The sequence below is a fragment of the Mobula hypostoma genome, chromosome X2, assembly GCF_963921235.1.
Source record: "Mobula hypostoma chromosome X2, sMobHyp1.1, whole genome shotgun sequence".
Lineage (NCBI taxonomy): Eukaryota > Metazoa > Chordata > Chondrichthyes > Myliobatiformes > Myliobatidae > Mobula > Mobula hypostoma.
Genome location: NC_086129.1, coordinates 1210715 through 1282803, shown reverse-complemented (window position 1 = coordinate 1282803; position 72089 = coordinate 1210715).

Genomic DNA, 72089 nt, shown 5'->3' with positions numbered 1-72089 from the left:
AAATAAAGGGCTATGGGTAAGCCTAGGTAATTTCTACAGTAAGTACATGTTCAGCACAGCTTTGTGAGCCGAAGGGCCTGTATTGTGTCGTGGGTTTTCTGTGTTCTGTCCCCCACCCTAACACACAGCAGGGTCTTGCGATCACAAGGAAGGCAAATGGGTCAGTCACCCGCTATTAGACTGCACAATTGTGCACCGACGCCTCTCTGTCTCAGGCTGCACCTCGATCCAACTCCTTCAGTCTCTCCGCCAACGCGCAGCTCGCTGGTGGGGTGGGCCTGCAGCACTTCAAATTGTTCATGCCCAGAAGATTGTAAAATTACGTTCTTAACAAAGAGACAATAACATCTTTGGTTGACCGCACAGAACCTGCTGCGTCCGAGCATGACGCCACCACCTCCCCCCGGAATCTTCCTCGGTGTTTGCTTCCGAAGCCCTCCCCGTGGGCGGGTACAGCCGCAGGGCAGCGGAGGTGTGAGATCCGTATTCACCTTCCCCAAGATGAGCCGCCAACCGCGGCCTGGTGAGACTCATCTCCCCGAGGTGACCGGTTTTAAGGCGTCAGTAACTACCCTTTGACTCCCCACCCCACCCCGTCTGCTCACCTGCAGGAAGCACGGCAAGTGTATTACAAGGGAACTTTGACCTCGCTCAGCAGGGGGAGCAGGTGCTCGACAGGAGTCACCACTGCAGAGGACCCAGCATGGAAACACAACTGTCGATGCCTCTCACGAACAAGAGAAAATCTGCAGATGCTGGAAATCCAAAGCAACCCAGGAAAAACAGCGTGCACGGCCATTCCGAGTGATATCGATATGTGTCACTAGGATGCCGTGCATCAATCCGGATTTGATGGGGACAGCCGTGAGAAGCACAGAGGAACATCTGGAGAAACTTCTGAAATGCCTGCTTCGCTGCCAGTGCTACTGTGCGATCGAGAATCTCCGGAGGGGAAGGCCCCAAATCCTCGGCTTTGCCTGTTGCCTGTTGCCGGGGCCGGGGTCGAAGCGCTCGGCAGAGATGGTGCTCGGTGCTCGGTGTCGGAGAGCTGGTCGGAGGCTCGAAGTTTTTCGGACAGATCGGAGTCGGACTGTGGTCGGATGCTGCATCGGCAAGTTTGCGGTGCTGGAGGTTCACCGTCTGCGTGAGATGATGGGACTTTCGAGAGACTTTGAGACTTTTACCGTGCCCATGGTCTGTTCTTTTATCAACTTACTGTATTGCTTTGCACTGCTGTAACTATATGTTATAATTATGTGGTTTTTGTTAGATTTTAAGTCGGTTTGTCATGTGTTTTCGTGATACCATTCTGGAAAAACATTTTATCATTTCTTAATGCATGCATTACTAAACGACAATAAAAGGGGACTGCGTGTCCTCATAATGATAATCATAATCATAAAACCGTGGAGGAGCACAGCAGGTCAGGCAGCATTGATGGAAAAGAGTGAACAGTTGGTGTTTCGGGCCGAGACCCTTCTCTGATAATGCCTGTACTTGAGAGTTGGCATGGCATCAAAAACTTTGACAAATTTCTCTCGAGGTGTGACGGAGAGTTTATTGACTGGCAACATCACAGCCTGGTATGAAAACACCATGGCCCTCGAATGGAAAATCCTACACAGGCAGAGAATTGGACCCAGTCCACTGCGGCTAAAGCCCTCCCCGCCACTGAGCACAGCTACGTGAAACGTCGTCGCAGGAAAGCGGCAGCCGTCGTCGGAGATTCTCACCACCCAGGCCGCGCTCTCTTCTCGCCGCCGCCATCAGGTTGAAGGTGCGGGAGCTCTCACGCAGTTGGGTTGCGGCCACGTGATTGGCTGTTGGCTGGTCACGTGATACTTGCGCTAACGAGCAGGCGTGCGGAATAAAATGGCCACCGTACCCTGCCCTTTATAACCCTGGGGCGCATTTACCGCGCTGTACGGTCGACGAAGCAGCTTTTGATGTCGAGTAGAAAATCAGGGTCATTGGTCCGCGGCCTCGGTCGGTCAGGGTCGACCACGGATATTGTATCCTAGCTGTCTAGATACACAAGCCCGGGCAGTACGATACGGAGAGCGAGCTGTTACCCCGTGTAGCAGGCTCCCCTCTCCACGCAGCTGATGATCCCAAAGGAATGGCAGAGACCCGATACAGTTTGGCACCAGGAGTTGCCAGTTGGCGTTGAACTCAACGTCTGACTGCCTTAGGGACTCCATGTCCGGACTTTTCGCACAGGGTTCACTCCCGAAGACCTCCCCCGTGAGTGGGTACGGCCACAAGGCAGCGGAGGTTTGAGATCAGAGTTTTCCTTCTCCCGGATGAGCTGCCAACTGCGGCCTGACGAGCCCCATCTGCCCGGAGTGACTGGTTTTAAGGTGCCGGTAACCCGCCTCTGCCCCGTCTCCCGTCAGTAGAAACGGTTCCAACCGGGGCTAGTCGCAAGCCATGTGAATGCCAGGACATGGTTGTCACAGAAAATTTGAGGTGTACGCCATTGGGAGCATTTAATAGGTAGTGGGAGTAATAACTGTTTAATAGTATTTTACTATTTAATAGTAGTAATAACTGTTCCTGAACCTGGTGGTGTGGGTCCTGAGGCTCCTGTACCTCCTTCTTGATGGCTGAGGGGTAATAACTGTTCCTGAACCAGGTGGTGTGGGTCCTGAGGCTGCTGTACCTCCTTCCTGATGGTTGAGGGGTAATAACCATTCCTGAACCTGGTGGTGTGGGTCCTGAGGCTCCTGTACCTTCACCCTGATGGTTGAGGGGTAATAACCGTTCCTGAACCTGGTGGTGTGGGACCTGAGGATCCTGTACCTCCTTCCTGATGGTTGAGGGGTAATAACCATTCCTGAACCTGGTGGTGTGGGACCTGAGGCTCCTGTACCTCCTTCCTGATGGTTGAGGGGTAATAACTGTCACTGAATCTGGTGGTGTGGGACCTGAGGATCCTGTACCTCCTTCCTGATGGTTGAGGGGTAATAACCATTCCTGAACCTGGTGGTGTGGGACCTGAGGCTCCTGTACCTCCTTCCTGATGGTTGAGGGGTAATAACTGTCACTGAATCTGGTGGTGCGGGTCCTGAGGCTCCTGTACCTCCTTCCTGATGGTTGAGGGGTAATAACCGTTCCTGAACCTGGTGGTGTGGGTCCTGAGGCTCCTGTACCTCCTTCCTGATGGCTGAGGTGTAATAACCGTTCCTGAACCTGTTGGTGTGGGACCTGAGGATCCTGTACCTCCTTCCTGATGGTTGAGGGGTGATAACTGTTCCTGAACCTGGTGGTGTGGGTCCTGAGGATCCTGTACCTCCTTCCTGATGGTTGAGGGGTAATAACTGTTCCTGAACCTGGTGGTGTGGGTCCTGAGGATCCTGTAACTCCTTCCTGATGGTTGAGGGGTAATAACTGTTCCTGAACCTGGTGGTGTGAGTCCTGAGGCTCCTGTACCTCCTGCCTGATGGTTGAGGGGTAATAACTGTTCCTGAACCTGGTGGTGTGAGTCCTGAGGCTCCTGTACCTCCTTCCTGATGGTTGAGGGGTAATAACTGTTCCTGAACCTGGTGGTGTGGGTCCTGAGGCTCCTGTACCTCCTTCCTGATGGATGAGGAGTAATAACTGTTCCTGAACCTGGTGGTGTGGGACCTGAGGATCCTGTACCTCCTTCCTGATGGTCGAGGGGTAATAACTGTTCCTGAACCTGGTGGTGTGGGTCCTGAGGCTCCTGTACCTCTCAGCAGCGAGAAGAGAACGTGGTGGGAGAGCGGGTGATGTCGAGGACCGAGGCGGCTTTCCTACGGCCAGCCCTCCTTGAAAAGGTGCCTCAGAGGCTGGGAGGGCTCCTCCTGTGATGGGCTGGGCCTGTCGCCACCGCCTTCTGTGTAAGGCCTCGCGTTAACATTGACCTCGGCAGCAACGTCCACATTCCAGCCGTGAGCACCAGAGTGACATGTTCAGAAACGAAATAAAGACACAGCTGCAGCACAAATGGAGAGCAGCTCCCCACAGCACCCTCCCTCCCACCCGTCCCCACAAGCAATTTAACTCTCAGGATCCACTGCAAATTGATTTCCCAAGGATAATTGTTTAAGTGCATTTTATCCGCCTGCCACAGCTAAGTGGGATTACATAGCTGGAGTCACGGTCAGCAAATCGCAAACTGCAAATCGGATCGTGGCTTTGGCCAACTCTGTAGGATGAGGCGAACAGAGGAAGCGTTTTACCCTGAAGACTGAGAGAGAGAGAGGAAATAACAGCTTTGTAAAGATTAACCGCAAATTGTTTGGCTTCATCCTGGAGTGAATACCAATTCACTCCAAGCCATCACCCTTACAGGGGGCATCGGGAGCCGACAGCAGCTCGCCAGTGCCCTCTGTGTTTGGCCAGTCTTCCAAGGTATCCCGTCTCCTCCTGCCTCTCCCAGGGGTGAGGTCTTTGGAGCTTCCGTAGCCCCGGGACTCTTTTTACGGGATGGGATCGCTCGCCGGGAAGACTTGGGACCAGTCTGTGGTGAGGCCTGGTAATACGAAGGAAGGTGAGAAGAAAAGAAGAAGTCAGGGGTGGTGGTGGCGGAAATTAATCTTGCGAAGAGCCAACGTGAAGGTAACCACTTCGGAGTTTCAGTTCAGTTCAGTTTTTGTTCATTGTCATTCAGAAATGCATGCATTAAGAAATGATACAATGTTCCTCCGGTGCGATATCGCAAGAAAACACAGGACAAACCAAGACTAAAACTGACAAAACCACATAATTATAACATATAGTGTAAAACAATACCATAATTTGATAAAGAGCAGACCATGGGCACTGTAAAAAAAAGAGTCTCAAAGCCCTGTCATGAACCTCCAAGCGTTACCAACTTACCAATGTGGCACCATTGGAAGCACCCGACCACAGCAGACGCTGAATCCATTCAAGTCATGCGGTGGATGTGATCTATATGGATTTCAGTAAGGCATTTGACACGGTTCCACACGGTAGGCTTATTCAGAAAGTCAGAAGGCATGGGATCCGGGGAAGTTGGGAGAGGTGGATTCAGAATTGGCCTGCCTGCAGAAGGCAGAGGGTGCTGGTGGAGGGAGTACATTCAGATTGGAGGATTGTGACTAGTGGTGTCCCACAAGGATCTGTTCTGGGAGACCGCTTTGCTGAACATCTACGCTCTGTCCGCCAGAGAAAGCAGGATCTCCCAGTGGCCACACATTTTAATTCCACATCCCATTCCCATTCTGACATGTCTATCCACGGCCTCCTCTACTGTAAAGATGAAGCCACACTCAGGTTGGAGGAACAACACCTTATATTCCGTCTGGGTAGCCTCCAACCTGATGGCATGAACATCGACTTCTCTAACTTCCGCTAAGGCCCCACCTCCCCCTCGTATCCCATCTGTTACTCATTTTTATGCACACATTCTTTCTCTCACTCTCCTTTTTCTCCCTCTGTCCCTCTGAAGTCCCTCTGTACCTCTTGCCCATCCTCTGGGTCACCCCCCCTCCTTGTCTTTCTTCCCGGACTTCCTGTCCCATGATCCTCTCGTATCCCCTTTTGCCAATCACCTGTCCAGCTCTTGGCTCCATCCATCCCCCTCCTATCTTCTCCCATCATTTTGGATCTCCCCCTCCTCCTCCAGCTTTCAAATCTCTTAGTAACTCTTCCTTCAGTTAGTCCTGACGAAGGGTCTCGGCCTGAAACGTCGACTGCACCTCTTCCTATAGATGCTGCTTGGCCTGCTGAGTTCACCAGCAACTTTGATGTATGTTGCTTGAATTTGCAGCATCTGCAGAATTCCTGTTGTTCTGGGACCTCTACTTTTCGTGATTTTTATTAACGACCTGGATGTGGGGGTAGAAGGGTGGGTTGGCAAGTTTGCAGATGACACAAAGGTTGGTGGTGTTGTAGATAGTGTAGAGGATTGTCGAAGATTGCAGAGAGACATTGATAGGATGCGGAAGTGGGCTGAGAAGTGGCAGATGGAGTTCAGCCCGGAGAAGTGTGAGGTGGTACACTTTGGAAGGACAAACTCCAAGGGAGAGTACAAAGTAAATGGCAGGATACTTGGTAGTGTGGAGGAGCAGACGGATCTGGGGGTACATGACCACAGATCCCTGAAAGTTGCCTCACAGGTGGATAGGGTAGTTAAGAAAGCTTATGGGGTGTTAGCTCTCATAAGTCGAGGGATAGAGTTTAAGAGTCGCAATGTAATGATGCAGCTCTATAAAACTCTGGTTAGGCCACACTTGGAGTATTTTGTCCAGTTCTGGTCACCTCACTATAGGAACGATCTGGAAGCATTGGAAAGGGTATAGAGGAGATTTACCAGGATGCTGCCTGGTTTAGAAAGTATGCATTATGATCAGAGATTAAGGGAGCTAGGGCTTTACTCTTTGGAGAGAAGGAGGATGAGAGGAGACATGATAGAGGTGTACAAGATAATAAGAGGAATAGATAGAGTGGACAGCCAGCGCCTCTTCCCCAGGGCACCACTGCTCAATACAAGAGCACATGGCTTTAAGGTAAGGGGTGGGAAGTTCAAGGGGGATATTAGAGGAAGGTTTTTTACTCAGAGAGTGGTTGGTGTGTGGAATGCACTGCCTGAGTCAGTGGTGGAGGCAGATACACTAGTGAAGTTTAAGAGACTACTAGACAGGTATATGGAGGAATTTAAGGTGGAGGCTTATATGGGAGGCAGGATTTGAGGGTCGGCACAACATTGTGGGCCGAAGGGCCTGTACTGTGCTGTACTATTCTATGGTCTATGTTCTATGTTAAAAACTTCGAGCCTCCGACACAGCCTCTCCGAGCTCCATCCTCTGCCGAGCGCTTCGACCCCCCTCCGGCCACCGAGCAACAAACAAAGCCGAGGACTCGGGGCCTTCCCCTCCGGAGATTCTGGATCACACAGTAGCAGCGGCAGCGAAGCGGGCATTTCAGAAGTTTCGAACGTTCATTTGTCACCAAAGCATGATGGTTACTGGGGGTTTAAAACCAGTCGCTCCGGGCAGACGGGGCTCGTCAGGCCGCGGTTGGCAGCTCATCTAGGGGAAGGAAAACTCTGACCTCAAACCTCCGCTGCCTTGTGGCTGTACCCGCTCACGGGGAAGGCTTGGGGAGTGAACCCCTGAGGGGAAAAATCCGGAGCTGGAGTCCCTAAGTTGAGTTCGACGCTGACTAGCAACTCCTGCGACGCCGATGGTGCCAAACTGTATCGGGTCTCTGCCGATCCTTTGGCATCATCAGCTGTGTGGAGAGGGGGAGCCTCCTACACGGGGCAACAGCTCGCTCTCCGTATCGTACTGCCCGGGCTTGCGTGTCAGGACAGCTGGGACACAACATCTGTGGTCAACGTTGACCAACAGAAGGCCTTACTTCGGAAGAGGGAACCAGGAAGATTCTCAGGTCACAGGGAAGGGACTTTAAGTTGACTGAAGGCACAACTAACTAAAAGCCTGCTCCCTCCGTCGCTAAGGGACTGCAGGGGCTGCCACAATCCCGTGAACAAACCCCAGACCAACAGTAGCTCCTGCCCTGCCCTCCGGGCACATAGAACAGCCACCGGGTAGAGCATCCTGTCACCGGGCAGGGATCGGATGATGTGAACACCGAGCGGCCGGTTTAGAGAATGTGTTCGGTTGACGATAAAAGCGCAGGGGGGAAGGTGGGGCCAACGCTCATGGCTAGCCCACAATCATCGGGGCGATGCTGTTACAGCTCGCAGCGTCGGGAGTTTATTCCTGGCTTCCTCCGCAGGGAGCCTCCCGGCGGAATGCGTGGGTTTCCGCCGGGGGCCCCGGGTCCCTCCCACAGTCCAAAGACTGTAGCAGGTTAACAGGTCAGGGTGAAGCTGTCCCGTGATTAGGCTGGGGTTACCAGTTGTTGCTGGCTCGGAGGGGGAAAGCCCTCGCAGTGACGGGGAGAGTGCACCAACTCCTGAGAGAGGAACCAGGAACTGAACTCAGATCACTGCTGCGCCACCCGGCCGCCCCTATCTGTCCGACTGGGGGGGAGCGGTCGGCATCAGCGCTGTCCCTGCTCTCCGGCCATCGATCTTTCTAAAACATTCAGCTAACCTGCGCGGAGTCTCCTCTTTACAACCGGTGGAGGAGAGGGGGGGAGATTTACTTTGATAATAAGTTCACTTCGAACTTTGCAGCTGTGGATGCGAGCACTCAGAAAACAACCACCTTCTAAAATACCTAAGCAAAAAAAAAACATAAGTTTAATATTCTAAAGATCGAATACAAAAAGGATCTCTTAGAAAAGAAAACTTCTTGCCACTTAGCAACACAGGAAAAGAACGACACCAATATGTGTTGGTAGGCAGGTCTTGCACTGGCTGAGGGAGCTTCGCCCAGAAATACAAAAACCTCCAATAGGTTCAACACTGTTTTGAGCGCCGCAAATGTTGTTACCCCTGAACTCATTATATTAATGGTGAGTATTTAATACTTGTAACCGCTGAGTAGGTATGGGCGATGATCAAACGTGGGGCACGGGCTGCTTGCCAGTAGTACATAAACTCACAGAGTGCGGGTTGACGGCAATGCCAGACCGTCACCTGGGCGGCCAAGGTGGTGGTATCTTACCTTCCCGGTGGCTGAACGGTTTCATTCAAGCACAAATGTATTCTAAGTATTATGGCAAGGCTACCTTTGGGATACATGGGAAAGCTGCCCGTGTCACGTAAATGGATTTGACGCTCAGACTTGCGTCCTGCCCCCCCCCCCAAGCTAACTCACCACATAAATGCAAATACTCCAAAGTCCGAAATCTTTGGCTCCAAGTATTTCGGATAAGGGATGCTCAACCTGTGTTTGTTAAGCGGCACCTGCAATCTTTCTACATGTAAAACTACAGCAGTTGGACATGAAGCAGCGAATATGTTTCCCCCCACCCCCTTGAGGGGTCTAGTCTTTCAAGGATAACCGCTTAGCAGAACGTAAGATTCGGGACCTATTGCTCGACCTTTCAGGGCTGAATATGTTAACGGGTAAATAGTATCAGTCGGTAAGAAAATACGATGCCAGGAAGTCAAGCGCACACTGTCTAATCGCGGGTAATACTGTTCGGGTGGGGCCTGAGATTTATACAGAGAACGTGGTCGAAATTCTCAGCCGCTCCCGGTCAAAGAAGATGTCATGTTTTAAATTGCCTGTTGAACTTTATGGTCAAAAGTCTCCAAGTATGCTTCCCATCAAAACTCAGGAATCTTTGGGATTTCATTCAACCTAGTCACTTCTAAAGGCGGGTTACTGGCGCCTTAAAACCAGTCGCTCCGGGCAGATGAAGCTGTGGTTGGCAGCTCATCTGGGAGAAGGAAAACTCTGATCTCAAACCTCCGCTGCCTTGTGACTGTACCCGCTCACGGGGAAGGCTTCGGGAGTGAACCCCCGAGGGAAAAATCCGGAGCTGGAGTCCCTGAGGCAGTCCGACGTTGAGTTCAACGCCGACTGGCAACTCCTGGTGCCAAACTGTATCGGGTCTCTGCCGTTCCTTTGGGTTCATCGGCTGTGTGGAGAGGGGGAGCCTGTTACACGGGGCAACAGCTCGCTCTCCATATCGTACTGCCCGGGCTTGTGTATCGAGACAACCGGGACACGACATCCGTGTCCGACCCTGACCGACGGAAGGCCTCACTGGCTCACGCGGCCGTGCAACTCTGGGAATCGTCTTCTCCAGACGGCCGTGAAGCAAAGAAAACCGTGGACGTCGCTGGCAGGAAAACATCAAGCCCTGCCCCCAGTGCCCCCACCTGAGGGAGAATCTTCCAGAAAACCCCAAATTTAAATCGCAGCGGCAGTGAGCGTATCGAAGACGCGTCCCCACCACCACCATGCGGAGAGACGTGCCTCAACCCCGCGCCTCCCCCACCCACAAAATTAAATCCCGCAGGCGCAACAAGAGAGAATTCGCTGATAACAGCGCCAATCACAGCTCCCTGTGCCCGAACGACCTCCGTTGCCATTGGGGGTGCAGTGCTAGCCGGAGCGCACCGGAGCACGCCAGGAACCTCTTTAAGAAAAAAGCCGAAATAAACAAGCGAATTAATTAGGTGCCCTCCGGGGTGATTTGAGTATCTCAGAAACTGCTGATTTCCTGGGATCTTTACGCACAGCAGACTCTGGAGTGTACAAAGAATGGTGCCAAAAACAAAAACAAAGCATCCAGTGAGTGGATTTAACACGATGTTTTTGCTCACAGAACAGCCACTCGCTGGATTTTTTTTGTCAACACACTCTCCACGACACATCTGTAGAAGCTGGTCAGGCAACACACTACATAGCAAGTGTGGTCTAACCAGGCTATTGCGCCTAGTTCTGAATATTGGAAGAAAGAGGTGAGGATAGAGATGGCAGGGGAGATTTATCAGGATGGCGATAAAATACACAAGCTCCAAGATGTATCTCAGGGTGACAAATATGTCCTTGGAGAATGAACTTGCTTTCAGCTTTGAACGTTCAGTTCCAGTCACCTCAACTTGGGTGGGACGGGGGGAAGCCTTGGAGGGTTTTCAGAGGAGATTTATCAGGGTGCTGCCCAGATTGGAGAGAGCACGTCCTACGAGGATGGGTTGGGCGAGCCAGGGCTTTTCGCTATTTGAAGCGAAGGAGGATGAGAGGCGGCTTGATAGAGGTGTACACGATGACGAGAGGCATAGATCGAGAGGGCGACCGATGCCCTTTCCCACAGGGTGGAGATGGCTAGCACCAGGGGGCATATTTTTAAGATGGTTGGGAGAAAAGTATGTGGTGGGGGGAGATGTCAGAGGTAGTTTTTTTTAACGCAGAGAGTGGCGGGTGTGTGGGACACCCTGTCAGGGGTGGTAGTAATGGGCATTTGAGAAACTCGCAGAAAGGCACATGGATGATAGAAAATTGGAGGGCTAGGCAGGAGGGAAGAGTTAGATTGGTCTTGGAGTGGGTTAGAAGGCCAGCACAGCATTGCGGGCTGAAGGGCCTGCACTGAGCTGTGAAGTTCTATGCAAGCACGGGGAAATCTGCAGATGCTGGAAATTCAAGCAACACACACAAAAAATGCTGGTGGAACGCAGCAGGCTAGACAGCATCCATAGGAAGAAGCACAGTTGACGTTTCGGGCCGAGACCCTTCGTCAGGACTAACTGAGAGAAGAGTTAGTAAGAGATTTGAAAGTGGGAGGGGGAGGGGGAGATCTGAAATGATAGGAGAAGACAGGAGGGGGAGGGATGGAGCCAAGAGCTGGACAGTTGATTGGCAAAAGGGATACAAGGTTGGAGAAGGGGGAGTATCATGGGATGGGAGGCCTAGGGAGAAAGAAAGGGGGAGGGAGCCCAGAAGAGGATGGAGAACAGGCAAGGAGTTATTGTGAGAGGGACAGAGAGAGAAAAAAGAGAGAGAGAGAAAAAAGAACGAATGAATGAATAAATAAATAAATAATGGATGGGGTACGAGGGGGAGGTGGGGCATTAGCGGAAGTTAGAGAAGTCAATGTCCATGCCATCAGGTTGGAGGCTACCCAGACGGAATATAAGGTGTTGTTCCTCAAACCTGAGTGTGGCTTCATCTTTACAGTAGAGGAGGCCGTGGACAGACATATCAGAACGGGAATGGGATGTGGGATTAAAACCTGTGGCCACTGGGAGATCCTGCTTTCTCTGGCGGACAGAGCGTAGATGTTCAGCAAAGCGGTCTCCCAGTCTGCGTCGGGTCTCGCCAATATATAGAAGGCCACATCGGGAGCACCGGACGCAGTATATCACCCCAGCCGACTCACAGGTGAAGTGATGCCTCACCTGGAAGGACTGTTTGGGGCCCTGAATGGTGGTAAGGGAGGAAGTGTAAGGGCATGTGTATCACTTGTTCCGCTTACACGGATAAGTGCCAGGAGGGAGATCAGTGGGGAGGGATGGGGGGACGAATGGACAAGGGAGTTGCGTAGGGAGCGATCCCTGCGGAAAGCGGGGGGGGGAGGGAAAGATGTGCTTAGTGGTGGGATCCCGTTGGAGGTGGCGGAAGTTACGGAGAATAATATGTTGGACCCGGAGGCTGGTGGGGTGGTAGGTGAGGACCAGGGGAACCCTATTCCTAGTGGGGTGGCGGGAGGATGGAGTGAGAGCAGAAGTGCGTGAAATGGGGGAGATGCGTTTGAGAGCAGAGTTGATAGTGGAGGAAGGGAAGCCCCTTTCTTTAAAAAAGGAAGACATCTCCCTCATTCTGGAATGAAAAGCCTCATCCTGAGAGCAGATGCGGCAGAGACGGAGGAATTGCGAGAAGGGGATGGCGTTTTTGCAAGAGACAGGGTGAGAAGAGGAATAGTCCAGATAGCTGTGAGAGTCAGTAGGCTTATAATAGACATCAGTAGATAAGCTGTCTCCAGAGACAGAGACAGAAAGATCTAGAAAGGGGAGGGAGGTGTCGGAAATGGACCAGGTAAACTTGAGGGCAGGGTGAAAGTTGGAGGCAAAGTTAATAAAGTCAACGAGTTCAGCATGCGTGCAGGAAGCAGCGCCAATGCAGTCGTCGATGTAGCGAAGGAAAAGTGGGGGGGTGCGGATACCAGTATAGGCTGGAACATGGACTGTTCCACAAAGCCAACAAACAGGCAGGCGTAGCTCTACGTTCTACGTTGTCCGATCTATATTCTAATGCTCGAGCTGTGACCTGCCTGGGCAGGGCATCTCGAGGGAAGGGTCCAGCGCTGGTGAGAGCTCACCCAGTGTAGAAACAAGACCAAGGGTTGCTTTCCTCTCCAGAAGCATCGACTCGCAGAGCGTCACCCCACACAAACAGTCCCTTCAGCCCAGCTACTCTGCGCCGGACTGTTATTCTGTCGAGACCCTGTCAACCCCCACACCTGGGCCAAAATCCTTACCCTCTGAGAGAAGTCCAAAGTTCAAAGTAAATTCTTCACCAAAGTACTCATGCATCACCACGTACAACCCTGAGATTCCCTTTCTAACGAGAATACTTAATAAACCCACAGAACAATGGTGTTGGTTGGCGTCCGCCTGTCTGGAAGGACAATGGGTGACGATCACCATCGTCACAAGCCTGGGCGGAAGGTACGGAGACCCTGGGATGCCCCAGTCGTCAAGATCCCCCTCTCGGCCTCACCGGTGTAGCCCAAAGGAAAGCTTATGAAGCAATACGTTTGTCACCAGCTCGGCTGCAGGAACTGCCGGGAGGATGTTCAATGACGTCAGGGGGCTCCACTCCGGATTTGCTGTCTGGGTTTAACTCCCGTAGACCTTCGTCTCTCCCCCGAGGCTGCCCGCAAGGCGGCGGGGGGCTATTTACCCGTAGCCGGGGATCTGGTTCACGGGCACCGGGGCGTGTCCGCACGCCGGTGGGCCTGCGTGCTACGTCGTGCAGGGGCCGGACCTCATCCCCGTCCCCTGTAGTTCAGCCCGAGTCCGAGAGGAGTTCAGTTTCCGTGTGTGTGTCGCCAGCGAGGAGGCGCTACACGAGGCTTGCTGTCCGAGAGGCTGTGTACTGGCAGGGAGAGACCGACACGTTCAGCTCCCCTTTTCCCGAGACGGCTAGACAGCGGCGGAAGCTCAAAGAGAGAGCGACAAGCACGACCCACTACACTACTACACCAGACGAGCCACGGCAACCATTTTAACACCATAACAAAATCAACGAAAGACCGCAAACAACAGAAATTCTGCAGATGCTGGAAATTCAAGCAACACACATCAAAGTTGCTGGTGAACGCAGCAGGCCAGGCAGCATCTATAGGAAGAGGCGCAGTCGACGTTTCAGGCCGAGACCCTTCGTCAATGAAAGACCGCGCCAACTTGGGCGTTCAACCAGATTGCAAAAACTCCCGTTGTTCTCCAATATTCCAGGGAATAAAATCCTAACCCAGTCAAGCTTTCCCTATAGCTCAGGTGCTCAGATCCTAGTGGCGTCCTTGTAAATTTTCTCTGAACTCTTTCAATCTGATTGGAATCTTTCCTTTAGGTAGGTGACCAGATTTGCGCACGATGCTTCAAATTAGGCCTTGCCAATGTCTTGCACAACTTCAACAAAACATCTCATCCCCTGTGCTCATGAGAAATAATGCTGGAAATCCAGAGCAACACACACACACACACACACACACACAAAATGCAGGAGGAACTCAGCAGGTCAGGCAGCATCTATGGAAGTGAATAAATGGTTGCTATCTCAGGCCGAGATCTTCCATCAGGACTGAAAAGGAAAGGAGGAAGTTCTTCTGTACCCAATATTTCGAGTTGTGAAGGCCAGTGGGCCGAAAACTTACCATCTGTCGGACTACAAGGGAGGTCTAAACTGCGGCCCTGTGCCATCACTGCCAAGTGATGGGTCGCTGGAGACAAAATAGAAACTGCTGGAAGAACGCAGCAGTCCAGGCGGTGTCCATGGAGGAGAACAGACAGCCATCATCCCCTGTCCAGTGTGAGTACGGCCTTGCAGATGGTCAGACGGTTGCGAACTATCCAGACCAGTTCGCTCAGCAAACTAGCGGCGCACAGCGGCTGCAGGTGACTGCAAAGCGTGACTGATTTCCTGGGGAAAACACAGAGGGATAAAGTGAGGACCAGCTCTGAGCCTTAACCATCAGCACTTAACAGATAAGGCAGTGTTATTTTTCCATTAAAGCAACACTCACAACACACTGGAGGAACTCAGCAGGTCGGGCAGCATCCGTGGAAACGATCGGTCGACGTTTTGGGCCGGAACCCTTTGTCAGGACTGTAGGGGGAAGGGGCAGAGGCCCTATAAAGAAGGTGGGGGGAGGGTGGGAAGGAGAAGGCTGGTAGGTTCCAGGTGAAAAACCAGTAAGGGGAAAGATAAAGGGGTGGGGGAGAGAAGCAGGGAGGGGATAGGCAGGAAAGGTGAAGAAGGAATAGGGGAAAGTAGAAGATTGGGGGACCGCTTCGTCGAGCACCTCCGCTCCGTCCGCCACAACAGACAGGATCTCCCGGTAGCCACCCACTTCAACTCTGCTTCCCGCTCCCATTCAGATATGTCCATACATGGCCTCCTCTACTGCCATGATGAGGCTAAACTCAGGTTGGAGGAGCAACACCTCATATACCGTCTAGGTAGTCTCCAGCCCCTTGGTATGAACATTGAATTCTCCAACTTCCAATAATTCCCTCCCTCGTCCGTTCCCCTATCCCTATTTCACTCTGCCCCCTCCCGCAGCTGCCTATCACCTCCCTCATGGTTCCGCACCCCTCCACTACCCATTGTGCTTTCCCCTATTCCTTCTTCACCTTTCCTGCCTATCACCTCCCTGCTTCCCCTCCCTCAACCCTTTATCTTTCCCCTTACTGGTTTTTCACCTGGAACCTACCAGCCTTCTCCTTCCCACCCTCCCCCACCTTCTTTATAGGGCCTCTGCCCCTTTCCTCTGCAGTCCTGACGAAGGGTTCCGGCCCGAAACGTCGACTGATCGTTTCCACGGATGCTGCCCGACCTGCTGAGTTCCTCCAGCGTGTTGTGAGTGCAGCCCGGCCGATTAGCTGCTGAAGCTTCAGCGACCTTTGAGGTGAGCAAACCTCCCGAATGGAAACTCGCATTTACTCATCTGCTCTTTCCAATGGAAAGCCTTAATCGTACAACCCGCACTATCTCCCGATAGAAGGCCATTGTTGAGACTGCAAAAGTCCTAAGCCCACTCATTTTCTTCCACGTTTTAAATCTTGCTGGACAAAGAGAGAAACACTTCTCTTTTTTTCATACATATAATGACTATCACTTCCAGAAGTTCAATGGGGTACTCTCTACAAAGTCTTCCTTCCAAAGCTGAAAACCTTTTTTTTTTGGCATTTGCCTCGTGCTTGCAGACATTCTCTAGGGCCGGCCGAGGTTATTACTGAAGTAAATAAGGACAGACAAGGAGGCGTAGAGATAGCGTTTGTTTACCCACAGCTTGTCGTGTTCCATCACCACTGAGTAAACAGAAGTGCCTGGCTGAAAACAACAGGGGCCCGGCAGAGAACCGCCGATGATTAGAATCGGAACCGGGTTTGATCCCGTTGACATCTGTCGGGTGGATCTGTCGTTCTGCTGCTGTCAGCAGTGCACCGCAGTACGTAATAATAAAAACGATAAATTTCAATAATACAGGACTGCGCAGAAGTCTTAGGGATATATATGTAACGCCCCAGGAGAGGTTTCACCGCTAACCTGATGGTATTTCTGTAGAGGTGGTGGTTAGAGAGAACGGGTGCTTTGGAATGTGAACCATCCAATGCGGGGAGCGGGAGTTGTGTGTTGTGTGCCGGACACCGGTGTGAGCTGGGGTCCTCTGCTCCTTTGCTCGGAGGGAGGTGAGGAGAGAAAACGCTGGAGAGGACCGGTTGTAGGATTTAATCCGGTTGGGGAGGTGGGGACTGTGATTCGATGGAGCAAGGTGCTGGGGTCTACTGAGGATCGGTGACCACGTGTGACTTTTGGAAGAGTTGAGCTCTAACTTGTGCATGTTTGACCGTTGAATTATAGTGAGCCCATTTTTGATTTTCTTTTCTTCCCGTCTTTTCTTTACTAACCCTTTAGTTAAGTTAAGATTCATAACTGTAATTCCTTTCATCGTGTGCAATGTGCTGTCTGTTATTTCTGGTAACGGGGTAGCTGATTGCCTGTGAACACCGCCGCGCAGTAACCGAAATGCTCCCACGCACATAGCCTTCGTTGCTGCGCAGCTGGAATTCTCTTTTATATAGGGTGAATATAATTCTAGGTGGTGGGGATGGAGATACGACCCTCCTTCTGCTCATTTGAAGATCATGTGAGGCCACGGGACGGGCGGTGGATGGTCGTACAAGCAGCTGGTGCAGATCACAAGTCCTGGCTCTGCCATTAGATTATCGATCATGACTGGGGTCACCTGGATTGTAAAGACACACACACTGCCCAGAAGAAGGCGATGGCAAACCACTTCTGTAGAAATATTTGCCAAGAATAATCGTGGTTATGGAAAGGCCATGATCGCCCATGTCATACAAGATGGCACAAAATAATGATAGAAACATAGAAACATAGAAAATAGGTGCAGGAGTAGGCCATTTGGCCCTTCGAGCCTGCACCGCCATTTATTATGATCATGGCTGATCATCCAACTCAGAACCCCGCCCCAGCCTTCCCTCCATACCCCCTGACCCCCGTAGCCACAAGGGCCATATCTAACTCCCTCTTAAATATAGCCAATGAACTGGCCTCAACTGTTTCCTGTGGCTGAGAATTCCACAGATTCACCACTCTCTGTGTGAAGAAGTTTTTCCTAATCCCGGTCCTAAAAGGCTTCCCCTCTATCCTCAAACTGTGACCCCTCGTTCTGGACTTCCCCAACATCGGGAACAATCTTCCTGCATCTAGCCTGTCCAATCCCTTTAGGATCTTATACGTTTCAATCAGATCCCCCCTCAATCTTCTAAATTCCAACGAGTACAAGCCCAGTTCATCCAGTCTTTCTTCATATGAAAGTCCTGCCATCCCAGGAATCAATCTGGTGAACCTTCTTTGTACTCCCTCTATGGCAAAGATGTCTTTCCTCAGATTAGGGGACCAAAACTGCACACAATACTCCAGGTGTGGTCTCACCAAGGCCTTGTACAACTGCAGTAGTACCTCCCTGCTCCTGTACTCGAATCCTCTCGCTATAAATGCCAGCATACCGTTCGCCTTTTTCACCGCCTGCTGTACCTGCATGCCCACTTTCAATGACTGGTGTATAATGACACCCAGGTCTCGTTGCACCTCCCCTTTTCCTAATCGGCCACCATTCAGATAATAATCTGTTTTCCTATTTTTGCCACCAAAGTGGATAACTTCACATTTATCCACATTAAATTGCATCTGCCATGAATTTGCCCACTCACCCAACCTATCCAAGTCACCCTGCATCCTCTTAGCATCCTCCTCACTGCTAACACTGCCACCCAGCTTCGTGTCATCCGCAAACTTGGAGATGCTGCATTTAATTCCCTCATCCAAGTCATTAATATATATTGTAAACAACTGGGGTCCCAGCACTGAGCCTTGCGGTACCCCACTAGTCACTGCCTGCCATTCTGAAAGGTCCCGTTTATTCCCACTCTTTGCTTCCTGTCTGCCAACCAATTCTCTATCCACATCAATACCTTACCCCCAATACCGTGTGCTTTAAGTTTGCACACTAATCTCCTGTGTGGGACCTTGTCAAAAGCCTTTTGAAAATCCAAATATACCACATCCACTGGTTCTCCCCTATCCACTCTACTAGTTACATCCTCAAAAAATTCTATGAGATTCGTCAGACATGATTTTCCTTTCACAAATCCATGCTGACTTTGTCCGACCATTTCACCGCTTTCCAAATGTGCTGTTATTACATCCTTGATAACTGACTCCAGCAGTTTCCCCACCACCGACGTTAGGCTAACCGGTCCATAATTCCCCGGTTTCTGATGATGGACATAATTTTGAAATTATGTGAATATAATTTTAAAACCTATGTTAACATAATTGTGAAATACCCAGTAATTATTTATGTGTTAATGAGTATAATCCATAAATTTTCTAAACAACCTTTAAACATTTTAGAGCTTCAATGCATTTACATTGTCAGCGTCTCAAGTTGGAACCCTGATACAAATCGTAACAATAAAGACAGAATGGAAGTCGGTAGCTCATTGTTAACGAACTGAATGCAACTTGAAAGAGTTTCTTTGTTGCATGGTACTTCATTACATCCTTCAGTTAATAAATAAAATCAAAAGTATGTGATTTTTCAATTTTTATTCTAAATATTCAAAGTATTCATATCACAAAAGAAACATTCAGAGTGCCGTACAGTTTTCAGTGGTGTAAAAAAAATTTCCAGTCTATCTACTGATATCTTGTACAAATCTACTGATTCTCACAGCTGCCTTCCCACCCTGTGGCTTGTAAAAACGCTAACCCCTTCTCTCAATTCCTCCATCTTTGCCACACTTACTCTCAGGATGAGGCTGTGCATTCCATAAGACCATAAGACCATAGGACAAAGGAGCAGAAGTCAGCCATTCGGCCCATCGAGTCTGCTCTGCCATTTTATCATGAGCTGATCCATTCTCCCATTTAGTCCCACTCCCCCGCCTTCTCACCATAACCTTTGATGCCCTGGCTACTCAGATACCTATCAATCTCTGCCTTAAATACACCCAATGACTTGGCCTCCACTGCTGCCCATGGCAACAAATTCCATAGATTCACCACCCTCTAGCTAAAAAAATTTCTTCGCATCTCTGTTCTGAATGGGCGCCCTTCAATCCTTTAGTCATGCCCTCTCGTACTAGACTCCCCCATCATGGGAAACAACTTTGTCACATCCACTCTGTCCATGCCCTTCAACATTTGAACTATTTCTATGAGGTTTCCCCTCATTCTTCTAAACTCCAAGAAGTACAGTCCAAGAGCGGACAAATGTTCCTCATTTGTTAACCCTCTCATTCCCGGAATCATCCTAGTGAATCTCCTCTGTACCCTCTCCAATGTCAGCACATCCTTTCTTAAATAAGGAGACCAAAACTGCCCACAGTACTCCAAGTGAGGTCTCACCAGTGCCTTATAGAGCCTCAACATCACACCCCTGCTCCTATACTCTATTCCTCTAGAAATGAATGCTAACATTGCATTCGCCTTCTTCACCACCGACTCAACCTGGAGGTTAACTTTAAGTGTATCCTGTATGAGGACTCCCAAGTCCCATTGCGTCTTAGAACTTTGAATTCTCTCCCTACTTAAATAATAGTCTGCCCATTTATTTCTTTTGCCAAAGTGCATAACCATACACTTTCCAACATTGTATTTAATTTGCCACTTCTTTGCCCATTCTTCCAATCTACCCAAGTCTCTCTGCAGACCCTCTGTTTCCTCAGCACTACCGGCCCCTCCACCTATCTTCGTATCATCAGCAAACTTAGCCACAAAGCCATCTATTCCATAATCCAAATCATTGATGTACAATGTAAAAAGAAGCGGCCCCAACACGGACCCCTGTGGAACACCACTGGTAACCGGCAGCCAACCAGAATAGGATCCCTTTATTCCCACTCTCTGTGTCCTGCCAGAACTAATGAGATTTCCCCCTTCTTCAAAGAAAGGGGCTTCCTTTCCTCCACCATCAACGCTGCCCTCGACCTCATCTCTTCCATTTTGCGCACGCCTACCCTCAACCCGTTCCTCCTGCCGCCGTGCCAGTGACCATGTTCCTCTTGTCCTCACCTGCCCACCCAACTAGCCTCTGCATCCAGCACATGATTCTCTGTAACTTCCGATGGAATCCCACCTCCAAACACTTCTTTCCCTCGCTCCCACATTCTGCTTTCGCTCCGGAGTTTCCTCCCCAAGGCGTACCGGTTAGTAGGAAAATTGTCCTGTGATTAGGGTAGGGTTAAATGACTGCGATGCTGGGCAGTGTGGTTTGCTGGGCCAGAGTAGCCTGTCCTGCACCACATCTCTAAATAACAAACAAACAAACAAACAAATAAATAAATATCACTCAATGATCAGTTCTGCATCCAGGCTGTAGAATATCAAGTCAAGTCAAGTCAAGTTTATTGTCATTTCGACCATAAGCTGCTGGTACAGTACACAGTAAAAACAAAACAACATTCCTCCAGGACCATGATGCTACATGAAACAACACAAAACTACACTAGACTATGTGAGACAGCACAAGGCTACACTAGACCACGTAAAACAAACATAAAAACTGCACTAAACTACAGCCCTGCACAGGACTACATAAAGTGCACAAAACAGTGCAGGGCAGTATAATAATTAATAAACTAGACAATAGGCACAGGAGAGGATGAATTACAATATAATAATAAATGATGTAGATGTCAGTCCAGGCTCTGGGTATTGAGGAGTCTGATGGCTTGGGGGAAGAAACTGTTACATAGTCTGGTCGTGAGAGCCCGAATGCTTCGGTGTCTTTTGCCAGATGGCAGGAGGGAGAAGAGTTTATATGAGGGGCACGTGGGGTCCTTGACAATGCTGTTTGCTTTGTGGATGCAGCGTGTGGTGTAACTGTCTGTGATGGCGGGAAGAGAGACCTCGATGATCTTCTCAGCTGACCTCACTATCCACTGCAGGGTCTTGTGATCTGAGTTGGTACAATTTCTGAACCAGGCCGTGATGCAGCTGCTCAGGATGCTCTCAATACAACCTCTGTTGAATGTGGTGAGGGTGGGGGGGGGGGTGGGAGATGGACTTTTCTCAGCCTTCGCAGAAAGTAGAGACGCTGCTGGGCTTTCTTTGCTATGGAGCTGGTGTTGAGGGACCAGGTGAGATTCTCCGCCAGGTGAACACCAAGAAATTTGGTGATCTTAACGATTTCTACGGAGGAGTTGTCAATGTTCAGTGGAGAGTGGTCGCTCCATGCCCTCCTGAAGTCAACAACCATCTCTTTTGTTTTGTTCACATTCAGAGACAGGTTGTTGGCTCTGCACCAGTCCGTTAGCCGTTGCACCTCTTCTCTGTATGCTGACTCGTCGTTCTTGCTGATGAGACCCACCATGGCCGTGTCATCGGCGAAGTTCGAGCTGTGTGTTGCAGTACAGTCGTGGGTCAGCAGAGTGAACAGCAGTGGACTGAACACACAGCCCTGGGGGGCCCCCGTGCTCAGTGTGATGGTGTTGGAGATGCTGCTCCCGATCCGGACCGACTGATGTCTCCCAGTCAGGAAGTCTAGGATCCAGTTGCAGAGGGAGGTGTTCAGGCCCAGTAGGCTCAGCTCTCCAATCAGTTTCTGAGGAACGATTGTGTTGAATGCTGAACTGAAGTCTATGAACAGCATTTGAAAGTACGTGTCTTTTTTGTCCAGGTGGAGGGCGGTGGTGATGGTGTCGTCTGTTGAACGGTTGGGATGGTACGTGAACTGCAGGGGGTCCAGTGAGGGGGGCACTTACGTGCCTCATGACGAGCCTCTCGAAACACTTCATGATGATGGATGGGAGTGCAACGGGACGGTAGCCGTTGAGGCAGGACACTGAAGACATCTTCAGCATATAGAGCCGAGGCTCAGAGCTCCGTCATGGACCAATCACCTTTGACGTTGAACTCGACTCTCAGCAAGAGCGACAAAAAATAAAATTAATACATAGCTTCAAAACAGAGTCGGGTCCAAAACATTGACTTCTCAAACTTCCGCTAATGCTCCACCTCCCCCTCGTACCCCATCTGTTATTTATTTACATACACACATTCTTTCTCTCTCTCTCCTTTTTCTCCCTCTGTCTCTCTCACTATACCTCTTGCCCATCCTCTGGTTTCCCACACCCCCCCCTTGTCTTTCTCCCTGGGCCTCCTGTCCCATGATCTTCTCACATCCCTTTTGCCAATCACCTGTCCAGCTCTTGGCTCCATCCCTCCCCCTCCTGTCTTCTCCTATCATTTCGGATCTCCCCCTCCCCCTCCCACTTTCAAGTCTCTTACTAGCTCTTCCTTCAGTTAGTCCTGACGAAGGGTCTCGGCCTGAAACGTCGACTGTACCTCCTCCTAGAGATGCTGCCTGGCCTGCTGCGTTCACCAGCAACTTTGATGTGTGTTGCATCAGGTCCAGAAACACTAGGTATTCTGCAGACGCTGGAAATCCAGAGCAACACACACACACACACACACAAAATGCTGGAGGAACTCAGCAGACCAGGCAGCATCTGTGGAGAGGAATAACCAGTCGACGTTTTTAGCCAAGATCCTTCTTCAGAATCAGGTCAGCACTTGAAACGTAATTTGTACTACATTGGGATATTCTTCCAGAACGATGCTGGAGAATGATCTTAAGACCATAAGACATACAGGCACCGTGCAAAAGTCTTAGGGTGCTGAGACTTCTGCACAGTGGTGTATTTGTCAACGTGGAGCAGAGAGTGAGTCTGCAAATCTAGTGGGAGCAAAGGACGCTGGAAATGGTGAGGGTCGATCGCCGTGGGAGGGGTGCCAGACGGGTTGTTTGGTGGGGGGGCTGATGAGGGCATTACCGGAAGTTCGAGGAATCAATGTTCATGCTGATAAATTTTTCACTCAGAGGTCGTTGAGGATGTGGAATGAGCTGCCATTGGAAGTGGAGGATGCAGGGTCGATTTCGATATTTAAGAGAAGATTGGGTACAGTACGCTGCAAAACGAATTTTAAAAATATAAGATATATATATATATATATATATATATATACACACACATGAAGAAGAGAAAATCTGCAGAAAATCGAAGCGACAAACAGACAAAATGCTGGAAGATCTCAGCAGACCAGGCAGCATCTGTGGAAAAAAGCTACAGTCGACGTTTCGGACCAAGACCCTACCAGTCCTATATATGTAGGTCTCAGCTTCTGTTGGCCACTAAGTTTAGGGAAGACAATATCTGGCCCTGCCAAACATGTGAAAATTGAGGTGAAAAACCTCCAGTTTGTGTGCATGCTGTGTGATGTATTATCCTGTTACAAATCCGTGCTACAAAATAACAGACAGCGCACCACATGCAATTAAACAATTCAGCTTTATAATTCCTAATTTGAGTAAAGGGTTAGTGAAAAAAATCAAAAAGGAAAGGGCCCATTTTCATGAAACAGTCCGTTGTGCACAAGTTGGAGCTCATGGTTTCCTTTCTGCTGGTCCTCCATCGATTTCCCCTGGGGCTTCGTCGACTCCTGGACCCACTCCAAGTCCACTCCGTCCTCTGTCTACAACTTCTCCGTTCTCTCTCCATCTCCCACCATACAAAAGACCCAGAGCACCCCGGGGTCGGGCACACGGCACGAAAACACACTCCCCTGATTGGACAGTTCACGTTCTAAAGAACTCGTTATCTGTAACCATAACCCAAACACTGCTTCTACAGAAAGACCATTACGTGAAACCTTTTCCAGAGTGTTACATATACATATATATGTGTATGTATATATATATATATAGTGGCATGAAGGCATGCAAAAGTTTGGGTACCTCGGTCAAAATTTCTGTTACTGTGAATAGCTAAGCGAGTAAAAGATGAACTGATTTCCAAAAGGCATAAGGTTAAAGATGACACATTTCTTTAATATTTTAAGCAAGAAAACTTTTTTATTTCCATCTTTTACAGTTTCAAAATAAATGAAGATTAAAGGCATCGGTTAGTCTTGCGAGACCATGGATCTGCGCCTGGAAAGTCTTCACTCTCCAGGGCGCAGGCCTGGGCAAGGTTGTATGGAAGACCGGCAGTTGCCCATGCTGCAAACCTCCCCTCTCCACGACACCGATGTTGTCCAAGGGAAGGGCATGAGGACCCATACAGCTTGGCACTGGTGTCGTCGCAGAGCAATGTGTGGTTAAGTGCCTTGCTCAAGGACACAACACGCTGACTCGGCTGGGGCTCGAACTCACAACCTTCAGGTCGCTAGTCCAATGCCTTAACCACTTGGCCACGTGCCCACACATATTATATTTCAAAATAACAAAAAAGGAAAAGGGCCCGAAGCAAAAGTTTGGGCCCCTGTATAGCAGTACTTAGTAACACCCCCTTTGGCAATATCACAGCTTGTAAACAGTTTCTGTAGCCAGCTGAGAGTCTTTGAATTCTTGTCTGGGGGATTTTCACCCATTCTTCCTTGCAAAAGGCTTCTAGTTCTGTGAGATTTCTGCGCCATCTTTCATGTACTGCTCTTTTGAGGTCTATCCACAGATTCTGGATGATGTTTAGGTCGGGGGACTGTGAGGGCCATGGCAAAACGTTCAGCTTGCCCCTCTTGAGGTAGTCCATTGTGGATTTTGAGGTGTGTTTAGGATCATTATCCTCTTGTAGAAGCCATCCTCTTTTCATCTTCAGCTTTTTTTCAGACAGTGTGATGTTTGCTTCCAGAATTTGCTGGTATTTAATTGAATTAATTCTTCCCTCTACCAGTAAATTTTCCCTGTGCCACTGGCTGAAACACAAGCCCAAAGCATGATCGATCCACCCCCGTGCTTAACAGTTGGAGAGGTGTTCTTTTCATGAAATTCTGCACCCTTTTTTCTCCAAACATACCTTTGCTCATTGCGGCCAAAAGTTCAAAGGAACATCTAGACAAGCTTCAAACATGAGGAAATTGGCAGATGCTGGAATTTCAAGCAGCACACAGAAAAGTTGCCGGTGAACGCAGCAGGCCAGGCAGGAAGAGGTACAGTCGGCGTTTCGGGCTGAGCCCCTTCGTCATTCGAGCCACGCCACCTGGACCAATCCCCCAGCTCGCTTAACCCTGAGCTCACCAGTGGACAATCTGCAATGACCAATTCGCCTGCAAACCGGTCGGCCCTATTCCGACTGTCCGATAGACCGGCACGTCCCGGAGGAGAGCCCACGCATTCCGCAGGGAGGACGACGGAAACTCCTCACAGGCAGACGGCGGGGTGGGGGGGGGGATTGAAATTCGAAATCCGACACCCTGTCGCCGTAATAGCTTTGCGCTAGCCACTACGCTACCATAATGCCGAAATATATACATGTATTTTTTTTAAAAGGTGAATTAAACAAGGAGTGCGAAAAGTGAGCAAAATGAAAGGATTAAGAACCGTGAGGTAGCGGTCCAGGGGTTCATTGGATGGTGGGGAGGAAGGAGCTGTTCCTGAATCATCCAGTGTGTGTCTTCAGGCTCCCTGTGCTTTCTCCTTGATGGTAGCCATGATAAGAGGGCACGTCCTGGGTGATAGGGATCCACGGCGTCTTTCTGAGGCACCACCTTTCGAAGGTGTCCTGGTGGTTGGAGGCTGGTGTTCCTGATGGAGCTGGCTGAGTTCACAATGTGGAGCAAAGAGAGTTTTTTTTGTGGCCATACATAAAATACTTGCCAAAGGTACTGCACGTGTGCCTTGTGCTTTTTATGACTCTTGGTACTGTAAGTTGCACCTTGGCCTCCAGAGGCATGACTTCAGGGTTGAAGGACGTCCATTTAGAACAGAGATGCGGAGAAGTTACTTTAGTCAGAGGGTGGTGAATCTGTGGAATTTTGTGGCCACGAGCGGCTGTGGAGCCCCAAGTCATTGGGCGCATTTAAGGCAGAGTAGCTAGGTTCTTTCAAATCTTTTTATTATTATTATTTTATTAGGCATCCGTTAGTCTCATGAGACCATGGATTTGCGCCTTGGAAGGTTTCCAGGGTGCAGGCCTGGGCAAGGGTGTATGGCAGACCGGCAGTCGCCCATGCTGCAAGTCTCCCCTCTCCACGACACCGATGTTGTCCAAGGGAAGGGCATTAGGACCCACACAGCTTGGCACCGGTGTCGTCACAGAGCAATGTGTGGTTAAGTGCCTCGCTCAAGGACACAACACGCTGCCTCAGCTGAGGCTCGAACTCAAGACCTTCAGATCACTAGACCGACGCCTTAACCACTTGGCCATGCGCCAACACAATTGAATTGAATTGACTCAGCGATTCAGGAACAGCTTCATCCCCTCTGCCATCCCATTTCTGAATGGACATCGAAACCATGAACACTACCTCTCTACTTTTTTTCTGCATGACTTACTTAACTTAACCATTCTGTGCATGTATCAAGGCATCGGTTAGTCTTGCGAGACCATGGATCTGCGCCTGGAAAGTCTTCACTCTCCAGGGCGCAGGCCTGGGCAAGGTTGTATGGAAGACCGGCAGTTGCCCATGCTGCAAGTCTCCCCTCTCCACGACACCGATGTTGTCCAAGGGAAGGGCATTAGGACCCATACAGCTTGGCACCGGTGTCATCGCAGAGCAATGTGTGGTTAAGTGCCTTGCTCAAGGACACAACACGTTCCCTCGGCTGGGGCTCGAACTCGCAACCTTCAGATCACTAGTCGAATGCCTTAACCACTTGGCCACGCGCCTACTATTATTATTATTCAAAAATAATACCAGTACATTGAAGTAAGCAACACTTACAACGTCTCAAGGGAAAAAAAACATTATTTTCAAGATTGAAAAATTTTTGTGATAAATAAAAAAAACCCCTCCTAAGCAGAAAAGTGGGATTAAAAAAATACCCATTAGGTATACAACCCCGAAGCCATGCGTCATACAAAAAGCTTCTAAAGATAAACATCAAACCACCAGCGAGAAAAAATATATACCAGAGATTTACAATTAGATTGTGGAGAAAAGAGTAGATAGGTTCTTGATTAGCCAGGGCGTCAAAGGGTATGGGGAGAAGGCGGGGGAGTGGAGATGACTGGAAGAGTTGGATCAGCCCATGAGTGAATGGGGGAACAGACTTGATGGGCCAATTGACCTACATCTACTCCTATATCTTAGAGCCTTCTGGTCTTATGCTTCATTGGCCTGTATTCATGGGTACTCATGCATGATTGAACGATGATTAAACGTGGACATGAACTTGAAAGGTGGAGCAATGGATTAATGAGATTATTCCACCGGGGACTAGCATAGACTAGATCACAATCTCTGTTTTATAACAGTCATATATGTGAGCAAAAGCAGGAGCTCAGGAGATGCTTGGAGATCTTTGCAATCTCTGAGGTTTGAGGGTTAGAAGTGCTTGGAGATTTCCGAGATTTGTAGGGCTGGAGGTGCTTGGAGATTTCTGAGGTTTGTAAGGGTGTAGGTGGTTGGAGATTTCTGAGGTTCATGGGGATGGAATTGGTTGGAGATTTCCGAGGTTCGTAGGGCTGGAGGTGCTTGGAGATCCGAGGTTCATAAAAGTGGAGTTGGTTGGAGATTTCTGAGGTTCACAGAGCTAGGGGTGCTTGGAGATTCATGAGGTTCATGGGGACGGAACTGGTTGGAGATTTCTGAGGTTTGTAGGGCTGGAGGTGCTTGGAGATTCCTGAGTTTCAATGTACCAGAGGTGCTTGGAGATTTCTGAGGTTCATAGGTTTGGTCTAAGTTGGACATACCCGCGGTTTGTAGGGCTTCAGGTGGTTGGAGATTTCTGATGCTCGTAAGGGTAGAGGTGGTTGGATATTTCCGAGGATTGTAAGGCAGTAGGTGGTTGGCGATTTCTGAGGTTCATCGAGCTGGAGGTGATTGGAGATTTCTGATGTTCGTAAGGATGGAGGTGGTTGGAGATTTCCGCGGTGCATAGAGCTGGAGCTGGTTGGGGATTTCTGCAGTTCAGAGAACTGGAAGAGCTTGGAGGTTTCCAAGGTTCGTAGGGCCGAAGGTGGTTGGAGGTTTCTGAGGCTCGTAGGGCTGGAGGTGGATGAAGATTTCCGATGTTCGCAAGGGCTGGACTGAGATGGAGATTTCTGAGTTTCATGGGGAAATAAAATGGTTGGAGATTTCCGAAGTCTGTAAGGCTGGAAGCGCTTGAAGATTTCTGAGGTTTGTTGGGCTGGACTGAGATGGGAATTTCTGAAGTTCATGGGGCTGGAATTGGTTGGAGCTTCCTGGGGTTCAAGGGACTGGAGATGGTTGGAGATTTATGAAGTTTGTAGGGCAGTAGGTGGCTGAAGATTTCTGAGATTTGTAGGGCTGGAGGTATTTGGAGATTTCTGCAGTTCATGGGGCTGGAGATGGTTGGAGGTTTCCGAGGATCGTAAGGCAGATTTCCGAGATTTGTAGAGCTGGAGGTTGTTGGAGATTTATGAGGTTTGTAGGGCTGGAGGTGCTTGGAGATTTCCGAAGTTTGTGGGGCTGGACTGAGATGGAGATTTCTGCGGTTCATGGGGCTGGAATTGTTCGGAGATTTCTGCAGTTCATGGGGCTGGAGGTGGTTGGAGATTTCCGAGGTTTGTAGGACTGGAGGTGGTTGGAGATTTATGAGGCTCGTAGGGCTGGAGGTGGTTGGAGATTTATGAGGCTCGTAGGGCTGGAGGTGGTTGGAGATTTCCGAGGCTCATAGGACTGGAGGTGGTTGGAGATTTCCGAGGTTTGTAGGACTGGAGGTGGTTGGAGATTTATGAGGCTCGTAGGGCTGGAGGTGGTTGGAGATTTCTGAGGCTCATAGGACTGGAGGTGGTTGGAGATTTCCGAGGTTTGTAGGACGGGAGGTGGTTGGAGATTTCTGAGGTTTGTTGAGCTGGGGGTGTTTGGAGATTTCTGAGGTTCATGGAGCTTTAGTGAGTTGGAGAGACAGGGATATTTCTAAATCTGCGAATACCTGAAAATGAGGATGAGAAGTTTTTAAATTGACCAGGAGCCAATGTAGGTCAACGAACAGAAGAAAGAATTGATTAATGATGGCCAAGAGGATCATAAAACTAGACTGTAGCACACATAAATAATACAGGCAGTCTTTTAGACAAGAACAGGGTAATAACAGATAGCTTCTGTGGATTCCGTCAAGCCTTTCCAAGGTACATTGTGTGGTCATGACAAGGTGATTTATTGGCATATTGGCTTTTTAAGTAAGGGGGGCTATTAAGTGAATTGACTTAAATACCAAATCTCTCTTAAGTAAAGAGATTGGCTATAATAGCATCTGCAAAATAATGGTTGAAAATGTATTGTTTGTTATCTTGAACTTTGAAAGGACGACTAGTTTGCAGTGATCTATGTCGCCCGTCTGTCAGGTTACCTGTCTTCCCAACTGAGGTCTTTTTCAGAAGGCAACCGTATCTGAGACGTTGGGCAGGAGATTTTCTTTTGTTCTTGCAGGTTAACCCCTTCCTTCCCACTTCGCAAAAAATGAGTCATTTCATTCAATTGTCAAGTGACAGATAGCACGAGGTTCGGGAAGAGTTGTTAATCCTCACTATCAGGCTCCTGAATCAGAGGGGATAACTTCACTCCGCTTCACTTGCTCCACCCAGGCCATGCTCTCTACTCGCTGCTGCCATCAGGAAGGAGGTACAGGAGCCTCAGGACCCACACCACCAGGTTCAGGAACAGTTATTACCCCTCAACCATCAGGAAGGAAGTACAGGAGCCTCAGGACTCACACCACCAGGATCAGGAACAGTTATTACACCTCAACCATCAGGTTGGATGTACAGGAGCCTCAGGACCCACACCACCAGGTTCAGGAGCAGTTATTACCCCCTCAACCATCAGGAAGGAGGTACAGGAGCCTCAGGGGACACACCACCAGATTCAGGAACAGTTATTATCCCTCAACCATCAGGAAGGAGGTACAGGAGCCTCAGGACCCAGACCACCAGGTTCAGGAACAGTTATTATCCCTCAACCATCAGGAAGGATGTACAGGAGCCTCAGGACCCACACCACCAGGTTCAGGAACAGTTATTACCCCTCAACCATCAGGAAGGAGGTACATGAACCTCAGGACCCACACCACCAGGTTCAGGAACAGTTATTACCCCTCAACCATCAGGCCCTTGAACCAGAGGAGATAGCTTCACTCAACCTCTCTCACTCCATCACTGAACTGTTCCCACAGCCTACACTCACTTTCAAGGGCTCTTCATCTCATGCTCTTGATATTTATCGTGCATTTATTTATTTATTTTTGTACTTACCCATTTTGAAAACTGATTGAACGCGTAGACTGGTGCAGTCTTTCATTGATCCTATTATCATTCTTCATATCATGCCCTTATTGTTTATTTATTTATTATTATTATTTCCTTTATTCCTCTTCTTTTTCTGTATTTGCACAGTTTGTTGAATTTTGCACGCTAGTTGTTTGTCTGACTTGCTGTGCGCAGCCTTTCACAGATTCCATTTGTACTTACTGTTAGTGCCCACAAGAAAATGGCGACTGATATGCTCTTTCATGATAAGTTTATTTGGACTTATTTTGAACTTTGACCGACCTGAAGGTGGGTGGAGTCAGCAGCCACACTTGGTCTGTTCTCTGTCTGCACGCAAGATAATTCATCTCGGGATTCGCAAATTGTCATAAAGGAAATCCACCAGATCTGGACTAATTTGCTTTATCACACACCAGATCGAACGACTACTACCACTACGTCGATTCAGGCCTAGGGGGCCGGCGTCAGGCACGATGACGGACTCTCCACTTCTCCCTCTCCCTCATCAGTGTGTTCAGTTCATCTACGTTAGCCGCGCCGCTGTCTTCTCGGAGCGTGTTGACCATAGTCTTGGGAGGGCGCCCAGGGTTCATCCTCCCGTGCTTGGGCTCCCATATGATGACTAGGCTGGCAGGTAGCTCGGGGTGGCGTAGACAGTGCCCCGCTAGTTGCAGTATTCTCACCTCGATTTTAGTGGAGAGCATCGGTAGGTTGTTATAGAGCTCGACGTTCGTCATGTGCTGTTGCCAACTCACGTCAAGAGCCATCCGGAGCATTCGTGTATTGCAACCATCTAGAGACTTTCACATCGTCTTGGTGAGCGTCCATGTCTCGCATCCGTACGTGAGAATGGACTCTATTGCTACTATGAAAATCCTCTTTTTAAGCCCTCTGGTCAGGTTCGACTTCCAGGTTTCCTTCATGTCGTTCATAGCCCTCCACGCCAGCGCCTTCCGTATCTTTATGTCCTTCTCCGAACTCATCATTCTTGACCCGAGGTACTTGTAGTCAAAGACTTCCTTAATGGTATCATTCTCTACGGTCTTGAGAGTACTTGAAAGATCGAAACATACTGTGAAATATGCCATTTTCTTAACAACCAGCACAGCCGAAAGATATGCCCCCACCGGCTTCTACACAGAGCTGGCAGCTGGCCTCTCGCATGGGTGCTGCCCTCTAGTGTTCGCTCGGTGGGAAACAACCTGGATCGCCTTCATATGAGACTATCAGAAGCTGCCACGTGCTTGTTTTGCAGAAACATGGCTCCAAGCACCATTCATCTACAGGTCATGACACTCAGGGACTTGAGCTACATTATCTTTTTAAAATATTATGCGATTTGGTAACTGCATATGATTCTCTCCATCATAATTGTGCTGTGTGCTGCTGGTAGTGCATTTTGCACCTTGGCCACGGAGGAAAGCTGTTTCATTTGCCTGCACACATTTGCATGTCAATTAAACTTGAACGTGAAGTGTCATCTCATTTCCTGGTGCCCAGGACAGGTCCCTGGCCCAAACGTGCAGACATTTTGGCACTGGCTTCCGGACAGTCAATGTTTTGGACCAAGATCCTTCATCAGGACAGGAAAGGAAAGGGACAGGAGCTGGGAAAAGGAAGTAGGGTGCAGGGGGAGGTGTACAAGCTGGCAGGTGACAGGTGAGACCAGGTGAGGGGGAAGGTGGGTGGGTGGGGACAGGGGAAAGAGTACAAGCTGGCAGGTGACAGGTGAGACCAGGTGAGGGGGAAGGTGGGTAGGGCAGGGGTAGGAGTACAAACTGACAGGTGACAGGTGAGACCAGGTGAGGGGGAAGGTGGGTGGGTGGGGACAGGGGAAAGAGTACAAGCTGGCAGGTGACAGGTGAGACCAGGTGAGGGGGAAGGTGGGTAGGGTAGGGGTAGGAGTACAAATTGACAGGTGACGGGGAGACCAGGTGAGGGGAAAGGTGGGTAGGGCAGGGGTAGGAGTACAAACTGACAGGTGACAGGTGAGACCAGGTGAGGGGGAAGGTGGGTAGGTGGGGACGGCAAAGAGTACAAGCTGGTAGGTGAGAGGTGAGAGGTGAGAGGGAGGGTGAGTGGACAGCAAGGGATGGATGAAGAAAGAAAATGGGAAAGGATCAGAGAAAGAGGTAACTGGCAGAAGAAGATCTCACACAGTCCCCCACCCCCGTCTTTCTTTCTCCATTCCCCATTCTGGTTCCCCTTTCACACATTCTCTTCTGTTTTTTTAAAGATTAGCTTTATTCTCCACACCTGCTCTTCAACTACCTCTGGTTCTCCTCCTTCTCCTCCTTCCCCTTCTCCCACAGTCCACTCTCCTCTCCGATCAGATTCCTTGCTCTCCAGCCCTTTACCTTTCCCACCTATCACCTCCCCCTGGTGTCCCTCCTTCCCTTTCTCCCACGGTCCACTCTCCTCTCCGATCAGATTCCTTCCTCTCCAGCCCTTTACCTTTCCCACCCATCACCCCCGGGGTGTCCCTCCTCCTTCCCTTTCTCCCACGGTCCACTCTCCTCTCCGATCAGATTCCTTCCTCTCCAGCCCTTTACCTTTCCCACCCATCACCTCCCCCCGGTGTCCCTCCTCCTTCCCTTTCTCCCACGGTCCACTCTCCTCTCCCATCAGATTACTTCCTCTCCAGCCCTTTACCTTTCCCACCCATCACCTCCCCCTGGTGTCCCTCCTCCTTCCATTTCTCCCACGGTCCACTCTCCTCTCCGATCAGATTCCTTCCTCTCCAGCCCTTTACCTTTCCCACCCATACCCTCCCCCTGGTGTCCCTCCTCCTTCCGTTTCTCCCACGGTCCACTCTCCTCTCCTATCAGATTCCTTCCTCTCCAGCCCTTTACCTTTCCCACCCATCACCTCCCCCTGGTGTCCCTTCTCCTTCCCTTTCTCCCACTGTCCACTCTCCTCTCCTATCAGATTCCTTCCTCTCCAGCCCTTTACCTTTCCCACCCATCACCTCCCCCTGGTGTCCCTTCTCCTTCCCCTTCTCCCACGGTCCACTCTCCTCTCCGATCAGATTCCTTCCTCTCCAGCCCTTTACCTTTCCCACCCATCACCTCCCCCTGGTGTCCCTCCTCCATCCCTTTCTCCCACGGTCCACTCTCCTCTCCGATCAGATTCCTTCCTCTCCAGCCCTTTACCTTTCCCACCCATCACCCCCGGGGTGTCCCTCCTCCTTCCCTTTCTCCCACGGTCCACTCTCCTCTCCGATCAGATTACTTCCTCTCCATCCCTTTACCTTTCCCACCCATCACCTCCCCCTGGTGTCCCTCCTCCTTCCCTTTCTCCCACGGTCCGCTCTCCTCTCCGATCAGATTCCTTCCTCTCCGATCAGATTCCTTCCTCTCCAGCCCTTTACCTTTCCCTCCCATCCCCTCCCCCTGGTGTCCCTCCTCCTTCCCTTTCTCCCATGGTCCACTCTCCTCTCCGATCAGATTCCTTCCTCTCCAGCCCTTTACCTTTCCCACCCGTCACCTCCCCCTGGTGTCCCTCCTCCTTCCCTTTCTCCCACGGTCCACTCTCCTCTCCGATCAGATTCCTTCCTCTCCAGCCCTTTACCTTTCCCACCCATCACCTCCCCCTGGTGTCCCTCCTCCTTCCCTTTCTCCCACGGTCCACTCTCCTCTCCGATCAGATTCCTTCCTCTCCAGCCCTATACCTTTCCCACCCATCACCTCCCCCTGGTGTCCCTCTTCCTTCCCTTTCTCCCACGGTCCACTCTCCTCTCCGATCAGATTCCTTCCTCTCCAGCCCTTTACCTTTCCCACCCATCACCTCCCCCTGGTGTCCCTCCTCCTTCCCTTTCTCCCATGGTCCACTCTCCTCTCCGATCAGATTCCTTCCTCTCCAGCCCTTTACCTTTCCCACCCATCACCTCCCCCTGGTGTCCCTCCTCCTTCCCTTTCTCCCACGGTCCACTCTCCTCTCCGATCAGATTCCTTCCTCTCCAGCCCTATACCTTTCCCACCCATCACCTCCCCCTGGTGTCCCTCTTCCTTCCCTTTCTCCCACGGTCCACTCTCCTCTCCGATCAGATTCCTTCCTCTCCAGCCCTTTACCTTTCCCACCCATCACCTCCCCCTGGTGTCCCTCCTCCTTCCCTTTCTCCCACGGTCCACTCTCCTCTCCGATCAGATTCCTTCCTCTCCAGCCCTTTACCTTTCCCACCCATCACCTCCCCCTGGTGTCCCTCCTCCTTCCCTTTCTCCCACCGTCCACTCTCCTCTCCGATCAGATTCCTTCCTCTCCAGCCCTTTACCTTTCCCACCCATCACCTCCCCCTGGTGTCCCTCCTCCTTCCCTTTCTCCCACGGTCCACTCTCCTCTCCCATCAGATTCCTTCCTCTCCAGCCCTTTACCTTTCCCACCCATCACCTCCCCCTGGTGTCCCTCCTCCTTCTCTTTCTCCCACGGTCCACTCTCCTCTCCGATCAGATTCCTTCCTCTCCAGCCCTTTACCTTTCCCACCCATCACCTCCCCCTGGTGTCCCTCCTCCTTCCCTTTCTCCCACGGTCCACTCTCCTCTCCCATCAGATTCCTTCCTCTCCAGCCCTTTACCTTTCCCACCCATCACCTCCCCCTGGTGTCCCTCCTCCTTCCCTTTCTCCCACGGTCCACTCTCCTCTCCGATCAGATTCCTTCCTCTCCAGCCCTTTACCTTTCCCACCCATCACCTCCCCCTGGTGTCCCTCCTCCTTCCCTTTCTCCCACGGTCCACTCTCCTCTCCCATCAGATTCCTTCCTCTCCAGCCCTTTACCTTTCCCACCCATCACCTCCCCCTGGTGTCTTTTCTCCTTCCCTTTCTCCCACGGTCCACTCTCCTCTCCGATCAGATTCCTTCCTCTCCAGCCCTTTAACTTTCCCACCCATCACCTCCCCCTGGTGTCCCTCCTCCTTCCCTTTCTCCCACGGTCCACTCTCCTCTCCGATCAGATTCCTTCCTCTCCAGCCCTTTACCTTTCCCACCCATCACCTCCCCCTGGTGTCCCTCCTCCTTCCCTTTCTCCCACGGTCCACTCTCCTCTCCGATCAGATTCCTTCCTCTCCAGCCCTTTACCTTTCCCACCCATCACCTCCCCGTGGTGTCCCTTCTCCTTCCCTTTCTCCTGTAGTCCACTCTCCTCTCCGATCAGATTCCTTCCTCTCCAGCCCTTTACCTTTCCCACCCATCACCTCCCCCTGGTGTCCCTCCTCCTTCCCTTTCTCCCACAGTCCACTCTCCTCTCCGATCAGACTCCTTCCTCTCCAGCCCTTTACCTTTCCCACCCATCACCTCCCCCTGGTGTCCCTCCTCCTTCCCTTTCTCCCACGGTCCACTCTCCTCTCCGATCAGATTCCTTCCTCTCCAGCCCTTTACCTTTCCCACCCATCCCCTCCCCCTGGTGTCCCTCCTCCTTCCCTTTCTCCCGTAGTCCACTCTCCTCTCCGATCAGATTCCTTCCTCTCCAGCCCTTTACCTTTCCCACCCATCACCTCCCCCTGGTGTCCCTCCTCCTTCCCTTTCTCCCACGGTCCACTCTCCTCTCCGATCAGATTCCTTCCTCTCCAGCCCTTTACCTTTCCCACCCATCACCTCCCCCTGGTGTCCCTCCTCCTTCCCTTTCTCCCACGGTCCACTCTCCTCTCCGATCAGATTCCTTCCTCTCCAGCCGTTTACCTTTCCCACCCATCACCTCCCCCTGGTGTCCCTCTTCCTTCCCTTTCTCCCACGGTCCACTCTCCTCTCCGATCAGATTCCTTCCTCTCCAGCCCTTTACCTTTCCCACTCATCACCTCCCCCTGGTGTCCTTCCTCCTTCCCTTTCTCCCACGGTCCACTCTCCTCTCCGATCAGATTCCTTCCTCTCCAGCCCTTTACCTTTCCCACTCATCACCTCCCCCTGGTGTCCTTCCTCCTTCCCTTTCTCCCACGGTCCACTCTCCTCTCCGATCAGATTCCTTCCTCTCCAGCCCTTTACCTTTCCCACCCATCACCTCCCCCTGGTGTCCCTCCTCCTTCCCTTTCTCCCACGGTCCACTCTCCTCTCCGATCAGATTCCTTCCTCTCCAGCCCTTTACCTTTCCCACCCTTCACCTCCCCCTGGTGTCCCTCCTCCTTCCCTCTCTCCCACGGTCCACTCTCCTCTCCGATCAGATTCCTTCCTCTCCAGCCCTTTACCTTTCCCACCCATCACCTCCCCCTGGTGTCCCTCCTCCTTCCCTTTCTCCCACGGTCCACTCTCCTCTCCGATCAGATTCCTTCCTCTCCAGCCCTTTACCTTTCCCACCCATCACCTTCCCCTGGTGTCCCTCCTCCTTCCCCTTCTCCCACGATCCACTCTCCTCTCCGATCAGATTCCTTCCTCTCCAGCCCTTTACCTTTCCCACCCATCACCTCCCCCTGGTGTCCCTCCTCCTTCCCTTTCTCCCACGGTCCACTCTCCTCTCCGATCAGATTCCTTCCTCTCCAGCCCTTTACCTTTCCCACCCATCACCTCCCCCCGGTGTCCCTCCTCCTTCCCTTTCTCCCACGGTCCACTCTCCTCTCCGATCAGATTCCTTCCTCTCCAGCCCTTTACCTTTCCCACCCATCACCTCCCCCTGGTGTCCCTCCTCCTTCCCTTTCTCCCACGGTCCACTCTCCTCTCCGATCAGATTCCTTCCTCTCCAGCCCTTTACCTTTCCCACCCATCACCTCCCCCTGGTGTCCCTCCTCCTTCCCTTTCTCCCACGGTCCACTCTCCTCTCCCATCAGATTCCTTCCTCTCCAGCCCTTTACCTTTCCCTCCCATCACCTCCCCCTGGTGTCCCTCCTCCTTCCCTTTCTCCCACGATCCACTCTCCTCTCCGATCAGATTCCTTCCTCTCCAGCCCTTTACCTTTCCCACCCATCACCTCCCCCTGGTGTCCCTCCTCCTTCCCTTTCTCCCACGGTCCACTCTCCTCTCCCATCAGATTCCTTCCTCTCCAGCCCTTTACCTTTCCCACCCATCACCTCCCCCTGGTGTCCTTCCTCCGTCCCTTTCTCCCACGGTCCACTCTCCTCTCCGATCAGATTCCTTCCTCTCCAGCCCTTTACCTTTCCCACCCATCACCTCCCCCTGGTGTCCCTCCTCCTTCCCTTTCTCCCACGGTCCTCTCTCCTCTCCGATCAGATTCCTTCCTCTCCAGCCCTTTACCTTTCCCACCCATCACCTCCCCCTGGTGTCCCTCCTCCTTCCCTTTCTCCCACGGTCCACTCTCCTCTCCGATCAGATTCCTTCCTCTCCAGCCCTTTACCTTTCCCACCCATCACCTCCCCCTGGTGTCCCTCCTCCTTCCCTTTCTCCCACGGTCCACTCTCCTCTCCCATCAGATTCCTTCCTCTCCAGCCCTTTACCTTTCCCACCCATCACCTCCCCCTGGTGTCCCTCCTCCTTCCCTTTCTCCCACGGTCCACTCTCCTCTCCGATCAGATTCCTTCCTCTCCAGCCCTTTACCTTTCCCTCCCATCACCTCCCCCTGGTGTCCCTCCTCCTTCCCTTTCTCCCACGATCCACTCTCCTCTCCGATCAGATTCCTTCCTCTCCAGCCCTTTACCTTTCCCACCCATCACCTCCCCCTGGTGTCCCTCCTCCTTCCCTTTCACCCACCGTCCACTCTCCTCTCCCATCAGATTCCTTCCTCTCCAGCCCTTTACCTTTCCCACCCATCACCTCCCCCTGGTGTCCCTCCTCCTTCCCTTTCACCCACCGTCCACTCTCCTCTCCGATCAGATTCCTTCCTCTCCAGCCCTTTACCTTTCCCACCCATCACCTCCCCCTGGTGTCCTTCCTCCGTCCCTTTCTCCCACGGTCCACTCTCCTCTCCGATCAGATTCCTTCCTCTCCGGCCCTTTACCTTTCCCACCCATCACCTCCCCCTGGTGTCCCTCCTCCTTCCCTTTCTCCCACGGTCCACTCTCCTCTCCGATCAGATTCCTTCCTCTCCAGCCCTTTACCTTTCTCACCCATCACCTCCCCCTGGTGTCCTTCCTCCGTCCCTTTCTCCCACGGTCCACTCTCCTCTCCGATCAGATTCCTTCCTCTCCAGCCCTTTAACTTTTCTATCTGTCACCTCCCAACTTCATCGTCCATCCCCCATCTACCCACCTTCTCCCTTACCTGGTCTCCCCTCTCACCTGTCAGCTTGTACTCCTTCCCTTGCCCCAGCTTCTTATTTTGGCTTATCTCCGCCCGTCCTTTCCAGTCCTGAAAAACAGGGCCTTGGGCGCGAAACGTTATCTGTTTATTTCCCTCCACAGTTGCTCTTCTTTTCCCAGTTTTCAGAATGAGAATCGTCGTTAATACCAATGGCATATTGTTTGGTCATTACGTGCCATGTCTTATAACACCATTATTATGCGCCATGTGGTATGACATCATCATTATGTGCCGTGTGGTATAACGTGGGCAATCTTGGTCTTGCCACGACCGTGATTGTCCTTGGCAAATTTTTCTACAGAAGTGGTTTGTGCCCATTCCGCCTTCTGGGTGGTGTGTGTCTTTACATGAAGGTTGACCCCGGCCCATAATCAATAAATACTCTTCAGAGGCAAACAACAGGAATTCTGCAGATGCTGGAAATTCAAGCAACACACATCAAAGTTGCTGGTGAACGCAGCAGGCCAGGCAGCATCTCTAGGAAGAGGTACAGTCGACGTTTCAGGCCGAGACCCTTCGTCAGGACTAACTGAAGGAAGAGTGAGTAAGAGATTTGAAAGTGGGAGGGGGAGGGGGAGATTCAAAATGATAGGAGAAGACAGGAGGGGAGGGATGGAGCCGAGAGCTGGACAGGTGATAGGCAAAAGAGGATACGAGAGGATCATGGGACAGGAGGTCCGGGAAGAAAGACAAGGGGGGGGTGACCCAGAGGATGTGCAAGGGGTATATTCAGAGGGACAGAGGGAGAAAAAGGAGAGTGAGAGAAAGAATGTGTGTATAAAAATAAGTAACAGATGGGATACGAGGGGGAGGTGGGGCACTAGCGGAAGTTAGAGAAGTCGATGTTCATGCCATCAGGTTGGAGGCTACCCAGACGGAATATAAGGTGTTGTTCCTCCAACCTGAGTGTGGCTTCATCTTGACAGTAGAGGAGGCCGTGGATAGACATGTCAGAATGGGAATGGGATGTGGAATTAAAATGTGTGGCCCCTGGGAGATCCTGCTTTCTCTGGCGGACAGCGCGTAGATGTTCAGCAAAGCGGTCTCCCAGTCTGCGTCGGGTCTCACCAATATATAAAAGGCCACATCGGGAGCACCGGACGCAGTATATCACCCCAGTCGCCTCACAGGTGAAGTGATGCCTCACCTGGAAGGACTCTACAACAGCAAGTTCGAATAGCCTCAGCTGGGGGAGATGCAGTTTAATCCCAGGAATCTAGGAGGAATTTCCAGAGGCTGGTGGGTCAGTGGAATTCTTGGCCGGGTATACTTCATTTTTCATTTAAAAATCTTTTTTATTAATTATTATTAAAGATCAAGAAAAAAATACATTGAGGTAATCAAGTCAATATGTACAATGAAGAATTAGAATGTCAAATAACTGATTAACAAAGCTAAACAATATATGAATAATAAGAAGAAAAAGTAGTGTTAAGAATATTTGTTTTGAAAGAAAAAAAGGAAAAAAAAAGAACCCCTACTAACTAAAACAAAAAAAAACACTAACTTATACTTAAAATGGAGGCTCTTGATTCATAAAGGCATCAAAAGTTTCGTTGAGAAGGCAGGAGAATGGGGCTGAGAGGGATAATAAATCAGTCGTGATGGAACAGCAGGGCAGATTCAATGGGCTGAATGGCCTAATTCTGCTCCTACATCCAACGATAAGGTGAGGATAAACTACACAGCTCAGAGTGGCGGAAGCTGAACTGAGGTGGAGTCTTCAAGCTCAAGCTGAAGCGGGTTGCCAACCTGGGCGCCACGGTAACTGCAGCGGTCCGCGCCAGCGACGCAGGTTCGATCCCCGCCTCTGCCTGTGAGGAATATGTACGCTCCTCGCAGCAGAATGCGCGGGGTTTCCTCCGGGTGCCTCTGGTTTCCTCCCGCGGTCCAATGACGCACTGGTCCGTACGTTACTTGGTCGTTGTTTATTGCCCCGTGATTGGGCTGGGGTTCAATCGGGGGATGAAGGCCTGGAATGGCGGGGTCCACACTGTAAATAGATAAATAAATAAGTATACAAGCAAATGAGACAACGTTCCTCTCGACCACGGCGCACCCGCAGTGCGTATATATCACACACAGCGCATGAAACAAAATATTACCTTTAAAGGCATCCGTTAGTCTTGCGAGACCATGGATCTGCGCCTGGAAAGTCTTCACTCTCCAGGGCGCAGGCCCGGGCAAGGTTGTGTGGAAGACCGGCAGTTGCCCATGCTGCAAGTCTCCCCTCTCCACGACACCGATGTTGTCCAAGGGAAGGGCATTAGGACCCATCCCATACAGCTTGGCACCGGTGTCGTCGCAGAGCAATGTGTGGTTAAGTGCCTTGCTCAAGGACACAACACGTTCCCTCGGCTGGGGCTCGAACTAGCGACCTTCAGATCACTAGACCGATGCCTTAACCACTTGGCCACGTGCCCACACACAATATTACCATGAGTAAGTTAATTTGTTCATCCATCGTCAACATCGATGAGGACTTTGACACCATTATGATGGTGTCGAGACTAGCGCGTGATTTGGATTTAAGTGAGGGAGAGTTACGCAGTGTCAGCCTCACTCTCTCTTCCCAATTCCCATCTGGATCCAGAGGCAAGACAGAGTCAAGACGGCTGGAGATGGGACTAGGCGCAGTGGATGACCAGGACATCTTCTGTGTCTTGTCCTGCTCTACACGTTCCACGACGCTTGCAGAGACCGTCTTCTTGACCGTTAGACCTTCCATTGGTCTCGTCTGCTCAATCCGCTGGAGTCTGTCTTCACATGCTGGGATAGACAACACCCTCTCTCACCGAGGGTTTGAGACCCGTCGGCTACCCTCACCTGGTTTAGCCGGCTTGTCGGAGCCGTTGCCCGGGGTGTGGCCGCTGTCACGTGCAAACAGCTACGGGGAGCCACAGGTGAGAGCTGAGTGCCAGGTGGGGACCAAAGGTGGGCAAACCGCCTTGAAAAGGACGCGACATGTTCCCCCACCGGAGGTGCTACCCCTCCCTGATGCCCCATACACCCCGAATAAGTTAAAATATCGTCCAAAATGCATGGAAGGTGACCAGCACGCAGCTCGCTGTCCTAGTGACACAACCTCGCTGGTTGGCAGGGTAGCTGTCAGTCTCACGGCCCAGGGGAAGAAGCTGTTACCCAGTCTGACAGTCCGAGTCCTCATGCTCCTGAACCTCATTCCTGAGGGCCGTGGGTCAGAGAGATTGTGGGACGGGTGGGATCCTCAACCAAGCTTCAGGACCCCCTCTGTCTGCAGCACCCCGGTAAATGTCACAAATGGGGGTGGTGGGAGACGCCAGTGATTCTATAGGCAGTTCTTTAGCTTCCTGAGAAATTTGGCCTGTCCCCTAAAACTCTCACTAATTTTTATAGCTGCACCGTAGAAAGCATTCTTCTAGGGTGCATCACAACCTGGGACAGAAGTTGTCCTGTCCCAGACCGGAAGAAGCTGCAGAAGATCGTGAACACGGCGCAGCACATCACACAAATCAATCTTCCGTCCTTGGACTCACTTTACACCGCACGCTGTCGGAGCAGTGCTGCCAGGATAATCAGGGACACGACCCACCCAGCCAACACACTTTTCATCCCTCTTCCCTCCGGGAGAAGGCTCAGGAGCTTGAAGACTCGTACGGCCAGATTTTGGAACAGCTTCTTTCCAACTGTGATAAGACTGCTGGACCGATCCTGACCCGGATCTGGGCCGTACCCTCCAAATATCCAGACCTGCCTCTTGGTTTTTTTGCACTACCTTACTTTCCCTTTTCTATTTGCTATTTATGATTTATAATTTAAATTTTTAATATTTCCTATCAATTTGTACTCCAGGGAGCACAAAGTGCAGAATCAAATATCGCTGTGATGATTGTACGCCCTAGTATCAATTGCTTGGTGACAATAAAGTAAAGTTTTTAATGTTTGGTGTTGTGTGCTGGGGCAGCAGGCTGAGGGTAGCAGACACCAACAGAATCAACAAACTCATTCGTAAGGCCAGTGATGTTGTGGGGATGGAACTGGACTCTCTGACGGTGGTGTCTGAAAAGAGGATGCTGTCCAAGTTGCATGCCATCTTGGACAATGTCTCCCATCCACTACATAATGTACTGGGTGGGCACAGGAGTACATTCAGCCAGAGACTCATTCCACCGAGATGCAGCACAGAGCGTCATAGGAAGTCATTCCTGCCTGTGGCCATCAAACTTTACAACTCCTCCCTTGGAGGGTCAGACACCCTGAACCAATAGGCTGGTCCTGGACTTATTTCCTGGCATAATTTACATAATACTATTTAACTATTTATGGTTTTATTACTACTTAATTATTTATGGTGCAACTGTAACGAAAACCAATTTCCCCCGGGATCAATAAATATGACTATGACTGTCTTCTGGTGTTTTGGCTCCAGACTGGCTTTAATGACACCTCCCCCCCAACCCCCGGTAGTCTAGTGGGTGTTTGGGTGAGCTAATCTCACCTTGGAAAAATCTCAGCTAAGCAATCTCACTTGGAGAAGAAATTGAACATTAAATCGTCGTTTTTTTTTACAGAGGAGGTTGGACATGGCGATGGGTTGAAGGCAACCGATCGGGGTGACTGACCACCAGTTCATCCTCATTGAGGTCAGATCCAGGTCTCCACCCGTGAATCTGCGTGTGGACCTTGCTGTTCGTTGGGCCCACAGGAGTCCGGTGAGGAAGGGAGCACGGAGGCCAAAGACCTAGAGCGAGGGGTGAGCACGCAAAGAGCTACTGGCCACGCTGGACGGCGGAATCGGCCAAGCATCGATGTGATGGCCCGACCTTCTGCAACTCGGAGGTTTCTGCGACGTCAGCCGTTTGCGATGACCTGGTGGAGCGCACGGGACTGTACAGGCCCATGAGGTTCTGCCGACCACGAAGCCTGCCCCCAGCTCGATATAACCCTTCCTTCCCACGTAGACCTCCATCTTCCGACCGCCTGTGCCCCTACCTACCAGCCACTTAAATGTCTCGAAGGAATCTGCCTCCATCGCCACCCCTGGTAAGACGTCCCACACCCCAACCGCTCTCTGCGTATGAACCTACCTCTGACGTTCCCTCGGTTCTTTTGTGCAGTCACCTTAAAGTTAGTGGTTTCCGCTCCGGTGGTGGGGAGTGAAGATAAAGCTTCTGGCTGTCCACTCGATCTACGCTTCCTGTACACCTCAGTCCAGACATCTATTATCGCCCTTCGCTCCCTAGCTCGCTCAACCTCACCCCACCGTGAGACATGCTCTCTAATCCAGGCAGCATCCTGGTCACTCTCCCCTGCACCCTCTCTAAGGCTTCCACATCCTCCCTACGGTGAGGCGGCCAGAACTGAGCACGACAGTCCGAGTGAGGTCCAGCCAGGGTTTTCTGACGTCGCAGAAACCTCCGAGTTGTAGAAGGTCGGGCCATCACATCAACGCACCCATCTCGCACCCATTTCTGCCAGGCCCCCCTCTGGGAGGAGGTCTCCAGCTGACCGCTTGATCTTTGAAGACGCAAACACGAGGAAATCTGCAGATGCTGGGAATTCAAGCAACGCACATTGAGAAATGCCGGTGAACGCAGCAGGCCAGGCAGCATCTCTAGGAAGAGGTACAGTCGACATTTTGGGCCGAGACCCTTCGTTAGTCCTGACGAAGGGTCTCGGCCCGAAACGTCGACTGTACTGCTTCCTATAGATGATGCCTGGCCTGCTGTGTTCACTTGACCTTTGCCCCTTTTGGCTGCGATTTCTGAGGGAAGTGAGCATGAAGAATCCCTTGGCCCTATTTCGAAGGAGAAGACAGTTTTCCCCCAGTATCCCGACCAATACTCATTCCTCAGTCAACACCACAAAAATGTTGGCTGTTTTGTGAGGGTCTACTGACCCTTAAGGTTGTTATAGCCAGGGGGGTGGTAATGAGGACAAGCTCCCACGACCTATTAAATCCTCCCAATGGCTTGGGCCTCAAATTGTCTCTGACAACCAAGTCCTGGCCTTCGCATGTGACTTGCTACTAGGCCGTTGGAACCGTTTCTACCGACAGGAGAAGAGGCAAAGGTGGGTTACTGGCACCTTAAAACCAGTTGTTTCAGGCAGTTGGGGTTCATCAGGCCACGGTTGGCAGCTCATCTCGGAGAAGGAAAACTCTGATCTCAAACCTCCGCTGCCTTGCGGCTGTACCCGCTCACGGGGAAGGCTTCGGGAGTGAACCCCGAGGGAAAAGTCTGGAGCTGGAGTCCCTGAGGCGGTCCGACGCTGATTGGCAACTCCTGCTGCTACCAAACTGTGTCGGGTCTCGGCCGTTCCTTTGGGTTCATCGGCTGCGTGGAGAGGGGGAGCCTGTTACACGGGGCAACAGCTCCCTCTCCATATCGTACTGCCCGGGCTTGTGTATCTAGACAGCTAGGACGCCACATCCATGGTCAACCCTGACCCAACGGAGGCCGCGGACCGATGTCCCCGATTTTCTACTCGACATCAGAAGGTGCTTCGTCGACCGTACAGCGCGGTAAATGCACCCCACGGTCATAAAGGGCAGGGTACAGTGGCCACCTTATGGGGCACACCTACTCTGTTAGAGCAAACATCCGATCAGCCAATCACGTGGCAGCAACTCGACTGCGTAAAAGCACGCGGCCGCGGTCAAGAGGTTCAGTTGTTCAGCAGCCCCCTACCTCGGCCCTGACCAAATCACGGGACAACTTACAGTGACCGGTTAACCCACTCGGTACGCTGAACTCCAACGCCCTGAACAGCAACAGAGTTACGCTACTGCGGGGCTCCAGTCGTTGGCGCCAGACCGGGAGGCCTGAGTATCCCAAGGGCTGCCGATCTCCCGGCGGGGGAATCTTTTTTTCTTCTGTCTTCCGGGCACGGCAGTCTCTGGAGCTGACAGGGAATGCTGCGGAAATCCAGAGGGGCGGCGGCTCGGTGGGCGGAAGCTCCTTGTTGACGACAGAGAGAGAGAGAGAGAGGGGGGTCAGAGGTGAAAGGTCAAGCCGACGGGAAGGCGGCAGCGATCCCGGGTCGCAAACAGCGGCGTGCGGAAGATCACTTCCGAGCGCACAACGCTTTGGACCTCGGGGGGGGGGGTGTGGCGGCAGGGGTTCCAGCAACGCAAGACCGCGAGCAGACGCTTGGCAGACGCTCTATTCGGGCTGCACGATGTTCCAAGTGTAAAGTCTATTTTTCCGAGCACTGGGCAATCACCAGGGGCATCAAATTCTTAATCATTTCACGAAAACCTTTCAGGTCTGAAGTAAATAAATTATTCAGTGCCTCATGAGAAGTTGCAGTCGCCTTTCAAAGCTTTTCCCTGTGCCTCTCTCCTGTTCCCCAGGGCATGAACGAAACATATTAGGTGGAACGAGGAGCTCGCCTGTGTTTCATGCTATTTATTTTCTTGATAGTGTTCTAATATCATTACAGCTTTAGCTACTAAGTACATTTTCATCTTCCTGGTTATTTGGCAAACGGCTAGTTGAGTGACCCAAACAGAAAGGCTTATTTAAATCCGGATTTGTGGAAAGTGTTTTCATATTAGCCCGGTGAAGCATAGAAGTGAAAATGTTTGTAATGTAAAAGAAGATTAAATTAGACACAACACACACACAGACACTGCAATCGCATTTGAGCACGAACCTCTCTCTAAGCCAACGGCCCTGCATCAATGGCGGCCGGCTTTGGGACCTGGCCATCTACGTTTTTAATCCAATCAGCCGTGTCAGATTCGCTAAGCGAGATGCAAGCAAATTCACTTACGCGAGGAGGCCTATTCACCGAAGAGATGTCTTCGCCCTCTTTCGGAACATGTAATCGGCTATCGGTTTCAAATGAAGCCGTCAGGAGATGTCGAGGGGGCCTTCCCCGAGGAAAGAGCATGGCGGAGCCGAGTAGGCAGGTGCGCGATGACCTTAACTATAGACCGCAAAAAATATCAAGCCGCCAGGGGCCGCGAACCAGAAATGGAGGGGTGAACTTCAGGCAGGGGGGAGTGAGAGCTCGGGGCAAGTGGTTGAGGCCGGCTGCCCCGATGGGTGAAGAAGGACCGTGGATGAGAGCCGGGGGTTAAATAGGCTGCCGGTGGTGAGTCTGGAGTGAGCGGTGGGTGAATCTTGCAAGCCAGGTAGAGACTGGGAGGTCCCTGCATTTGCGGGCCTGATAAACTGCCTTAACGTTTTGACCCTCAGAACATTTCAGGGGATAATTTGTAACACAGGAGCAGGGCTTCCTGGTCTCGAATTTACTTCCGAATCCCAGAGTTATTTTTCAACTTCTTTCTCAGTGGACAATCACCTACTTGCCTGAAATGACTGCCGTACAAGGACGTTGCCAAGACACGAGGACTTGAGTTCTAGGGGAAGATGAATAGGTTACGTCTTTGTTCCCTGGAGCGTGGGAGGATGAAGGGAGATTTGATAGAGATATACGAAATTATGAGTGGGTATAGATAGTGTTGCCGGCTGGTGGTGTAGTGGCATCAGCGCCGGACTTCGGAGCGAAGGCTCCAGAGTTCAAATCCAGCCAGCTGCCCTGGTGCGCTTTCCATCCGTGCTGGGTTGAGCATCAAGCTAGCAACTCGGCCTTGTCAAAAGCAAATTGCCTGCTACAACAAACATCAGCAGCAAAAAAAAGTTGTTGGCCTATGCTCTCTCGTGAGGTTAAAAGGCAATTTCCTTCCTTTTATCTATATATCCTTTTATAGATAGTGTTGCCCGGAGGGATTGACGATCTACAAATCAGTGAATTCAAATGAATCAAGGACAGTGGAGACAGACAGACTAATTGCCTTTGTTCTTGTCGTGTGCTTGGGGATGGAGGCTGCCATTTTGTGAAGACACTCTATCCTCCATTTTGTGAGCTTGACATGCTGGGCTTGATCAATGTTTTAAAGAAGACACAGCGATACTTCGGGTAATCTGCTGGACTGTAGAGCATGTCCAAATAAGAAGTTATTTGTGAGATGTTCTTTGGTTGGCTATAACATGCAGGCTTGTGAATGTTGGGGTTGGTGCCTGCCGGGAGTGGTTCGAACTGGCTGCTGATTGAGGACAAAGAGCCGTAAATTATCGACCGTCACTTGATGGGAAGAGGATAACAAGCGGATGCTGGCTTGGAGCAGAGCCTGTAACGAGGTGTTCAAGGACAGATACATGGCCTGTGGCCAACGACACTGGAATGCGTTATTTGAATTGATAAGGAATGGATATAAAAGTGGAGGCTTTGTGTGTGCTGGCAGCGGTAACTTCGAAGAATAACCATCTCAGATACAAGCGTGAGCAGCACTGCATGAAACACATGATGAGCGAGTGAATCAGGACAACGCGGAACGCCTGGCCAGCGTAAAATCCATTGTCTGAGTAATACCTTTGCTATTCTTTCACTATTCAGGAGATGCAGGGATACCTAGCAGTTGTGCACACAAGGTATTTAGCATATGAATTCACGTACTTTTTAGTTTAAACAATAAGGTACTTGACAGTAAATATTGATTTCTCTGTGCCTCACTGATCATTGTTATAAGTAGTATTTTTTACAATAGGGGAAAATGCAAGCCAGAGAGGCAGCAGGTGATGAATCTGGAACAAGCGGTAGGTATCAGGGGAAACAGGCTTATCAGAAGTTTTACCTGGTCCATTATTCCTATAAATTATAATTTCCTTTCACTTCCATGGGTAATTAAAATCTCTTTCCTAGTACCTCGGGTCAAGAATGATGAGTTCGGAGAAGGACATAAAGATACGGAAGGCGCTGGCGTGGAGGGCTATGAACTACATGAAGGAAATCTGGAAGTCGAACCTGACCAGAGGGCTTAAAAAGAGGATTTTCACAGCAGTCATGGACTCCATTCTCACATACGGATGCGAAACGTGGACACTCACCAAGACTATGCGAAAGTCTCTAGATGGTTGCTATTCACGAATGCTCCAGATGGCTCTTGACGTGAGTTGGCAACAGCACATGACGAACGTTGAGCTCTATAACGACCTACCGATGCTCTCCACTAAAATCGAGGTGAGAATACTGCAACTAGCGGGACACTGTCTACGCCACCCCGAGCTACCTGCCAGCCTAGTCATCATATGGGAGCCCAAGCACGGGAGGATGAACCCTGGGTGCCCTCCCAAGACTATGGTCAACACGCTCCTAGAAGACAGCGACGCGGCTAATGTAGATGAACTGAACACACTGATGAGGGAGAGGGAGAAGTGGAGAGTCCGTCATCGTGCCCGACGCCGGCCCCCCAGGCCTGAATCGGAGCAGTAGTAGTTCCTAGATTTCACTCTTTATCAAAAATTGCACCTATCAAGAACACATTCATTGGCTTGGAGTTCGGGACCCTGAAGAAGTTTAAATCTTCTCTTCGCTGAGAGTTCAGTGAGACCCTCTCTCACTGCTGCCCCTCTGTGATCTCAGCTGCCCTCTGACTCTTCGACCCTCTGCTCACCCTGCTCTTCCAACCATCACTACCACAGCCACATAGCTTTAATTTTTTTCAACCCAACCAGTCTCTGTTTTTCATTTGCACCTCTCTGGCCTCTTCTCCTCACCTGCCTATCACCTCCCCCTGGTGTCCCTCCTCCTTCCCTTTCTCCCACGGTCCACTCTCCTCTCCGATCAGATTCCTTCCTCTCCAGCCCTTTACCTTTCCCACCCATCACCTCCCCCTGGTGTCCCTCCTCCTTCCCTTTCTCCCACGGTCCACTCTCCTCTCCCATCAGATTCCTTCCTCTCCAGCCCTTTACCTTCCCACCCATCACCTCCTCCTGGTGTCCCTCCTCCTTCCCTTTCTCCCACGGTCCACTCTCCTCTCCGATCAGATTCCTTCCTCTCCAGCCCTTTACCTTTCCCACCCATCACCTCCCCCTGGTGTCCCTCCTCCTTCCCTTTCTCCCACGGTCCACTCTCCACTCCGATCAGATTCCTTCCTCTCCAGCCCTTTACCTTTCCCACCCATCACCTCCCCCTGGTGTCCCTCCTCCTTCCCTTTCTCCCACGGTCCACTCTCCTCTCCGATCAGATTCCTTCCTCTCCAGCCCTTTACCTTTCCCACCCATCACCTCCCCCTGGTGTCCCTCCTCCTTCCCTTTCTCCCACGGTCCACTCTCCTCTCCCATCAGATTCCTTCCTCTCCAGCCCTTTACCTTTCCCACCCATCACCTCCCCCTGGTGTCCCTCCTCCTTCCCTTTCTCCCACGGTCCACTCTCCTCTCCTATCAGATTCCTTCCTCTCCAGCCCTTTACCTTTCCCACCCGTCACCTCCCCCTGGTGTCCCTCCTCCTTCCCTTTCTCCCACGGTCCACTCTCCTCTCCCATCAGATTCCTTCCTCTCCAGCCCTTTACCTTTCCCACCCATCACCTCCCCCTGGTGTCCCTCCTCCTTCCCTTTCTCCCACGGTCCACTCTCCTCTCCGATCAGATTCCTTCCTCTCCAGCCCTTTACCTTCCCACCCATCACCTCCTCCTGGTGTCCCTCCTCCTTCCCTTTCTCCCACGGTCCACTCTCCTCTCCGATCAGATTCCTTCCTCTCCAGCCCTTTACCTTTCCCACCCGTCACCTCCCCCTGGTGTCCCTCCTCCTTCCCTTTCTCCCACGGTCCACTCTCCTCTCCCATCAGATTCCTTCCTCTCCAGCCCTTTACCTTCCCACCCATCACCTCCTCCTGGTGTCCCTCCTCCTTCCCTTTCTCCCACGGTCCACTCTCCTCTCTGATCAGATTCCTTCCTCTCCAGCCCTTTACCTTTCCCACCCATCACCTCCCCCTGGTGTCCCTCCTCCTTCCCTTTCTCCCACGGTCCACTCTCCTCTCCCATCAGATTCCTTCCTCTCCAGCCCTTTACCTTTCCCACCCATCACCTCCCCCTGGTGTCCCTCCTCCTTCCCTTTCTCCCATGGTCCACTCTCCTCTCCTATCAGATTCCTCCTATAGTCCTTTACCTCTTCCACAGATTACCTTCTAGCTTCTGTCTTCATTCCTCCATGGAGAGTGAAGAGCATGAATTCAAATTCAAATTTATTTAAATCTTACGTCCATCCCACAACGTGAAGGTGTAAAAATCTTTGCATTATGACTCCATCTCAGTGCACAGACATGTGAACTTAAAAGTCTAATGGGTTGCAGAAGGAAGCTGTCCTGGAGCCTGTTGGTCCTGGTTTTAATGCTGTGGTACCGTTTGCCAGATGGGAGCAGCTGGAACAGTTTATGGTCGGGAGGGTGTCTGGTGTCCCTGATGATCTTCCAGGCCTCCTTTACCCACCTGCTGCTTTAAATGTCCTCAGTGGAGGGAAGTTCACACCCACAGAGGCGCTGGGCTGTCCGTATCACTCTCTGCAGTGCCCAGCGATCAGGGTTGGTGCTGTTCCCCTACCAGGCGGTGATACAGACAGTCAGGATGCTCCCAAAGGTGCCCCTGTAGAAGGTCTCGAGGATTTCATGGGCCCACACCGGACTTCTTCAGTCGCCTGAGGTGGAAGAGATGCTTTTTTCACCACACAGCCGGTGTGTACAGTCCCGGTGAGATCGTCAGTGATGTGTATACCGAGGAACTTGAAACTACTCGCCCTCTCAACCGCAGTGCCATTGATATCGATCAGGCCGAGCCTGTCTCCGTTCCTCCTGTAATCCGGGATCAGCTCCGCTGTTTTTTTGGACACTGAGGGACAGGTTGTTATCTTGGCACCACCGTGTCTGGGTATTAACCTCTCCTTTGCAGGCTGTCTCCTCACCGCTAGAAATAAGGCCGATCAAAGTCGTGCCACCTGTGGATTTGATCAGCGGATTGGAGCTGTGTGTTGGCAGCACAGTCGTGTGGGCGAAGGAAGCAGAGGAGGGGACTCAGGATACAACCCTGGAGGGGGCACCTGTGTTGAGACTCAGAGGGGTGGAGGTGAGGGAGCCCAACCTTGCCACCTGCCGGCGATCCGATCCGATAGGAGGTCCAGGACCCGGCTGCATCGACAGAGAGAGAGAGAGAGAGGGGATGTGCCCCAGTGCAACGGCGTTTTCCACTTTGAAAGATCTCCCGCGCACCGTCGGAGATTTCAGACAACGGCCATTACAGCTCGGGGGTTGGGGGGAGGTGAAGGGGTGGAGACATTAGAGTTCAGAGTTCAGTCCGGGCGGCCTCTGCAAGGAGGCTCTGCATGCCCTCCACTGGGAAGGTAGGGATCTTTCTGAGATTCCCCCAGTTTCCACCTACAGTCCAAAGACACACTGGGCAGGTTAATTGGTCTTTGTAAACTGTCCCATGGTAAATCAGGGTTGTCAGGGGCTGCTGGACAGCGTGGTTCGAAGGGCCAGAAGGGGCTACTCCACACTGTATCTCCAAATAAATACATTTTTGCACTATTTATTTATTTTTCATATATTTCACACTGGAACTTGGAGTAATTTTTTAAATCTATTGCACTGGTTCCTCAAGGCTGTTAAAGCCGAGGGGGTGGAAACGGGGATGAGCTCCCACTATCTCTTAAGTGCTCCCAGTGTCTCAAACGGCCTCCAACAACCACGTCTGGCTCACGTGAGGCTTGGCTATTAAGCCCCGGCGGACCCATTTCTACTGACAGGGGAAGAGGGCAAGGGCGGGTTACTGGCACCTTAAAACCAGTCGCTTCGAGCAGACGGGGCTCGTCAAGCCGCGGTTGGCAGCTCATCTCGGAGAAGGAAAACTCTGATCTCAAACCTCCGCTGCCTTGTGGCTGTACCTGCTCACGGGGAAGGCTTCGGGAGTGAACCCCCGAGGGAAAAATCCGGAGCTGGAGCCCCTGAGGCAGTTCGACATTGAGTTCAACGCTGACTGGCAACTCCTGGTGCCAAACTGTATCGGGTCTCTGCTGTTCCTTTGGGTTCATCAGCTGTGGGGAGAGGGGGAGCCTGTTACACGGGGCAACAGCTTGCCCTCCATATCGTACAAGGTCAGGAGCTGCTGCTCCATAAGATTCAAGGTCATAACAGGGTAGATAGAGATCAGAAGGCTATCTTCCCTGACGACGGAACTGCTGAATAAAGTTACGCACTACTGCTCTCAGCTAAGATGGGTTGCCAGTGAGATCTGATACAGTTACGATGAAAGGTCTCAACACACAATGCTGACTATTTATTCCTCCCCAGACATGCTGCCAGATCTGCTGAGTTCCTCCAGCAATTTTTGTGTTTGCTGTTCACGACACCATCAAGAAGGAGGTACAGGAGTCTCAGGACCCACAGCACCAGGTTCAGGGACAGTTATTACCCCTCAACCATCAGGAAGGAGGTACAGGAGCCTCAGGACCCACACCACCAGGTTCAGGAACAGTTATTACCCCTCAACCATCAGGAAGGAGGTACAGGAGTCTCAGGACCCACAGCACCAGGTTCAGGGACAGTTATTACCCCTCAACCATCAGGAAGGAGGTACAGGAGCCTCAGGACCCACACCACCAGGTTCAGGGACAGTTCAACCTTCAGGCTTTCGAACCAGAGGGGATAATTTCATTCTACTTCGCTCGCCACAACACTGAAACTTGCCCACAACCTATGGACTCACTTTCAAGAATCCTTCATCCAATTTTCTCAATATTAATTGCTTATTTCCTTCTTTATTTTGTATTCGCGCAGTTCGTTGTCTTTTGCATACTGGGAGTCGGTCTGTCTTTTTATGCGCGGTCTTTCACTGACTGATTGTGTTTCAAAGTTCAGAGCTCGTTTGATCATCAGATTACATGTGTGTCACTGCGAGGTTTCATTTTCCTGTGGGCGTACTCGGCAAATCTACAGCATTGTAACTGCGGCAGCAGTGACTGAAGGATCAACCGGAATGCAAAAGACAACAAGAGGCGCAAAGGCAAATGTAAATAAGTGAGCATGAGATGAAGGGCCCTTGAAAGCGAGTCCATTATTCGTGAGGACATTCCGGTGATGTCTTTACTGCGGGCGCCCGCAAGTAGATGAATCTTAGGGTTGTTTCTGTCCGTTGGCGACATGCAATTTGCTTTGATCTTTTGAAGAATCTCACGTGTTGATGCTGTGGTCCGTTACCCCATGAAATCATTTTGTTTCATGTTCCAGCCCTTGTAAATTCCATGGCTTTGTCAGCGCCATGAGACCAGAGTGAAGATATCTGGAGAAAGGGCAAATGATATGCTGTGATTTACATCGAGCTCTCAAGTCGCCGCCCATGGACCGATGACTTATTTTGTCTTCCCTTGCAGAAATATTTATAGTGCTCTGCGCTCGCTGTGCTGATTTACGTATCGGTCCGCTAAGGATCAAAGGAACTTCGCAGCAAGTTCATCGCAACACTGCTGCGGGGTAGGTCATCGCGGAGTCGTCCCACCCCCGCTGCGTGGTTCTGTCACGTCCCTGCTCTGCCTGATCATCCCAACCGCCCAGGTTCTGCCTGTCGCCCTGGCTCCGAAGGATGGGTCTGGCCCCACTCCCGCGCAACGCCCCAGTCAGCTGGTCGTTGCCGGCATACCTGTCCTACGTAGCAAAGTTCTTCCAGGAGAACGCCTTTGACCACAGGGCCATCAGGGAGTGGTCGGCACTGCAGGAGAAGGACGTGATGGACACAGTGGGGTGGTTCCCTGAGCAGACCGTCCAGTTCATCTGGCAAAATGCCTCATCGCCAGATCTCACCAACAGGCACCAAGACCTCGCCTGGCTGGCGGTGAGAGGGGCCCTCCCAGTCAGAGCCCTCCTGTACGCCGTCTCCGCACCCCGCTGCCCGCGGGAGGACTGCAGTGAGGAGGAGTCTGTGACCCACCTCTTTGCACACTGTCAGTTCACAAAGAGAGTGTGGAGGAGGATGGATGGGCTAGTGTCACGTTTTATCCCCAGCGGCTGCGTAACAGCGGACTCTCTGATCTACGGGCTGCTCCCGGGGACGCACACGGAGACCAACATCCGGTGCTGCTGGCAGATCATCAACTCGGTGAAAGATGCTCTTTGGTCGGCCCGAAACTTGATGATCTACCAGCACATGGAGATGTCCGTGGGAGAATGCTGCCGACTGGCACGTTCTGGGCTGCAGGAGTACGTGCTGAGGGACGCACTGAAACTCAGTGCAGCCACCGCAAGGGCCCGGTGGGGAAGGACCGCGGTATAGGTTTCTCCACCCGCGGAAGTGGGAGGGGTCGGGGGGTATACCCCTCAACAATGATATGGTAAGCCGAACTACTGGAGTGCCACCTGGGTGGCTATAAATACGGATATGTACTGACTATAATGGAAACGTATGTAAAGGATGGAAAGTAATTGAATGGTTTATTGTATGTATTTATTTTTGAATAAAGTATATCTTGAAATTTAAAATAAAATCCCAATCAAAGGCTGAAGCCGTGATCTGCCCACAAGGCAGTAATGATGGCATGAGGGACCTCGGGTGACCACATCAGAAGCTAACAGTTCCCTTTGTTTTATAGGAAGTCTGGATCAAAGCAGAAATGAGCCTTTGGGTTGAGCTGAGCTTCAATAAGTTGGTTGGTCAGTCACAGCCCGTTACACTGCTGGTGCAGTGACGCCTTTCCATCCCTGTCTGCTCTTGGCCCCCCTTCTCTACTCTGCCCTGTGTGAGGTTCGGCATCCTCATTCTGTGGCCCTGGCAGTCTTCACTGCGCTGGTAGCTTCCTCTTGGTTTTCACTACCGTCAGTCGTACAAGTCCCGGGAGGCGACTCAGGACGGAGAAGGATTCTGCGTTGCTTGTTTGACCAGTCGGGGCCATTAGCCTTGAGCTGAACCATTCCCCCACACTCTCCCCCCGCCCCTGGCAAATCTGGAGCACTCTTAGCCCAGCGTCTACCCCTTTGACCTGTTTGGCGTGGGTGACCCCAGCAAGAGCCAAAGCATAAAGCCCTCACTCTAGCCAACCTTTCTCTCTGGGCCATTGAGGGACGTAAGCCTCCAAACCCAACGACAAGGGGAGTCCAGAACCAGAGGCCGCGGTTTAAGAATAAGGGGTAGGCCATTTAGAACGGAGTTGAGGGATAAACTTTTTCACCCAGAGAGTGGTGGATATGTGGAATGCTCTGCCCCAGAAGGAAGTGGAGGCCAATTCTCTGGATTCTTTCAAGAAAGAGTTAGATAGAGCTCTTAAAGATAGCGGAGTGAAGGGATATGGGGAGAAGGCAGGAACGGGATACTGATTGTGGATGATCAGCCATGATCACAGTGAGTGGTGGTGCTGGCTCGAAGGGCCGAATGGCCTCCTCCTGCACCTATTGTCCATTGTCCTCTTGGAGGCGCGCTTCGCCGAACCCGGGCCAGCATAACCCAGGGTTACAAAGGTAGCCGGAATTGTTCTCAGGAATGCCAAAGAAACTCAAAGGTTTGGATAGAATGAAGGTGGGGGGGATGTTTCCCACCGTGGGTGATCCCAGGAGCAGAGAGTGTAACCTCAGAATGGATGGACGTCCGTTCGGACAGAGATGAGGGAGACTTTCTTCAGACGAGGGTGGGGAGTGAATCTGTGGAATTCATTGCTGCAGATGGCTGGAGAGGCCAAGACATTGGGTATATTTCAAGTCAAGTCAAGTCACTTTTTATTGTCATTTCGAACATAACTGCTGGTACAGTACACAGTAAAACACAAGACAACACTTTTCAGGACCAGGGTGCTACATGAAACAACACAAAAACTACACTGAACTACATGAAACAACACAAAACGACACTAGACTACAGACCTACCCAGAACTGCATAAAGTGTACAAAACAGTGCAGGCATTACAATAAATAATAAACAAGACAATAGGTACAGTAGAGGGCAGTAGGTTGGTGTCAGTCCAGGCTCTGGGTATTGAGGGGTCTGATGGCTTGGGGGAAGAAACTGTTACATTGTCTGGTCGTGAAAGCCCGAATGCTTCGGTGTCTTTTGCCAGATGGCAGGAGGGAGAAGAGTTCATATGAAGGGTGCGTGGGGTCTTTCATAATGCTGTTTGCTTTGCGGATGCAGCGTGTGGTGTAAATGTCTGTAATGGTGGGAAGAGAGGCCCCGATGGTCTTCTCAGCTGACCTCACTATCTGCTGCAGGGTCTTGCGATCCGAGATGTTGCAATTCCCAAACCAGGCAGTGATGCAGCTGCTCAGGATTCTCTCAATACAACCTCTGTAGAACGTGGTGAGGATGGGGGGGTGGGAGATGGACTTTTCTCAGCCTTCGCAGAAAGTAGAGACGCTGCTGGGTTTTCTTGGCTATGGAGCTGGTGTTGAGGGACCAGGTGAGATATTCCGCCAGGTGAACACCAAGAAATTTGGTGCTCTTAACGATCTCATCGGAGGAGTTGTCAATGTTCAGCGGAGAGTGGTCGCTCTGTGTCCTCCTGAAGACAACAACCATCTCTTTTGTTTTGTTCACATTCAGAGACAGGTTGTTGGCTCTGCACCAGTCTGTTAGCCGCTAAACCTCCTCTCTGTACGCTGACTCGTCTTTCTTGCTGATGAGACCCACCACGGTCGTGTCATGAAGCAGAGGTTGATAGGTTGTTGATTAATCAGGGTGTCAAAGGTTACAGGGAGAAGGCAGGAGAGTGGGGTTGAGGGGGTCTATTGGTCAGCCTACGATGGAAAGGTGGAGCAGACTCAATGAGCAAAAAGGTCCAATTCTTTTCCTGTGTCTTATGGTCTCATTGAATTAAAAGCACAGCACCACGGATGTAGAAACAAACTTCCATGCATCATTTAATTCCTATTAACTTTATTATCTCAAATTCCTTAGTCAGACAGACTAACCCACTGTGACAGTTTGGTGGCTAACCAAGGAATCATCACAAGCACAAGAGATTCTGCAGATGCTGGAAATCCAGAGTAACACACACACACACACACACACACACACACACACACACACACACACACACACACACACACACACACACACACGCACACACACACACACACACACACACACACACACACACACACACACACACACACACAAAATGCTGGAGGAACTCAGCAGGACAGGCAGCATCTATGGAGAGGAACAAACACGAGAGATTCTGCAGATGCTGGAAATCCAGAGGAAAAGTCACAAAGTACTCAAAGTTCGAAGTAAATTTACCATGAAAGTACACACATGTCACCATATACAACCCTGAGATTTGTTTTCTTACGGGCATACTCAGTAAATCCAAGAAACTCAATAGAGTCAACGAAAGACGGACAAACAGCCAATGTGCAGAAGACATAAAACTGTCAACATAAAATAAAGAAAAATAATAATGAGTAAACAAGCAATAAATATCGAGAACATGAGATGAAGAGTCCTTGAAAGTGAGACTACAGGTTGTGGAAACATTTCAGTGATGGGGTGAGTGAAATTGAGTGAAGTTATCCCCTTTGGTTCAAGAGCCCCATGGTTGAGGGGTAATAACTGTTCCTAAACCTGGTGGTGGTGTTCTGAGGCTCCTGTACCTCCTTCCTGATGGTTGAGGGGTAATAACTGTTCCTAAACCTGGTGGTGGTGTTCTGAGGCTCCTGTACCTCCTTCCTGATGGTTGAGGGGTAATAACTGTTCCTGAACCTGGTGGGGTGGGTCCTGAGGCTCCCGTACCTCCTTCCAGATGGTTGAGGGGTAATAACTGTTCCTGATCCTGGTGGTGTGAGTCCTGAGGCTCCCGTACCTCCTTCCTGATGGTTGAGGGGTAATAACTGTTCCTGAACCTGGTGGTGTGGGTCTTGGGGCTCCTGTACCTCCTTCCTGATGGTTGAGGGGTAATAACTGTTCCTGAACCTGGTGGTGTTGGTCCTCAGGCTCCTGTACCTCCTTCCTGATGGTTGAGGGGTAATAACTGTCTCTGAACCTGGTGGTGCGGGTCCTGAGGCTCCTGTACCTACTTCCTGATGGCAGCAGCGAGAAGACAGCACGGTTAGGAAGGTGAGGATTCTTAATGACGGATGCTGCTTTCCTGCAACAGCGCCCTATGTAGATGTGCTCAATGATGGTCCTATGCTGGACGAGTTTAGCAGGTCAGCACCATCTGTGGAAAGAAATAAACCATTAATATTTCAGGCTAGGACTATTAATCAGTGTTGTTAGGACTGGTATAGACCAGAAGATTGGGAAAATATTCAAAATCTTATGAAAAAGAAAGCAGAATATAAGAAACTACAAGAATATAAAAACCCTTCAAAAAGTAGTCGAGACGACCCAGTACATCATGGGTAAAGCCCTCCCCACCATTCTAAACAATAAAATTTCTAAGCAATATGACATCATCTTACAGGCAATGCTCTCACTGGGGAAACAACAGGATAGCTTTAGATAGAAACTGCTTTAGCTCCTGACATAAACCTCTGGCCTTCTGCCGGTCAAAATCTTTTCCTACTTCCTACTTCCTGTCTGCAGAGGAGAAGATGGCGGTATGCGCGGCCTCTCCGGTGGTGATGAGTATCTGTTATCTGTCAAGTAGGGGACCGTGCACAATCCTGATTTGATGGAGAGACAGACGTGAGAGTACAGAGGAACATCTGGAAACTTCTGAAATGCCCGTTTCGCTGCCGCTGCTACTGTGTGGTAACCGGAATCTCCGGAGCAGAAGGCCTCGAAATCCTCGGCTTTGCGTGTTTCAGCGGCCGGGGAGAGATCGAAGGCGCTCGGCAGAGGAGGGCGCTCGGGAGGCTGTATCAGAGAGGCTGGTCGGAAGCTCGGAGTTTTCGGACGGACGGACTCAGTGTCGGCTGTGGCCGGCTGCTTCCAAGGTATCGGGCAAGTTGACAGTGCCTGGAGGTTTATGGCAGGGAGTTTCTCCCTTTTGCGCCTGCTATCGGGGACTCGGGAGTCGATCGACTCGGGGACTTTGAGACTTTATTTACCGTGCCCATGGTTTGTTCTTCATCAAACTATGGTACTATTTTGCACTGCTGTAACTATATGTTATAATTATATGGTTCTGTCAGTGTTAGTCTTTGGTTTGTCCTGTTTTCTGTGATATCACTCCGGAGAAACAGCGTATCATTTCTTAATGCATGTATGCATTTCTAAATGACAATAAACAAGGACTGAGTGTCTTCATAATCTAAAAAAAAGAGGACTGAGTGTTCTCATAATCCAAGTGACCGAATACAGATCTGAAGCTGCTCATTGCAAAATTAAAGCTGAATGTGCTAAATCACATAGAGAAACAACATAACTCAACTACCTGAAGGGCAGGACAATTCCCCTCATGAAGAGTCAAAGTGATGTTTTTCCAAATGTTGGACGGAAAGTCCAAGTGCTTCTGTCCTCCTTGGTGGTAGGGAGTTCTGGTGAGGCCTCACTTGGAGTACTGTGATCAGTTTTTGGCCCCTTATCTAAGAGAGGATGTGCTGACATTGGAGAGGGTCCAGAGGACATTCACGAGGATGATCCCAGGAATGAAAGAGTTATCATATGAAGAGCATTCGATGGCTCTGGGAACTTAGAAGAATGGCGGGGGTGGGATTTTATTGAAACCAATCGAACGTTGAAAGGCCGCGATCGAGTGGGCGTGAAGAGGATGTTACCTTTGGTCGGGGGTGGGGGGGGAAGTCTAGGACCAGAGGCCACAGCCTCAAAATAGAGGGACGTAGACTTAGAACAGAGTTGAGGAGGAATTTCCTTAGCCAGAGTGTGGTGGATATCTGGAATTCATTGCCAGAAGCGACTGTGGAGGCCAAGTCATTGGGTGTCTATAAGGCAGAGGTTGGTCGGTTCTCGATGAGTCAGGGCTTGGAAGGTTATGGGGGCAGAGGGCGGGAGTTGAGAGGGGAAAATGGATCAGCCATGATGAAAGGGCAGAGCAGACTTGAACTGGCCTAATTCTGTTCCGATGTTTCATTGTCTTATGCTGTTGTTCTAGAAGATGTTCTAGATCATTTTTTTTCTGGATTGACGGGAATCTAGGGTTGGTTCGAGTGGTGGATCGGGTGTGAATTGAGTGAGCTGCTTGGTACAGTCGTTCTCTCCTGTGGAGCTCTTTATCTCCCTTCAGTTCCATCCTCCTCCTTCCCCTTCTGCCGTGGTCCTCTCAGGAAAAAAAATTCCTTCTTTTTCAGCCCTTCACCTCTTCGATCTGTCCCAGCGAGTTGTTTGTTATGTCTGCCCGCTCGCCGGGAAAATGGAGACACCTCCCTCTCCTTTATTAGGGAGAGAGAGAGGGAGCCTGTGGTATGTCGAATACCGGGTGAAATGCCAAGTCTTTGGGGTAACTGCAAGTCTGTGTCTTTGCTGTTGCTTTGCTCACGCTCGAGTGCTCGGTGGCGGGTGCTGATGCTTCTTTTTTGGTGGTGGGGGGAGGGGGGACTGTTGCTCGCTGCCGTTTACACGCGGGAGGGAGGGGAGCTGGGGGGGAGCCTTGGGGTTCTTACGTATAATTGTCATTTATTCCTTGGGGGGCACTCCTCTGTTTTTGTGGATGTTTGTGAAGAAAAAGCATTTCAGGATGTATATTGTATACATTTTTCTGACACTAAATTGGACCTTTGAAACTTACTCCCACCTCCACCTTCCTAAACAGCACCCCCCACCCACCCGTTTTACTCTGGCATCTTCCCCCTTCCTTCCCAGTCCCGAAGAAGGGTGTCGGCCCGACCCCTCGTCTGTTCATTCCCCTCCGGAGATGCTGCCTGGCCTGTTTGAGTCCCTCCGGCATTTTGTGTGTGTGTCTTGCTGAAGATTTGAGGTTTGCTTTCTCCCCCGACTGAAATGATATCCCCCTCATCCCGCGCTGCAGCGCAGGTCCGCCACGCTGAGGCGCCGTTCTGGGGAGGGACCCTCCGGGACCGTTGGCGGAGACTACTTCTCGGCCTGCCTGAGAACTGAGGAGGAGGCCCCTGGGGTGCTCACCCTCCCCTGAGGGCCAACTCGCAGGCCGGTAATCAGAAAATCCCAACGTACCTGCTCCCTTAGCCCAGCAAGGAACGGACACCGCTGAAAAGGCCCCCAGGTTCACTCAGCTTTTGCATCCCAGCATTATTTAAAATAGTGCTTAAGTTTGTTTATTTTATTTCGAACAGGGGTCCCTAACCTCTTTTACGCCATGGACCCCTAACATTAACCGAGGCGTCCGTGGACCCCAGGGTGCGAACCCCTGATTGAGATACAGCCCAGAACAGGCCCTTCCAAGGGGCACCACCCAGCTACCCAACTATTTTAATCCCTAGACTAATTGTAGCCTAATTTACATTGACCAATTAATCTGCTAATCGATAGGACACTTACAGACGTGAACTTCCCTCCACTGAGGACACTTACAGGTGGGTAAAGGAGGCCTGGAAGATCATCGGGGACACCAGACAACCCCCCACCACCCCCCCCGACCATAAACTGTTTCAGCTGCTCCTGTCTGGCAAACGGTAAAATAAAGGCATCTGTTCGTCTTGCGAGACCATGGATCTGCACCTGGAAAGTCTTCACTCTCCAGGGCGTAGGCCTGGGCAAGGTTGTATGGAAGACCGGCAGTTGCCCATGCTGCAAGTCTCCCCTCTACACGACACCAATGTTGTCCAAGGGAAGGGCATGAGGACCCATACAGCTTGGCACCGGTGTCGTCACAGAGCAATGTGTGGTTAAGTGCCTTGCTCAAGGACACTACACGTTCCCTCGGCTGGGGCTCGAACTCACGACCTTCAGGTCACTAGTCCAATGCCTTAACCACTTGGCCACGTGCCCACACCTGGCAAACAGTACCGCAGCATTAAAGCCAGAACCAACGGGCTAGGGGACAGCTTCTTTCTTCAAGCCACTAGACTTTTAAATTCACGTGTCTGTACATTGAGAAGGAGTCAAAACGCAAAGATTTCTACTCCCTCACGTTGTGGATAAATAAATACTAATTCTCTGGACTGTGGGAGGAAACCCACGTGCTCAGGGGGAGGACATAAAAACTCCTTACGGGCAGCAGTGGGAATCAACCAGAGTCGCCTGCTCCGTAAAGCGACTGTGCTGACCGCGACGGTACTGTCCCAACCCATCCCTCGGGCTGACCGCTTCACCCACCTGACAAGCCAGTCCCGGTGACAGACAAGAGAGAATCTGCAGATGCTGGAAACGCAGAGCAACACACACACACACACACACACACACACACACACACACACACACACACACACACAGACACACACTCACACACACACTCACACACACACACACACACACAGAGACACACACTCACACACACACACACACACACACACAGACACACACACACTCACACACACACACACACACAGACACACACTCACACACACTCACACACACACACACACAGACACACACTCACACACACACACACACACACACACACACACACTCACACACACACACACACACACACACACACACACATACACACACACACACACACACACACACACAATGCTGGATGCTGGAGGAACTCAGCAGGTCAGACAGCTATGGGAAAAAGTATACTCGCTGTTCTATGCCGAAACCGTTCGGCAGGACCTTTTCCCAGTCACCGGGATTAATAAAGCTAGTCTTTCACTTACTCAAAGGCCAATTATCAATGGTGTTAAAAGCATAGCTTCTGCTTTAAAAAGCCATATTCCAGTCCGGGCAGCACAAACACACCGCCCCACGCGGGTCCCGGCTCACCGCACACCACGCACCCACCCAGCTTGGACTGTGGGAGGAAACCGCAGCACTTGGAGGAATCCCGGTTGCTCCCGGAAGGAATGTTCAAGCTCCTTACAGACGGCGTCGGAAGTGAACGCCGACCTCCGGCGCCCCCAGCTGTCGCCCCATCGCCCCACCAAGGCACTTTTCTGTTAATACTTCCGATATTTAAAAATACTAGCTTTAATGCTGAAATAATTTCTGCCCGGCTGTCCAAATATTAAGAACCAAGCAGCGGTGGTTCTCAATTCTCACAGAAGTTAGCTTGGTGGTGTGAAAGAAATTTAATTCACAGCCAAGCCAAAGACCGCGGTTAATGACTGAAATCACATATAATTAATGTATCTATTTTGCACTGTTCAGGTAGATAACGTTACTAAACTGGAAATCCTGATACGATCATTAACACCCACAGCTTAAAGAAAATGAAAGGACTGAAATTAAAAAAAAAAGAGAAAGCTGATTTTAAGTGATTTGAATTTTACATAGGTTTCTCTGAAATGGGGTATCTGTTTGGACTTCATTGGAAAGGATAAGCTGCTGGATGAATATGTCCCTTGTTATTTGATTTTTCTCTTCAGCAGGAAGTGGACCTCATGCTGTCTGCAATCATAAAGCCCCTGTTCAACTATTTAAACCAAATCCATTATTCTTTTCATTAGCTTAACCTGTGCTCTGGTCGTCTTAAATTAATAGATTAAATATGCAAATATGGATAGCTCATGATAATCGTATTTATTACAGCCGGGCTTAAAACAGCACCGCAAGATAGCCTGCAAAAAAATGAGCACAGCCCCTTTTTATCTCCTAATTGTGAATTAAGTTTGCACGGACCATCACAGAGGCAGGAGGTGAGCTAGGGGTGAACATCCAAAAGACCCGACCACGAACCACAACCACCAATTCCTCCTGAGAATCCTGGATTGACCTCTACAGCCTCCTGAGGACCCACCAATAGACAACCCCTTCTTCAAAAGGTTGGAGTTGGGATGTAATGTTGAAATTGTACAAGGCATTGGTGAGGCCAGATTTGGAGTATTGTGTACAGTTCTGGTCACCGAATTATAGGAAGGATGTCAACAAAATAGAGAGAGTACAGAGGAGATTTACCAGAATAATACCTGGGTTTCATCACCTAAGTTACAGAGAAAGGTTGAACAGGTTGGGTCTTTATTCTTTGGAACGTAAAACCTTGAGGGGGGACTTGATAGAGATATTTAAAATTATGAGAGGGATAGATAGAGTTGACGTGGATAGGCTTTTTCCATTGAGAGTGGGGGAGATTCAAACAAGAGGACATGAGTTGAGAGTTAAAGGGCAAAAGGTTAGGGGTAACATGACGGGGAACTTCTTTACTCAGAGAGTGGTGGCTGTGTGGAACGAGCTTCCAGCAGAAGTGGTTGAGGCAGGATCGATGTTGTCATTTAAAGTTAAATTGGATAGATATATGGACAGGAAAGGAATGGAGGGTTATGGGCTGAGTGCAGGTCAGTGGGACTAGATGAGAGTAAGAGTTCAGCACAGACTAGAAGGGCCGAGATGGCCTGTTTCCGTGCTGTAATTGTTATATGGTTATATATGGTCATAAGGTGATCCTCAGAAAGGTGGCATCCATCAGTAAGGGCAACACTCCCACCCCCACCCATCACCCAGGACATGCCCTCTTCTCATTGTGACCATCAGGGAGGAGGTACAGGAGATACGTCCATCATTACTGACCCCCATCACCCAGGGCATGTCCTCTTCTCATTGTGACCATCAGGGAGGGGGTACAGGAGATACATCCATCATTACTGACCCCCATCACCCAGGACATGCCCTCTTATCATTGTGACCATCAGGGAGGGGGTACAGGAGATACATCCATCATTACTGACCCCCATCACCCAGGACATGTCCTCTTCTCATTGTGACCATCAGGGAGGAGGTAATGGAGATACATCCATCATTACTGACCCCCATCACCCAGGACATGTCCTCTTCTCACTGTGACCATCAGGGAGGGGGTAATGGAGATACATCCATCATTACTGACCCCCATCACCCAGGATGTGCCCTCTTCTCATTGCTACCATCAGGGAGGGGGTACAGGAGATACATCAATCATTACTGACCCCCATCACCCAGGACATGTCCTCTTCTCATTGTGACTATCAGGGAGGAGGTACAGGAGATACATGCATCATTACTGACCCCCATCACCCAGGACATGTCCTCTTCTCATTGTGACCATCAGGGAGGAGGTACAGGAGATACATCCATCATTACTGACCCCCATCACCCAGGACATGTCCTCTTCTCATTGTGACCATCAGAGAGGAGGTACAGGAGATACATCAATCATTATTGACCCCCATCACCCAGGACATGTCCTCTTCTCATTGTGACCATCAGAGAGGAGGTACAGGAGATACATCCATCATTACTGACCCCCCCCATCACCCAGGACGTGCCCTCTTCTCATTGCTACCATCAGGGAGGAGGTACAGGAGATACATCCATCATTACTGACCCTCATCACCCAGGACATGTCCTCTTCTCATTGCTACCATCAGGGAGGAGGTACAGGAGCCTGAAGACACACACTCAATGTTTCAGGAACAACTTCTTCCCCTCCGCCATCCAATTTCTGAATGGACATGAGGAACGTTTGATGGCTCCAGGTCCGTACTCGTTGGAATTTAGGTGGATTTCATTTAAACCTTTCGAATGTTGAAAGGCCTAGACAGAGTAGATGTGGATTGGATGGTTGGGGAGTCTAGGACAAGAGGACACAGCGTCAGGATAGAGGGGTTATAAATGAACAGGGGTGTGGAGAAATCGTTTCAGCCAGAGGGTAGTGAGTTCATGGAATTTGTTACCACAGGCCAGTTCGTTGGGGGTAATTCAGGCAGAGTTTGATCGGTTCTTGATCGGACACGGCATCAAAGGTTACGGAGAAAAGGCCGGGGAGTGGGGCTGAGGAGGGGAGAAAAGGCCCAACCATGATCGAATGAATGGTGGAGTAGATTCGATGGGCCAAATGGCCTAATTCTGCTAAGTATGTCGTCACCGCAAACCCTACGCAGAGCCTACGTGGATCCCTACGCACATCTCTCCCAAAATGTAACTACGCGTCACGGCAACGCAGAATGCAACAACTGTGATCAGTCTGCTTGGTAGCATCGCATTTCCTCCTACGCTGCAATAGCTTCCCGTTGGGCGACTGAAGGCAGGGAAGGAACTCTGGCTGCAATGCTTTCTATAAAGCTTTACAGACCTCCGACATCATGGAGGACACTTTTCGCTCTTACTAAAAAAGACGCTCGCTTTAAACTTGTTTACCCCGAGAAAGACTACCTTGACCATGAAGCCTTGCACGGGCAGGTGTGTGCGCGTGTGCGACGTGCCCAAATTACAGAGCGACGCAGACACACCAACACACAGGTATAATTGCTCACAATGCACGTAGGTCACTTGCATAGGGTACCGCGTCCATTTGACGCAGAAGTATATATCAGTCTTAACTGCGGCCGCAAAACAAGACATTTCACGACATATGCTGGTGACGTTAAACCCGAATTTGATTCTGTTTCCGAAAGCGTGGTGCTCGAGAGGTTATCTCATTCCTGCCAATAATGGCTCTCAGCCCGTATTCAGGCATAGCGGCCAAGATGCCCAGCCGTACGTGCTTTCTCAAACCTCACTATGCCGATCCTGGGCCAGACCAGGAGACGCTCATGTTGACTCCTGGCTGGAGGATATATATATCCACAGAGACAGTTCAAGGAGAAACACCACGCGGTCAGATCTCATGATGGTCAGGAGAGGAGTTGATGAAACCAGATTCTCAGTTGTCCCAAGGCAACGATCACAACAACAGCTCTTCATTCTATGCCACCTGAACCATGCAACTCAATACCTCAAACTATAATTTTTAAATACTGCAAATTTATTCTTTATAACTATAGTTTATATACAGTTGAAGTCAGAATTTTACATACATCTTAGCCAAATACATTTAAACTCAGGTTTTCACAATTCCTGACATTTAATCCTAGAAAACATTCCCCGTCTCAGGTCAGTTCGGATCACTACTTTATTTTAAGAATGTGAAATGGGAGGAGGCCTTTGGAGGTTCTGTTAGTGTCTCTGTAGCTTCCTCCCCCAAGGATGAGGCCTTTGGAGATTCTGTTGGTGTCTCTGTAGCTTCTTTCCCAGGGATGAGGCCTTTGGAGTTTCTGTAGTTTCTTCTCCCAGGGGTGAGGCCTTTGGAGTTTCTGTTCCTGTCTCTGTAGTTTCTTCCCCCAGGGGTGAGGCCTTTGGAGATTCTGTTAGTGTCTCTGTAGCTTCCTCCTCCAGGGATGAGGCCTTTGGAGATTCTGTTGGTGTCTCTGTAGCTTCCTCCCCCAGGGGTGAGGCCTTTGGAGATTCTGTTGGTGTCTCTGTAGCTTCCTCCCCCAGGGGTGAGGTCTTTGGAGTTTCTGTTCCTGTCTCTGTAGTTTCTTCTCCCAGGGATGAGGCCTTTGGAGCTCCTGTTAGTGTCTCTGTAGCTTTCTTCCCCAGGGATGAGACCTTTGGAGATTCTGTTGCTGTCTCTGTAGCTTCTTCTCCCAGGGATGAGGTCTTTGGAGCTCCTGTTGGTGTCTCTGTAGTTTCTTCTCCCAGGGATGAGGCCTTTGGAGCTCCTGTTGGTGTCTCTGTAGTTTCTTCTCCCAGGGATGAGGCCTTTGGAGCTCCTGTTGGTGTCTCTGTAGTTTCTTCCCCCAGGGTTGAGGTCTTTGGAGTTTCTGTTCCTGTCTCTGTAGTTTCTTCTCCCAGGGATGAGGCCTTTGGAGCTCCTGTTAGTGTCTCTGTAGCTTCCTCCCCCAGGGGTGAGGCCTTTGGAGGTTCTGTTAGTGTCTCTGTAGCTTCCTCCCCCAGGGATGAGGCCTTTGGAGCTCCTGTTGGTGTCTCTGTAGTTTCTTCTCCCATGGATGAGGCCTTTGGAGCTCCTGTTGGTGTCTCTGTAGTTTCTTCCCCCAGGGATGAGGCCTTTGGAGTTTCTGTTCCTGTTTCTGTAGTTTCTTCTCCCAGGGGTGAGGCCTTTGGAGGTTCTGTTAGTGTCTCTGTAGCTTCTTCCCCCAGGGATGAGGCCTTTGGAGCTCCTGTTGGTGTCTCTGTAGTTTCTTCCCCCAGGGATGAGGCCGTTGGAGATTCTGTTCCTGTCTCTGTAGTTTCTTCCCCCAGGGATGAGGCCTTTGGAGCTCCTGTTCCTGTCTCTGTAGCTTCTTCCCCCAGGGATGAGGCCTTTGGAGCTCCTGTTGGTGTCTTTGTAGTTTCTTCCCCCAAGGATGAGGCCTTTGGAGGTTCTGTTAGTGTCTCTGTAACTTCCTCCCCCAAGGATGAGGCCTTTGGAGATTCTGTTCCTGTCTCTGTAGCTTCCTCCCCCAGGGATGAGGCCTTTGGAGATTCTGTTCCTGTCTCTGTAGTTTCTTCTCCCAGGGGTGAGGCCTTTGGAGCTCCTGTTGGTGTCTTTGTAGTTTCTTCCCCCAGGGATGAGGCCTTTGGAGCTCCTGTTAGTGTCTCTGTAGTTTCTTCCCCCAGGGATGAGGCCTTTGGAGATTCTGTTGGTGTCTCTGTAGCTTCTTACCCAGGGATGAGGCCTTTGGAGCTCCTGTTGGTGTCTTTGTAGTTTCTTTCCCAGGGGTGAGGCCTTTGGAGATTCTGTTCCTGTCTCTGTAGCTTCCTCCCCCAGGGATGAGGCCTTTGGAGATTTTGTTGGTGTCTCCGTGGTTTCTTCCCCCAGGGTTGAGGTCTTTGAAGCTTCTGTTGGTGTCTCTGTTGCCCTTGGTTTTTTATGGGTTGGGGTTGCCAGCCCACCCCCCATGCCCAACCCCTCCTCCTTTCACAGCCCGGCTTGGGACAGTCCATCGCAGAGTTGTTGTTATTACTATGTGTGTAGATAGATAGATACTTTATTGATCCCAAAGGAAATTATAGTCTCACTGTAGCATTACAAGTGCACAGATATACAAATATTAGAAGAGAAGTAAGAAAGAATAAAACAAAAGTTACCACAAACAGTCTTACATGGGGGGGGGGGTCATCACTTCCCCGGCTACATGTTGACTCATTATAGAGCCTAATGGCCGAGGGTAAGAATGACCTCATACTGCGCTGTTTGGAGCAGCACAGTTGTCTCAGTCTGTTACTAAAAGTGCTCCTCTGTTCATCCAAAGCAGCAGGCAGAGGGTGAGAAACATCGTCCAGAGTTGCCAGGATTTTCCGAAGGGTCCTTTGTTGTCCCAGGTTATTGCGCAGAAGGATTACAAAACAAGTCTGGGGCAGCAAGACATATCAGATTCATTCATGTGCACAGGTAGGGTGAGGGAGAGGTACAGTGACAGGGATTGATAGCTCTGGGGCGTTTAGAGAATGGGGGGGGGGAATTCTCATCAGATATTGACAGGTCTGGACGAAGTGGATGTAGAGATGATGTTACCTGTAATGGTGGAGCCTAGGACCAGAGGGCACAGCCTCAGAACTGAGTGGCGTCCATTTGGAACGGAGGTGAGGAGGAGTTTCTTTAGCCAGAGAGTGGTGGATCTGTGGAATTCTTTGCCGCGGGACAGCTGTGGAGGCCAGGTCATTGGATATATTTAATACAGAGGCTGATAGGCTCTCGATTAGTAAGGACGTGTAAGGATACGGGGCGAAGGCAGGAGAATGGGGTTGAGAAGGGTCATAAATCAACCATCATGGAATGCCCGTATAGAGCCGATGGGCTGAATGGCCAAATTCTACTCCTATCTCTTCTGGTCTTAGAAACATAGAAACATAGAAAATAGGTGCAGGAGTAGGCCATTTGGCCCTTCGAGCCTGCACCGCCATTTATTATGATCATGGCTGACCCTCCAACTCAGAACCCCACCCCAGCCTTCCCTCCATACCCCCTGACCCCCGTAGCCACAAGGGCCATATCTAACTCCCTCTTAAATATAGCCAATGAACTGGCCTCAACTGTTTAAGCCCAGTCTTATGGGCTTAACATAAGTTCTACTTACATTCGATACGATGGACCAACCAGGGTAGGCCGGCTGGTGGCGCAGTGAGATCAGGGCCGGACTCCGGAGCGAAGGCTCCCGAGTTCGAATCCCGGTCGGGCCACATCCGAGCACGCTTTCCATCGGGGCCGGGTTGAGTGTCGAGCTAGCCACTCGGCCTTGTGAAAAAATAGAAGGGTCAAGTCAGGATCGTTCATAACGTGACCCGGTTAATCCTGACACCACGTGCCAGACAAGAATGTCTGGTATGACACGCTTAAAAAAAGAACACCATGGTAGATCATACAGGGTTAGCGGTAGGGCACTGAAGAGTGTGGTAGAAGAAACGCGTCTAGGAAAGCAGATCTATAATTCCTTGAGAGTGGAATCACAGGTAGATATGATTTTGGCCTTCATAAATCAAAATAGAAACATAGAAACATAGAAAATAGGTGCAGGAGTAGGCCATTCGGCCCTTCGAGCCTGCACCGCCATTTATTATGATCATGGCTGATCATCCAACTCAGAACCCAGCCTTCCCTCCATACCCCCTGACCCCTGTAGCCACAAGGGCCATATCTAACTTCCTTTTAAACATAGCTAATGAACTGGCCTCAACAGTTTGCTGTGGCAGAGAATTCCACAGATTCACCACTCTCTGTGTGAAGAAGTTTTTCCTAATCTCGGTCCTAAAAGGCTTCCCCTCTATCCTCAAACTGTGACCCCTCGTTCTGGACTTCCCCAACATCGGGAACAATCTTCCTGCATCTAGCCTGTCCAATCCCTTTAGGATCTTATACGTTTCAATCAGATCCCCCCTCAATCTTCTAAATTCCAACCAGTACAAGCCCAGTTCATCCAGTCTTTCTTCATATGAAAGTCCTGCCATCCCAGGAATCAATCTGGTGAACCTTCTTTGTACTCCCTCTATGGCAAAGATGTCTTTCCTCAGATTAGGGGACCAAAACTGCACACAATACTCCAGGTGTGGTCTCACCAAGGCCTTGTACAACTGCAGTAGTACCTCCCTGCTCCTGTACTCGAATCCTCTCGCTATAAATGCCAGCATACCGTTCGCCTTTTTCACCGCCTGCTGTACCTGCATGCCCACTTTCAATGACTGGTGTATAATGACACCCAGATCTCGTTGCACCTCCCCTTTTCCTAATCGGCCACCATTCAGATAATAATCTGTTTTCCTATTTTTGCCACCAAAGTGGATAACTTCACATTTATCCACATTAAATTGCATCTGCCATGAGTTTGCCCACTCACCCAACCTATCCAAGTCACCCTGCATCCTCTTAGCATCCTCCTCACTGCTAACACTGCCACCCAGCTTCGTGTCATCCGCAAACTTGGAGATGCTGCATTTAATTCCCTCATCCAAGTCATTAATATATATTGTAAACAACTGGGGTCCCAGCACTGAGCCTTGCGGTACCCCACTAGTCACCGCCTGCCATTCTGAAAAGGTCCCGTTTATTCCCACTCTTTGCTTCCTGTCTGCTAACCAATTCTCCACCCACACCAATACCTTACCCCCAATACCGTGTGCTTTAAGTTTGCACACTAATCTCCTATGTGGGACCTTGTCAAAAGCCTTTTGAAAATCCAAATATACCACATCCACTGGTTCTCCCCTATCCACTCTACTAGTTACATCCTCAAAAAATTCTATGAGATTCGTCAGACATGATTTTCCTTTCACAAATCCATGCTGACTTTGTCCGATCATTTCACCGCTTTCCAAATGTGCTGTTATCACATCCTTGATAACTGACTCCAGCAGTTTCCCCACCACCGACGTTAGGCTAACCGGCCTATAATTCCCCGGTTTCTCTCTCCCTCCTTTTTTAAAAAGTGGGGTTACATTAGCCACCCTCCAATCCTCAGGAACTAGTCCAGAATCTAACGAGTTTTGAAAAATTATCACTAATGCATCCACTATTTCTTGGGCCACTTCCTTAAGCACTCTGGGATGCAGACCATCTGGCCCTGGGGATTTAT